Source organism: Rhinoderma darwinii, chromosome 9, assembly GCF_050947455.1.
Source record: "Rhinoderma darwinii isolate aRhiDar2 chromosome 9, aRhiDar2.hap1, whole genome shotgun sequence".
In the NCBI taxonomy this organism is placed as follows: Eukaryota; Metazoa; Chordata; class Amphibia; order Anura; family Rhinodermatidae; genus Rhinoderma; species Rhinoderma darwinii.
The window spans coordinates 48754425-48826513 of record NC_134695.1 but is presented as its reverse complement, the minus strand read 5'-3'; the positions used below and the strand labels follow the sequence as shown (position 1 = coordinate 48826513).

The following is a 72089-nucleotide window of genomic DNA, read 5'->3' as shown; positions in this document are numbered from 1 at the left end:
CATCTGTGACCAGAGGGTCCTAAAGGAATTGTCTGAAATTTAAGCCATATTCTGACTATTCAGTACAGAGAAGTGGATATTCATGTTGTTTTACTTATCCTCGGCTGCTGTGTTGGCAGCAATCTTCCCGGATTCCCCTATGCGCTTGCTTATTCCCCTATTCGCTTGCTTATTCAGCTTGGTGAATGGGTTTTATGGCAGGATTGTTCTCAGCAGCAATGGCTTTTTAAATTCTGCATTCTTCTCCAAACACTGCAGAGCTGCCTCTAAGAACGCGCAGCTTCAGATCCTGTTAAACTCTTGATGATGCTGGGCGAGTATGATCAGCGTGGGCAATGGCTGTATTGCACCGCTGCAGCCCCGGCGGAGATCAGAGGACTTCTGAGTGGTTTGATAGAGGGAGGGGAGCTTCTTCTGTCCGCCCATTGATCGTGGAGCACTGATGGGTTACTTTGGCAGTCGGGGGCCTAGCAAAGACCTCCAGGTCTGTCATAAGCATCTGCTTAATAGGTCATTCCAGAGGCATGACCGGCAATAATGCTTTGGGATACTATGGATTCCAAAGCATTATAGAAGCAATCGAAGGATCACAGATTCAAGTCCCCTGGTTGGACAAAAAACAAAGCTAAGTTTAATAAGATTTAGGCCCCATGCACACGAACGTGTTTTTGTGGCCGCAATTCACCCGCATATCTGTGGGTGAGTTGCGGTCCCATTCATTTCTATGGGCCCATGCACACGACCATGGTTTCCACGGTCCGTGCATTGCCCGGGAGCCTGGACAGCAAAAAGATGGGACAGGTCTTATTACGGCCGCATTTTGCAGTCCAGGCTCATTGAAATGAATGCACGCGGCCATGTGCACGGCCCGCGATTTTCGGGCAGCCTGCGGGTGATGCTCCGCGGCCGTCTGAGCCGCAAATCACGGATGTGCACACCACTACGGTCGTGTGCATGAGGCCTTAGCAGAAAAAGTCTTCAAAAATGAAACAAACACCTTTTTTTTTTCTTTAATCCTTTCCCTCTGCCGCCGTTTTTTGGATTTTCATTTTTGCTTTTTCTGTCAATATAGATGTATGAGGGCTTGCATTTTGCAGGATGAGTTGTATTTTTATTTTTTTTTGTACAATTTATTGTACCATATAATGTACTGGGAAAAATTTCTTTGCGGAGGGGAATGGGAAAAAAATAAGGATTTCTCAATTTGTTTTGGGTTTTGTTTTTATGTCATTTACCGTGCAGCAAAAACGACATGTTAGCTTTATTTGCGGGTCAATACGATTATGGCAATACCAAATTTCTAATAAAAAAGTTATGGCTCTTGGAATACGACAATGAAAAAACAAAAAAAATTGCTTAGTCCTTAAAGCCCAAAATAAGTTGGTCCTCATTATGCAGCTAGGGTTTACTGTCCCAAATATGCCCAGGTCAAAACCAGCCATTTAGGTAATCGTAAAATAACTTAAGTTACCGAGAGTCCGGCGGCATCACGCGCTTTCGCATATGGAGTCAACAACTGTGCACCTTGCTTTACCTTGTCCCGTCTTTATGAGGCCATGGAAACCACAATGGCTGCTTCGTATGGGTGTACAATCTTGGCACCTCATGTAACGCTCCGCAGAGATCAGAGCATCGTCTTGTGAAAGAATAGTATAAATGTTAGATTATGAAGCGCCCATGCACACAAGCCCTAATGTATCCATACCTGGCACTCTGACAGTCTGTTAACGTACCCTTAGATACGAAGTGCTGAATAAACAAACACATACAATCGTTCTCTTCAAATGCAGAGCCTTCCGCTGAACTGCTTATGAATGTCAGCCGCAGCCGACGCCTGATCGTGGTTCTTTCAATGGCGTATCTAGAGCAGGAATGGTGCCAAAATAACTTCAGGTAAGTTTACCTACTGTACGAAATTGTCAGCAGAAAGGTTCACCGTCATTTTCTATCTATTGTGAAGAATTTAATGGTGCAATAAGACGAATGAACCAAAATGAAATTGCTACGCTCGCTCCCAAGGCCATCAGTTGAGTGAAGCTAAATTCGTAGATAAAGGGATGTTTTAGGTACAACCCTATACAAAGTGTAGCGGACAATCCTTAACATCATCGACAATGATCCTGTTTTATTATATATACTAGGAAATATGTTTTAGACTTGCGGTAATATGAAATTGCTGCAGTAATATAAGATGGCACTGGAAAGTTTTAAAAGACTTGTGACCTATATCTCTTTTAGTCAATACATTTGGCAGGTCCACCAAAAGTAATACCCATTGTCTGCCATAACAAAAAAATATATACATACACTAGTCCTGCTCAATGAATTAGAATATCATCAAAAAGTTACATTTATTTCAGTAATTCAATTCAAAAAGTGAAACTCATATATTATATAGATTCATTACACACAGAGTGATCTATTTACAGCATTTTTTTCTTTTAATGTTCATGATTATGGGAACAGTTAATGAAAACCCAAAATTTAGTGTCTCAGAAAATTAGAATATTATATAAGCCCAATTTCAAAAATGATTTTTAATTCTGAAATGCTGGCCTACTGAAAAGTGTGTACAGTATCTGCCCTCAATACTTGGTCGGGGCTCCTTTTGCATGAATTACTGCATCAATGTGGCGTGGCATGGAGGCGATCAGCCTGTGGCACTGCTGAGGTGTTATCAATGTGGCGTGGCATGGAGGCGATCAGCCTGTGGCACTGCTGAGGTGTTATCAATGCGGTGTGGCATGGAGGCGATCAGCCTGTGGCACTGCTGAGGTGTTATCAATGCGGCGTGGCATGGAGGCGATCAGCCTGTGGCACTGCTGAGGTGTTATCAATGCGGTGTGGCATGGAGGCGATCAGCCTGTGGCACTGCTGAGGTGTTATCAATGCGGCGTGGCATGGAGGCGATCAGCCTGTGGCACTCCTGAGGCGTTATCAATGTGGCGTGGCATGGAGGCGATCAGCCTGTGGCACTGCTGAGGTGTTATCAATGCGGCGTGGCATGGAGGCGATCAGGCTGTGGCACTGCTGAGGTGTTATGGATGCCCAGGTTGCTTTGATAGCGGCCTTCAGATCATCTGCATTGTTGGGTCTGGTGTCTCATCTTACCCTTGACAATACCCTATAGATTCTCTTTGGGGTTTAGGTCAGGCCAGTTTACTGGCCAATCAAGCGCAGTGATACTGTGGTTATTACACCAGGTATTGGTAGTTTTGGCAGTGTGGGCAGGTGCCAAGTCCTGCTGGAAAATGAAATCCGCATCTCCATAAAGCTTGTCAGCAGAGGGAAGCATGAAGTGCTCGAAAATTTCCTGGTAGACGCTGCGCTGACTCTGGAAGATGAGAGACACCAGACCCAATAATGCAGACGAGCTGAAGGCCGCTATCAAAGCAACCCGGGCTTCCATAACACCTCAGCAGTGCCACAGGCTGATCGCCTCCATGCCACGCAGCATTGATGCAGTAATTCATGCAAATGGACCCCCGACCAAGTATTGAGGGCATATACTGTACATACTTTTCAGTAGGACAACAATTCTGTATTAAAAATCATTTTTGAAATTGGGCTTATATAATATTCTAATTTTCTGAGACTAAATTTTGGGTTTTCATTAACTGTTACCGTAATCATCAACATTAAAAGAAAAAAATGCTGAAATAGATCACTCTGTGTGTAATGAATCTATATAATATGAGTTTCACTTTTTGAATTGAATTTCTGAAATTTACGTTTTTGATATTCAAATTAATTGAGGACTAATATATGTATGTGCAGCATATGCGTTTTTTTTTTTTTTTGCATACATTTGTATTGAAAAACATAGTTGGCCGTGCTTTTCAATACAGTAGAGGCTACGGTATCTCGACTTATACTGATCAAAGATATGCCAAATGGACAATGTTTGTGCACCACAGCCCTTTTGAATTGAGCATTTGCGTTGTACGTGATTTACATTATCTTGATAATTTCTAATGTAAAGTACTTTGCAGCATATCCATAAAGGCCCATCGTGATCTTTAAAACCCTACTGAGAAGTGAGTGCTATAAGTCCCTGGTACATCTACAGTATATGTGTGGATATATTGCTACTGCATAAGCAAGTTTGAATAGAATCTACAAGAGGCTACGCATCTTTTCTTCACTCCATTTAGCCAATCACCTGAATAGCCAAATTAAGTAATTTTCCTGACACTGGGCCCACAGGGTTGGATTATTCCGTGTCTGGCTAGCTTAAAAAGCACCTGCCATTATTTGTTTCACTATGAAAAATATAATCCCCCACAATGCACTAAAGACCGCCAGGTGCAGCAACAATGTAAATAAATTGTCCCTTTTTCTTAAAATAATCATTGTGCTCTACCGGTATCTTCGGGCAAACAAGAGTGTATGGAAGTAAAGTCCTCCCTTCCGTTCCAGGAATAAATTGCAGTTACCGCTGACAGAGAAGAATACTGCACTATAAGATCTTATTGGACTTAAAGGGGTTGTCCAGGCACGGACAACTGATGACCTGTACACAGGATAGGTCATCAGTATATGATCGGTGGTGGTCCGACACCCTGACTCCGCATGGATCAGCTGCTCCGGCTGCCTCTAGACGGATTTTATGCAGTATTCGGAGCCGGAAAGCAGATGGCTCCGTACACTGCATAACGGCCGTGCTGCAAAACAGCACCTCTGCAGATCTGCAGCTTGGCCGCGATTCTGTGTCCGAAGCCATCTGCTTCTGGCATGGACATCCAGTGCCCGGAGGCAGCTGATCGGTGCGGTGTCCAGGTGTCGGACCACCACGATCATATACTCATGACCTATCCTGCGGATAGGTCATCAGTTGTCCATGCCTGGACAACCCCTTTAAAGTGCAGGATTATTCTCTGCCAGCAGGAACTGCCATTTATTCCTGGGACGTAAGTGAGGCCTTGACTTCCACACACCCTTGTTTGCCCAAGGATACAAATACAGCGCAATGATGTTTTTCCCTATGAAATAAACACATGAGCATTTACAGGTGCTACAGACTACGGTTGGGGTCACCTATCTTGATTTTATAAAATGTTCTATATGGGAGATGGAGACCAGAAATCCTCCCTGCACCCAATGCTTGTAGGAGGTTCAGGCCTAATTGCATAGTTTGGCCTTGTTCACACTTGCGGACTTTGGTCCATATTTTGCACCCGTATTTGTAAGCCGAAACACGGAAAAGGTACAAATCTATGTATTCTACTTTTTCAGTGTTTATGTTCCATTCCTGCTTTTGACGTAGAAATACTAAAGTAAAATTCTAACAAAAATACGCAAATGTGAATAAGGGTATGTTCAGATGCAAAACGAAAAAGAGCTTTTTTCAAGGGAAAACAGCCTCTGATTTTCAGCCATTTTTTAAGCATCAAACGTTTTTTTGAGGCCGTTTTGGAGCTGTTTTTCTATTGACACAATGAAAAACGGCTCACGAAGTGACATGCACTTCTTTTTACGGGGCGTTTTCTTACGCGCCGGTTTTTCAAACGGCCGCGTAAAAAAAACACCCTGTCGGAACAAAACACCGTTTTTCACATTGAAAAATTTAAGCTGAACGCCTCCAAACATCTGCCAATTGATTTCAGCCATTTTTCAAGGCGTTTATGGCCCGAAAAACGGCTGAAAATAAGCCGTGTGAACATACCCTAAAGCCTTAGTACAAATTACATGACAAATAGGTAACCTTACTCTCAATGCAGGCTGAAATGGAAGTAAGGCCTCTCTCTTACTTTTGCCAGCAGGCTGCATAAAAACCAAGGCCACTCCAGTAGCCGCATGGGCAAGAGAAAGATGATTTAAGTTTTCCCTTTAAGACCTCGTTTACATCTGCATCATCGGAGTACAGCAACGAAAATTCTGGTAGCACCGGATCCATCCGCGCCCGACGGCGCCCATGGACTTTAATGGGTTCTGTTGGGTTTCCTACATAGTGTCAGTCGTTTTACTGGACAAAACAGCGCAGCATGCTGCGCTATTTTGTCCGGTATTTTTTACCGGATCTGTGACTGAGGCCCCTAACGGAGCCCCCAATGCAATGTGAACGAGGCCTAAGTACAATGATCAAGTATGCTCTGGAGGTTCTAGGTGTTACAATTAAAAGATAACTTGGGATAAAGGGCATTTTTAAGTAAGTGTTTTGTTTTTTCGTGCCTAGGGATGGTTTCTTTCGCCTCCTGGAACTCTCACATACTCCTATCTTCATCTTGTTTGAGAATCAGTACAAGGATCTGCCTTCCGAAGTTACGCAACTGCTTAACAGTCAGAAAGAAACATTGAAAATACTGATGTGGAAGACTGATTCTGTGGTACGACTGTCTGTGGGGAATTGAGGGCGGGGGTTCAAGAATTTTTTTTTAATAAGGTGCACTAAATTTTCAATATTCTTACTGGTGGAATCCGTCTCACACCACTGATCTGGATGGTCACATCTACAGGAGGGGAAATGTTTATTCACATATGTTAGTTCATGGTCTCAGATCTCTTAGATCTCTACGGACCGTATTGGACTTGCACAGACCCGCTGAAATCGAGGTCACGTGTATATGTAGAGCTCAGTAGTTTAATCTGTACAGTGAAACCTCTTTAAGACGACCACCCAAAATGGCAGGGGGTGGTCCATAAGATATGAGATGTAAAAAAATTTCCTAAATCAGTGGTGGTCTTCTTAAAGACGTGATTTTTTTGGGATAGGTTTTTAATGTATGTATTTGTTTTTAGAAAACCCCTTTAGGAATTTTGTAAATGTAACCTCTTCTGGAAATAAATAATTGAGCCCTTGTATTGTGTATCTCCATACAGTCTCCAGCCTCTGTGTTCTGGAAGGAGCTCCGTCTTGCTCTCCCTCGTAAGATTTCACTGTCTGAAGGCAATGGTGATCCTCAGACTCAATGTCAAGATGATAAGGATCCAATGCTGACCTTAAACAGCGAAGCAACAGATATTGATCCAGATGGCGATCTAGGTACCTAATACCAGTATTTATTTTTTTGTATCTACCTTTACTGCTACACTTGTTGAATTGCTTTGCATGTCCGTTTTTATCCATTTCTATACTACTGTCCATTATTTCCAGGTGTTCGAAGGACGTTCTATAAAGCTCCACCACCTCGAATTGCCCCAGTGACACGTGTCGCAGACGGAGAACCTGCAGGAGATGTGGACATCTCAGATTTAGGTTCACGTAACTACTCAGCCAGAGCAGATTATTATTGTCTGGTCACTGAGCCTGACTTATAGGAAGAAGGAGAAAGTGAAGGACATTGGAGGTGACCAATGAGACTATGACTCCTATAAAGAAGGAAACCAAAAGAGTACAGACTGAAAGCAGACAATCATTTGCCCTAAAGCTGTGACGATGGGTTAAAAAGGTGACAAATGCAAAGTAAAATAATCCTCTTATATCAGTTTATTACGCTACAATCATCAGGATGTCCATATTATGCCTAATTATTCTGGTAGATGTGAAAGTCCGTAATTACCGAGAGCAGCTTATGTCAGTGACAAACCTAAAAATAACGGAGAGCGAGAAAATAAAGCTAACTGAGGAAAGGGGAAGTGACCGGTAACGGCGATGAATCTCATCTACTACGAGAAGTTCCCACCATCAAGAAATAATGTATTTACGTTTGTAATATAAAACTGTTACACCTTCAATTATAGTTAATTTTATACTACAATTTAAAATTTATACAAGATTTAGTGTGTATTCACACATCGCAGTCAACTCGTGTCTTTTTGCAAAGCTGCTGCATTTTGCCAAAATTGGGCCAAAAAAAAACCCCTTTGTGTGGCCTGATACTACTGTCATTTGTTATTCTTCTCCCTTTGCCCCTATTCTAGTGTATGTAGGTTGGTGAGAAGGGGTAAGACGTGACTGCAGGATCAGACTATACCGGGTTTTATTTGTAATCTGTTACCATGGAAACACATAGGTCTGCATAGGATCTGTAGACACAAAGCAGTAGGATATTTTTAATCTAGACTATTTGCAAAGTTGATACTTTTTTTTTTTTTTTTAAATATGAATTTTATTTAAATATATTATTGCACTAGAGGGGAATTTTAATTCACCTGCGGCCCTGAATGCTCCAGTTTATAAAGGGAGCAGTATTGATAATGAGGATATTAGAGAAGTCAAATTACTGGAAAATAAGTTTATACGGGACCAGACTGCTGTATGTCATGTGCGAAGTGCAATAAAGTGCTTAAGCATTATTAGAAATTGGTATATTCTGTGGAAATTACCACGTGACTGGACGGTAACTCCCCGGATCACACATCTTCTGATGACGGACTACGTTTTAATACGTTTCCGGTCTGTCTAATAAGTATTATTCTAATAACAATGCTGTCTAGGGTATTTTTTTTCTGCGTCAATTATTTTACCCAAAGATCAGCTGTATATTTTTAAATGTGAACATTTTATTTCCTCTTATATTTGTATATAAATATAATTTACTGTAAATAAATATGATAGTTACCTTATTGATTGTTTTATCATATGCTGTATTAGTAATTCCACAACATATTTCTACTGAGTCGGACCCACTCTCGTCATGGACTGGAGTGATTCAACTTATAGGGGGGAGCAGCTGCAGGTAGATTCTATAGTGTTTGCTCCGAGCTCTCTCCTTTGACAAAGAACAGTTGCCATGATTATTGCATGGACTCCAACCAGGCAGCACCTATAGTCCCTACCTGTCCTTTTTATGGACCTATAGACACTCCATGTGCCACCGTATGATGCATCTGTGCAGCATAACACGGCTTGCTATGGAGCCTCAGTGTGTGCCGCCTCAGGGGCACACAAAAGGTACAGTGTCAGTCCACTGCAAACTATAGGTGCCATATTATGGGTACATATCAAACATGGATCTGTAATACGGCAGTCTCTATAAGGCCTAACTATCCAAATCATGCCTACTTGGGGAGTAATAGATGTGTATTGCAGTAGTTGTCTGCTTTAGACAACCCCTTTTCATATGCTACGTTGAGCGTATGCTCGTGGCACATACGCCCATAGAGCCTTAGTCATCCAACAGACGCCAAGCGAGTATCCTTTTGGTCAGGCCAGTATACATCAGTATACCTTCTTTTCAACTCTATGCAATAGAGAAGCATCTAGTAATTAAACGTATACAGACTTCTAAGTCTCGTTTTAACATGGTTGCCTATGGGCGGCGTATGCCTATTCATTGGCATACATCAGGAAAAACTCCTGACTTATGCCTCCATGTACCTGTCCCTGATATTGCGTGCCGCTCTTCCACACTCCTGCTTGGAAGATACTGTGAGCAGCCACCAAAGGGCGAGCACATGTATCTACAAAGACCTGCACTGATATCTATGATCAGTACAATGGAGAGAGGGTAGCACGCTGTTCTCTGTACCAGGATGTGACTGGCCTTTGACAAGCATGTCTGTGTCCTGAAAGTTTGGGGCCGAACAGAATAGAAAAGCAGTCCACATGTGGCCCCCGGGTTTAGGGTTGTGAACCCCTTCTCTAGATGAACGCAAGTAATGCCTTATTTTTTCCCGCAGCAGCACTGAAAAAAAATACTACAACCTGGGTGCTTTTTCTTATCCGCTCCTTATCAAGGTACTTTTCATCTGGATTTCCAAAGTGAACAATCCCTTTAAGGCTATATGCTAGAATTAACCAGATACAGAAATACTTTAGTGAGTCCTTCAGCCTCTAATAGTCTATAAATGTGATGAGTAAGACAGTCATTACAGACATTATGCAATTTGTACATAACCCGCCCCATATTTACAAAGGTTTGCAACATTCTTCTTTCCCCGTGCAATATAAGTCTGTGTGGCTTTACAGTGGCGTAACTACCTCTGTAGCAGCCACAGCGGCTACTATGGGGCTCGCAGCATGAGGGGCCCCTGCCGCCCACCGACATGGCCCCTCCATGCCCGGTGGCGCCGCTACGGCTGCTACATCCGTAGCGACGCCACATTCTATAGTATCTGCGTTATTGAACACTGACAGAGCAGGGAGGTACGGGGGCTGTGTGGCTGTATCTACAGGTGGGATTGTGTGGTGGCATCTACAGTGGGGGGGGCTGTATGGTGCTATCTACAGGGGGGAGGTGGGGGGCTGCAGGGCACGGTCTACAAGGGGAGCACTATCTACAAGGGGGTGTTACACTGTCTAAAGGGGGGCTGTATGGCAGAACCTACGGGGGGCACTGTGTGTGGCACCCAGGGGAGGGGTGTGTGTGTGTGGCACGTAGGCTAGTGTGGGGGCGCCAGTCGAAAGTTTGCTGTGGTGCCCAGTCTTTCCTGGTTACGCCCCTGTGACTTTACATCGGTATCATGATAATTATTTTGCACATTCAGAGCGATTTTAAATTTAAAGTTGGTGGCCAAAATGGCTACACAATCAGTAGGTGGCGCTGTGTATTGCCAGCATATATTAAACATCAATTGATACTTTTCACTGACATGTAAGTAATATTTGTATGATTATCACATTCTGATATCTGAACCATACTATTATACATAGGGGCTGCTCATATCTCCAGGTACTGTAGGAATGATCTGGCATAGATTCCCCTTTCTCAACATTCAATCTCCTGTAAAGCCACATAACTTTTCTGAACGTGTTACAACATACACAAGACCTCTTGACTTTAATTTGATCTCCCATGCTAAATGATAAGCAGAAAAGTTAGATTTTAAAAATATAAAATATGGACGATATGGGAAGGGTCCAGTTTTAATGTGGTATTTCAATGTAAATATACATTATTTTACATTCTCCCTTTTGACATGGTATTGTTTTCTCATTGTTCATAGTGACATGGCAAATGCAAAATGCAAAACGCAAAACATTAACATTTGTCACATACAATCTAATTTTAATTACAGGAAAGTAATATTTTAATAAAATATGATGCTGCTACTACTACATTTAACTGCATTGGGCAATTATTGTCTACAGCTTTGGACAACAGTGCACAAGAAAGACATGGTAGCCTGAGCAAGTCTAAAGGCGAGCAACCAAAGTAATAAATAGGTGGACTTCAGTATCCAGAAAGATTATCAAAACTGGGGTTATTTAGTTAAATGGACACTAACTTTTCAGACAACTTTAAGCTAATCTAATAGTATATGATATAAATCAAACTTGTAATTTACTTACTGTTAAAATTTAAATATTTTATCCATGCAAATTCTGTTGGAAGTTACTGCCACTAGGTGTCTCCCTTCATGTAATCTGCTGTCCACCCCCTGTTGTCAAGCAAAGCGGGTCCCTGTTTACAGAGCAGAGGAGACGGACTGCAGAAGGTGGGGATGTGTCTCTTCACTGCCTGCCCATACAAGTTTATGGAGAGGGGAGGAGGGAGAAGAGAGGGACTGAGTAAGCAACAGCCACGCTGTGTCGCATAGAGATGCTGCTGGTAAGATTTCTTCCAGGAATGTGCAATGGCTATTCTAGCTGTCAAAAGTATACTAGAAGCTGCAGCAGCAGCGTCTCAGAGGCAGAAAGACAAACAGTCTCACTATGCTACCTTTTTCCCCTCCTATCTAGTGATGGGGAGTTCAGGAACCATCAGTTCAAAATGAACGGATCTTCAAAGTGAAGTAACTCATTTGGTTCACAATCCTAGCAAAGATTAGTTCATCAGGAACTTAAGCAAAGTGGAAGGAGTTAGACCAGTGGCGTAACTACCGTGGTAGCAGCGATAGCGGCTGCTACGGGGCCTGCGGCTTGAGGGGGCCCGTGCCGCCAGCCGAGACGCCCCACCCATATGCCCGGTGGCGCCGCTAGCAGCCGGTACGGCTGCTACAGCGGTACCGACGCTACTACGGGGGCCACACCGCCGAGCCTCTAACATGTATGGGCCAGGCGACACAGACCCTCTCATGCCCGGGAGCGTCGCGAACACTGGAGGGGCCCCCGGTGCTAGTGACAGCCACCGCCTCTTGCAGTAATTGTACCTGCGTCTATAGCACACAGGTACAAATACATGCATCAGCGCTGGATAGCTGGGCACGTTCTGTGCCCGACCATTCAGCGCCTTACAATGAAGCTAATTGGCAGGGCAAAATGACTTGCCTCGCCAATCAGCGACTTTCATCTACGCCAGCTGCGCAATGACGTCATCACGCCTTTGAACGACTCACCACTAGCATCGTTCAGCTCCAGCAGACCTGCTCAGAAGAGAGCAGATCTGCATTACCCTGATCCCGTTCCTGCGCTGTCCGGTGGCGAGTATGTAATTTGTATTTTTTTTTCTACTAAAACTGAGTGCCGTTATCTACAGTGGGGGCTTTATCTACAGGGGGGTCTATATGTGGGCCACTATATACAGGAGGGGGTCTATATGTGGGGATATGGAGCACTATATACAGGGGAGCTATATGTGAGGTACTATCTACAGAGGTGGGCTATACATGGAGCACTATCTATAGGGGAAGCTATATGTAGGGCAGCACGGTGGCTCAGTGGTTAGCACTATTGCCTTGCAGCTCTGGAGTCCATATGTGGGCGCTATCTACAGAGGGCTGTATCAGGGTCACTATCTACAGGGGGCTATAGGGGCACTATTTTCAGGGGGCACTGTGTGTGTGGGACACAGTGTATGGTACTATTATAATCAGGGACACAGTATATGGCGCTATTATTGTTAGAGGTGCAGTGTATGACGCTTTATTATATTTGGAGGTGTTGAGAATTTTAACTTAGTTTATAGGTGCAGAAATGTTTGAAAAGTGAGAAGCTGAAGACATCTGAGCGGAAAACTGCAGAAATGCATCATAGAGGTCTGGACCAGAGGGAGAAGAAAATAACTAGAATCTGAGACGTCACCAGTGAGTCACTTAATGTAAATTTTTATTCTGCCTCTAATCAGTACTGTAGTCACTGTATGATCTGCAGCGAGATGATGGGTGGTATGGTTTTACGTCGTACCAAACCTATACGGCAGGGGTTGCACTAAATTGAGCTGTATTTGTTCTGGTGCTGTATATATGTAATGAGATTTGTGCTGGTGCTGTATATACGTATGAGCTTTGTTCTGGTGCTGTGTATATGTACTGAGCTTTGTTCTGGTGTGGTATATATGTACGGAGCTTGGTTCTGGTGCTGTAATTATATATGATATATTTGTAATAACAAAATTGCAGGGCAGATGGAATTGTTCTCAGTTCACTGTATATTTCATGGGAACCTCTCTGGTAGTTTTAACCCCTTGAACCGCCACCATGTGGTAATACATGACCTGACAATATTTCCAAATGTATGTTTTTTTCAGATGTATCAAAATCTTTAAAATCCACTTAAAACGTTGCACACTATATGCTAATTATTCATTAAAGGGTCATGGGGCGGTGCCGCTATCCTGAAGAGTCACATAGTCCTGCCCCCAAACCCACCTTTCCATGTTTTGATTGACATCCCCCTGGCTGATACAACTTTCTCGGATACGCCATTGCCTTGTACTACTTGGGGGGCTGTGTGGCACTATACACATGGGGGAGAGGTGGGGCATTACTAAGGGGGGCTGTGTGGCACTATATACTAGGGGGGGCTGTGGCTATCTACAGGGGTCTGTGTGTGGCACAATCTACAGGGGTCTGTGTGTGGCACTATATACAAGGGAGGGGGCTGTGTGGCACTATATACAGTTGGAGCTGTATAGCGCTATATACAGGGGTGGGTTTATGGCGACATCTACAGGGGGCTGTGCGGCACTATATACAGTTAGAGCCGTATAGCGCTATATACAGGGGTGGCTTTATGGCGACATCTACAGGGGGCTGTATGGCACGATTTACAAGGGGGAGGTGGGGGGCACTATCTACAAGGGGGAGGTGGGGGGCACTATCTACAAGGGGGGGTGGGGGCGCTATCTACAAGTGCGATGTGACTCTCTACAGGCAGGGCTGTATAGCACGGTCTACAGGGGGGGGGGTTATATGGCTCAATCTACAGAGGGCACTATCCAGAATGGGGGCTGTGTGGGGCACCTGGGTTGAGCCCAGTCAAGAGTTGCTATGGGGCCCAGTCTCTCCTAGTTACGCCCTTGCACAGATCATGCCTCAGTTCATAGAATTTGTTCCCGGCTTATTGACTGGCAGAACAGGTGGATGTCCTTTCTATAATACTGGTTGTTTGCCATCTCACTCTAGTTAAGTAAAGTATATCCATGGACAAAGCCCATTTGATGTTCCCTGTGGACGGGTGCACCCATTCACTCAATTTTCACCCTCAATTTTCACCCTTTAAAAAGCAAATGTTAGAAAGACACAGCAATATGTGCCATGTGCAGCCTGGTCAGGGGAGGGCATATGGGCACATGATGTAAAGAAATTAGTAAATATGGCATCTGAACTGGTTAAATGCCAATGGCTTATGCCAGTTTTAACATAGCATATATCATGTTGTTCTTCAGCCTCCCTATATCATCCATATTAGGGCCTCTTCACATCAGCATCGGGGTTCAGTTGATGGGTTCCGCTAGACCTTTCTGTCAGAGGAACCCATCAATGGAAAGTCAAATGGAAATGCATTACCATTGATTTCAATGGTTATGCTTCCTTTGCAAATGGTTTCCGTTCCATAACGCTTCCGTTTTTTTGATGGAACAATAGCGTAGTCGACTGATATTGTAATGCAAACGGAAGTTATGGTTTCCGTTGATGGGTTCATCTGACGGAAAGGTCTACCGGAGCCCCAACGCTGATGTGAACACACCCTAAGGTCTAGTTCACACTGAGATTTTTGGTGCTGTCTTTGATGCGGAAACTGCGCCAAAAAAACATCCCAAATCGCCTCCCATTGATTTCAATGGGAGGTGGAGGAGCTTTTTCCCACGAGCGGAAAAGACGCTTGCAGGAAAAAGCGAAAAGCTCTTCCCGCGTTTATCTCTTACCTCCTATTGAAACCAATGGGAGGCAGAGAGTTTTTAACGGCGTTTTATGCCCGCGGCACTCAATGGCCACGGCCTGAAGGAATCTTGAGGCACATTTTTCTGCCTGCAAAAAACTGTGAACATACCCTTACAGTGCGTCTAAATAGACATTTTCTTACTGTTAATAGTAAACGGCTAGCCAATGTTTTAAATTTTACTCAGTAATAAACATAATATTTATCTTTCTGTTAATATACAATGTTCTTACTATCCTTAAAAATTGCAATGCTGCTTTTTACCACAAGGTGGCAATGTCGGACAGGGGGAAAAAAATACCATCACATTTGCTATGTAGTTACTCAAGCAGGGACCATCTTTAAGGGAATTTGTGTAAAAGAAGTGAAATAGACCTTATAATAGTTATCTTTATTTATACAACACCAACATATTCTGTGGCGCTGTTTTGGGAAGAAAAAAAAAAAAGTGTACTTTCTCTTTTCTAATCCTGTACAACCCCTTTAACTCAATTTAATACTCTGCCGCCTATGGCATAATTAGCAACTCATTAATGTCCTTTTGTTAACAGAATTGCTTATTTTGGTTGCAGGATGGGGGGGGGGGTACAAAGTTATCTGCGGTCACTTTTCAAACTACAGGTTTTCTACTTCTTTTGCTAAATGCATAGGACTCCTTTCATTTCTTAGGCTGGTCTATGATACACACTTCTCCAGCTTCCTAATTGTTTTAATGTGCTAAAACCCAAAACATTGCCCACAGGTGCAGAATACACCCATGGAAGCAAGGCCAGTGTCGTGTGGGAGTAAAACGAAAACACCGTAAATTTTTCAAGAGATAAACCGCTAACTAGGAAAAAGGTTCACTACAGCCAAAAATAATAATCTGCGCTACACATTATATAATAGGTTACTTATAAGCACATTACAGTGACATACCACAGCAGTGACACAGCAGATTGGCAGGGGGTGATTAGTAGTGGCATACGCAGGGCATTCCAGCATTTAATGATCACGTAAAAAATAATAATAATATGTGATGTGATTATTAAGAAAGCTTTACCAGCCTAAATAGGCCAAGAGTCTGTAGGTCTGTCCCATCCAATGGACCTTGAAAGAGGCGGGGCTTCCAGGGGTGGACCTTGAAGCCAATGAGCAGAACCGGTCAGATCAGCCTCAAGACAAACTTTGGCAGATCGGAGGCTGACGGCAGATGTCAGCGTGCCACACCCTTTGTTCCCCTAGGAGATAAGCCAGAGGTGTCTAGTAGCAGCTAAGCCCCTTCCCCGGTTAGTGTTAGGCCAAATTCACGAATGTTGTATACGTCCGCGTGCGGTCAGTGACAACAACGGACAGCACACGGACCTATACAACTTAATGGGGCCATTCAGACATACGTGATTTTTCACGCAGCGTTTCAGTTGTGTGAAACTCACTGCATGTCCTATTCTGGTGCGTTTTTGCAGATCACGCAGCCATTGAAGTCAATGGGTGATGAAAATCACAGACAGCACACGGGCGTCATCAGTGTGCTGTCCGTGATTCACGCACCAGTTGCTAAAGAAATGCAGAGAAAAAAAATAAAAAATGTGCACCAACCCGCAGAACAGCGGATGCCACACGGAACACACACTGATGGCACGCTAAACGGAAAACGCTGCGTTTTTTTGCAGACGCAAAATGGACACGTTCGTGTTAATCTAGCCTATTAAAAATAGAATATTCCAAAGCATTATTGCCTATTTTTAAAAAATAGTTTACCATAAAAATGCATTTGGTACTGCCGCAATCGTAATGACCCGGAGAATAAAGCCAACATGCTATTTTTACCGCACAATAAATAAAAAATGCATAAAAACCAATGATGGAATTGCTTTGTGTAATTTTTTTTTGCATTAATCCTTAAATTATTTGTTAGGGTAGGGTCACACGGAGCGGCCCTGGCACGGTCATAACGTGGCTAGCAACCGCCTGTTAGTGGCTGCATGTTAACGCGGGTAAACCGTCCCTTTATCTGCAAAGTAGTGTGGCCATGAATTAATACACCCTTTATGGCCGCATGATTTTGCAAATTACATCATCTTCCCCCCTATTCATTCTCTACGGCAGCGCCGGAAAAAGCCGAACACTGCACTCGGCTATCTCCGGCGCTCCCATAGAGAATGAATGGAGCGGCAGTGCGCATGCGCATGTAACCGGAATACCCCTTAATGAGGTATTTGACAGACACTCCTACATAGTGGCAGCGAGGTTGTTGGCCGCGTTGCGACTGTGTCAGGGCCGCTCAGTGTGGCCGTCCCCCAACTCAAAATGCTACCATTAAAATCCACAACCTGCCCGCAAAAAAAAAAATAACGCCATCATATAGCCTCATCAATAGAAGAAGAAGAAGTCTTATGGGTTTTGGAATGCGGCGACACAATAAGGACTTTTCCATAAAACACATTTTCATTGTGCAAAAGTTTTTTTTTTTTTTTTTTAAACCAATAAAAAAAAAAGTTAAATAAATGATAGGTACTCCCAAAATACAACTCGTCCCACAAATAAACAAGCCATCATACAGCTACATTGCCGGAAAAATGTAAAAGTTGCTCTTCGTGCTGTTCATTGTTGCACTGTGCAGTGTAGAAAAGGTGATGCTGCCAGGAAACCATCAGCAAGCAGACAGACTTCTGCTAATGGGTATTCTGGCTTTATTACTATTGTAATTCTGTGAGCTTAGATGTACTAGTTTACAGGTGGATCATACGTGTCAGTCACTGAACCGGTCAGGTGCCCATGCAATCATGAGCGGTTGGGTGCGGCGGCCCGTACCACCCTAATAATGATCCACCACTGTGTATTAATGAGCTGGATTCAAGAGACATTAGGGCCCTAACGAACCAACCAAGTCCCCAGCCCATTCACAACAGTACTCCAAAATAACAGATCCACAAACAGCAACTTGATAATTGTTCTAAGGGTGAAGTCACTCGCAGCTCATTTTGCTGCAGAAACTTCTGCAACAATCTCCATTCCATTCATCTGAATGTGGCTGTTTCTGCAACAATGGATTTCTGCACGTTCCATTCAGATGAAGGGAATTAATTTTCAGTCGCAGAAGTTTCTTTTTAGGCTGGGTTCACATGACCATGTTACGTCCGTAATATACGGAACGTATTTCGGCCGGAAGACCCGGACCGAACACACTGCAGGGGGCCGGGCTCCTAGCATCATAGTTATGTATGACGCTAGGAGTCCCTGCCTCTGCGTGGAACTACTGTCCCGTACTGTAAACATGATTACAGTACGGGACAGTTGTCCTGCAGCGAGGCCGGGACTCCTAGCATCGTACATCACTATGATGCTAGGAGCCCGGCCCCCTGCAGTGTGTTCGGTCCGGTACTTGCGGCCGAAATACGTTCCGTACTTTACGGACGTAACATGGTCGTGTGAACCCAGCCTAAAAAGAAATCTGCTGCATGTGACTGCACCCTTTAAAAGTATGTTTACACTCTTAACAAAAAACGGCTGTGAAATACAGAGCAGTTTTCAAGGGTAACCAGCCTCTGACTATGGAGACCATGAAAAACAGCTAAAAAAACGGCTCAAGAAGCGTCATGCACTTTTTTTTTTTACGCGCCGGATTTACTAACAGCACGTAAAAAAAACGCCGTAAAAATGCTGTTTTTCCCATTGAAATCAATGGGCAGATGTTTGGTGGCGGTCAGCCCCCGTATTTTCAGCCATTTTCGGGGCGTTTATGGCCCGAAAAACAGCTAAAGATAGGCTGTGTGAACATATCCTTAGAGTGAAGCTCCACCTTTTAAAAATATCCTGTTGCTATATAGAAAAACAATGGGCAGGTCAATATACAGGACAACGGAGAAGAGATAATAGTAGGAATACAATTGGATTGCAGTCTGGATGTCTTTTTTTTGTATTGGGTGAATATCACCCTATTTTTTAGCACATTAGAAGAAAAGACAGGAAGGCTGTGAACATGCAAATAAGTAGATCCTAAAGAATTGTTTTCCCCATGAATTGCACACATTAAATATCCGCAGGGAGCACATGTCATAAGACAGGCCCCAGCAAGGCGACGGAATCTGTGAGAAGATTCCACCTCCGCCCAGGAATGTGAGGCTGTCTCTTTCATAGAGTTCCCACACTTAACCCTTTAAGGTCAAATCACAAACACAACACGGACTATAGAATTCAAAACTTTTATTGTTTACCGGAACACTGTGCTATAGTTTACAAGGATGATACAGGAAGGAATAAGGCACATTGGAGCAAGCCAAGGACATAACCACACAAACATGAATGCGCCCCTGAGATTTAAAAACAAAAAACTGTGTATTCTCATTTGCAAAAATCCTAGGGGGGGAAGGGAGTCAGGCACTCTGTCTACCCACAGTCGCCCAAGCCATACACACATTTACCAACATTCATACTAGGAATTTACTTTATTAACTGCACCCACCCACATGAGAATTATATAATATTTATTTATGTTAAAATATACTGTAGCCCAGAAAATATTAGGCACATGGCTCCTGGAAATGGCACCAAAGGGAGTTAAAGGCGGGGGCCACACCAGTAACTAACTTGTCTATTTTGTGTCAAGCTGTCAAATTACAGTCAGCTATTTTTTACTCCTACCAGATTGTGGGTAAGCAGGGTGACAACCAACATGGCCTTCATTTTATCCCCCCACATGGGGCGTCAACCGGTTTCCTAGTCTCCTCAATTAGCAAGTCTAGTTTTGCAAAGTTACAACCTCTCAGGAGTTTCCATTGAGGAGTCTAGAAAACCGGATGACAGCCGCCGTGGGAGCTGTAATGGTGGCCATATCGGTCGTCAACCAACTTTCCCTGGAAACAAAACGAAACCACAGATAAATAGAATTTTAGAGGACAACAGGGACTTCTATTTACTTGATTTTTTTTTTTCAGCAGGATACATTCTTTAAAGTGGACCCGTCAACTCTCTGATTGGTCTGTCCGATTTAGTAAATACTTGCATTCCCCATAAAATAACAATTCTGGAGCTTCTGTTCTTAGAGCTTGGCATTGTCAATTTATTCATACATTTCCAGGAGGAATAACAGAGGAATAATACAACTGGGTGTTACCATTCTACTTGTCAATAGGGTGTTTACCTACATACTCTGTCCCTGTTCGCACTGATTGGACAGTGTCAGACTGCATAGGGAGACACCCCCATTGATATGGGGAATGGTAACACCCAACTGTCAATGCATTATTTTATTTCCAGAGGCGATAACATAGAATGGCGCAACGCAGAGTTCTAAGAAAAGCTGCTCCAGAATAGTTATTTCTTTGGGGGATACAAGGATTTCATAAAACAGACGCGTCAGAAGAGCCGGCAGTGTATAGAAACCGCGAGATACAGGTGGTTATATACACCGAGAACTACAGGTCCGCAAGTATTCTTTCTCCAGCTGATGTGGAGTAAAGGAGTTCAACATTAGCTAAAGGAATATGTGTTACTGCTCAATAGTATGTGGTCACATGTATTAAATATACAAACCCAAAACACCCCTAAAAGGTCCAGTTTATGTTTTACATACTACCCCATACATTAATTTTCATTTTATTACTTTTTTTTTTTTCCAATTTTATACAAAATAAAAGCAGACTAATGCATTTATCTACTTATTTTTACTTTTTTTTTTTCTCTATCTAGCTACATACAATACCCCTACAAACACTGCTTTGTAGTATTTATAGTGCCAAAATGTATGTGTGTTGGGGCAGGGGAAATCCAGTGCTTTCTTCATGATCTTCCACGCGTAGAAGGAAGCAGGCACTAGTGTAGTTGGCAGAGCACACATCATGGGCTTAGGAAGTTTTCTTTCCGGTATCCCTTCTGCAAAAGAACAAGACGTTGAGAGATTACATGTCTGGCATTTGCTTGATTCAGTGGTTTATGGGTTATTGCTGGGATATGACCTGTATGACAAATAAAAAATGAGATTACTCACCGCTTTAAAGTCACGGTGCAGCTTGCTGTACTGCCACATATTTGTGAGAAGACTGGAAGCTGCCCGGGAAGTCTTCTCACTGTCTGGGCTGGAGAGAAGAGAGAAGTAACGGTTTAGTAACCTATGCCTGTCACAGCAGGTTATCTAGATCTACTGCAAAAGCCAAGCGTAAAACCGGAAAGATGAATTTGACGTCACTTGCAGATTTGTAGACTGCGCGCGGCACGGGGGTCTGTACAACATCCAAGACGAAGACATAATACGTCTCCCAATGACATCTATGGGGTTCTACCGTACATTTGTATGACTCTGATGTCACACAAAGGCATGCAGAAGTTTTTCTTTCATACTCCATATGAAGCAAAGAAAAATTGTGCCAGGTCCCATGGGACACTAGAATATTGTAGTCATATGACATATTATGGAGGCATCATAAAGAAGAACATGTAGTGCCTATGGATTTGTAGTACAGAACCACATGGACTCCATGACCTTTTGTACAGGCTCGATGAAACATTTGAGTTCGCTAAAATCAGCAGTCTATGGAGGAGAGAGGGTCTTCTAGTCTGGTATTGTGTCACATCACTTGCTGACCCTTAGGCCCTGTTCACACAGAGTTTTTTGGCATGTTTTTTGACGCGGAAACCATGCCATGCCCTTTCTTCGGGCGTTTCCGTCTCTGACCACCTAGATACATCAATGCATTTTTTTTGCCCCCGGCACTCAAGATTTTTCCGCCTGCAAAAAAACTCAGTGTGAACAGGGCCTTCCACGCATCCCTTGTAGCAGAGGAGAGCAGTGTGAACCTCCGGTCATTTCGCTGCTAGATGGAAGTATGGGGCCAACTTAAACATAGGTCTTCGCTCCATACCGACTTGATCGTAGCTACATCATTGACTAAAAAGCAGCTAACCCATAAGGAACAAAGTTTTCCCAATGGATGTAACTTGTAACTTAATAATAAAAAATCAAACAAAAAACAACATAAATAATAGCACTACAAAATAAAAAAATTAAAATGTTAATTCTCCGTATATTTTGTGTAAAAGGTGCTGTGACAATATGTTGATTTCAACTTACCCATCTCGCTTCGACTTTATGTACATCAATTTGCTGAGCCCATTGAAGTATACAATATCTCGGGCTGCCAGGGGTCCAGCTACAGTCAGATTATTGAGCACAGCAATTATGTTCACTATGACCTCAGCAGGCGGGCTCTTGTCTGTGCTCTCCCCAGGAAGCTTCTCGAGAAGGTGGTTCACAAGCTTGGTGGCTGAGACATCGAGAGAGGAAAGATAGTTTAATTTAGTTATACACCAACAAATAAGATAGGCAAGAGTCTTATGAATTAAACGGGAGGAAAAACTCAAGAGTGTAGAAAGTCTGCATGAGGAGAGCGCCAAATATTGAGTACTCACACATCTCGTCCTTATTTTTGGCGTGCCTAGACAGGTTGCGAATAAGGCCTGTGAGAGAACGCAGTTGGCTGTGATCTGCAGTCCTCAAGCGATCCAAAACTGGGTTTAGAATACGCTCCTGTTCCAATGCCACCTGACTCAGAACAGCTGCCCACTGTAAAAAAACAAAAATTTAACAATGGATGCTTTAAATATGGCATCCAAGGAGTAGAGCAATTTATGCCGCATCCTTAACTTCAAATCAGGGAAAAACACTTTTTTTTTTTTTTTAATAAGGCTTCACTATAAAAATGTATGCTTGCTGTTTTTTTGTGTTTTATGTGAATATCCATATAAGAAAAGAGCATCTTGAAATACTTTCGTTTTTACACTGGCCATGAGAGCAGACACAATAGCTGATATTTCCTTATTACTTGTAAGCTTTGCTGTGTAGACTGGGACAGCAGGGTAAGGAATTAAAAAGGATAGCTCTATTGTATTGCTGTGGGCTTAGGATAAGGCAATATAGCAACACCATACACGCAGATAAGGCTATACATGCATCTCCCCTGTCACTTCCTGGCTGGGGGGAGCCCTACTCCATCTCTCTGTAGAATGTAGGTGTCTATGACATTTCTCTGTTCATTAACTCTCATTCATTGCAGTTGCCATGAGGCTTTTAAAAATAAAAAGCTACAAAAACATATACATATATATATATATATATATATATATATATATATATATATATATATATATATATATATTTCTACACGCTTAAGTCAAATTCATAAGAATAAAATTAGATACACAAGATAAGGTAACTCTCAGCCGACAGCTATCTCCCGTTACTATAGACCCCACTCCAAACCCAGCCAAGCTTGCATGTTACATAACCAGCTTTTTCTGGCCAGAGGTAAAATCTGCTGATCTTTACCACAACAAGGTACGTATCTAGTAGGATTGTGACTCATGCTTTTTGGTGCCCTTTGGATCTTAAAAGCACGTTTTATTACTCCAATCTAGGGCCATGAAACTAACATGTTGCTATGCATTTCCTTTTATGTTATTTCATACTCAATCTTATACTATATTATTCAGATTAATGCATCTAAGTGCTCCATACCTTGCGGTCTCCAGCAGTGATGTTCTGTAGCGCTCCCGCAGCCGCCTCTGTGGTGTGTCTGTTTAGTTCACACTGCTGCAGTAGCCGGTTGTACAAGTTGACTATCTGCGGGTGCCACAGTATCTCCATTCCCTTTGGATCCCTAGAAATCTCTGCAAAGGTTGCAAGGTCTGTGCCCTGCTGCTGCTTGTAGAGGGAAAAAAAAAAATGTACTATAAGACTATGCAACAGGAATATAATTTTTTTTTAACAAAACATTGTGAAGATACTAGTTAATTGGCTCCAATCACACTCTACTAGATATATAGAATATAGAGAATTACTTTAGCAACTACAACGTCAACCACAAAGTGTTTTCCCTTCGGTAAATTAATTTTTTAGGCCAATTTACCTCTTTAAGTTTGCGGCTTTGAGGAGTGAAACAGCCCACAGTGTCTCCACCTGTAGTTCGTCCACTTTGGGTACCTTCAAGCCTTTGCAGGTAGGACGGCGGCATTTCATCATAAAGTCGATAAGACAAGTTCCTCAGTACACACACTGCATTTTCCACACTCTAGAAAACGGATAAAAACAATTGCTTTAATTTCTAGAAGAATAGTGAAAAATCTTTAAGACAGACTGTTCAGCTATAACATTAAAGGGGTTTTCCAGTCTTAAGACCAATACCAAATCGGTGTGGATCTGACTCCAGACACCGTCAACGATCCGCTGCTTTAAAGAGGTCGTAGCTTCCCTTTCCATTCCTTACCTACTCGTACTGTGAATCGCCGACACACTTGTAGCAGTGGTTCACAGTATTACAGCCTTCTTCTGTTCACTTGCATAGGAGAAGTCTGATACTGTGAACCCATGCTACAAGTTTGTCAGAGATTCACATTACAAGCAGGTAAGGAATGAAGAAGAAGGAGCGCTTACACGAGCGCCACGGCCCCTTTAAATTAGCTGATCGGCGGGGGTGTCTGTAGTCTGACCCCAGCCAATAAGATATTGAAGGCCCAGCCGGAGGAGGTAGGACTGGAAAACGGCTTTAAAAGCACCTGCCTAATATTGTGTAGGTTCCCTTGTTCCACCAAAACATCTCAGATGTGTCAATGTGTAGACCCCATTAGACCTTTGAGGGTGTCCTGTTGTATCTGGCACCAAGAAGTTACCAGCAGATCCTTTTAGTTCTGCAATCACACTTGTTTTTCCAGCACATCCCACAGATGCTCAATCAGATTGAGGTCTGGGGAATTTGGAGGTCATGTCAAGACCTTTAACTATTTGTCACGTTCCTCAAACCACTCCTGAACAATTTTTGCAGTGTGGCAGTTCGCATAATCCTGCTGAAAGAGGCCACTGACCTTAAGAAACATTTTTGTTGCCATACAGGGGTGTATATTTGGTCTGCAACTAAGATTGGTGGTACGTGTCAAAGTAACATCCACATGAATACCAGGACCCAAAGTTTCCCAGCAGAACATTGTCCAGAGCATCACACTGCCTCTGCCAGGCTTGCCTTCTTCCCATAGTGCATCCTGGGGCCATCTCCTCCCCAGGAAAGCGACACACACGCACCTGTATGTCCACATGATGTAAAAGAGTACATGATTCATCAGACCAGGTCGCCTTCTTACATTGCTTCATGCTCCAGTTCTGATGTTTATGTGCCCATTATAGGCACTTTCAGCATTGGAAAGAGGTCACCATGGGCACTCTGACTGGTTTGCGTCCTTTCAGCCCCAAATGCAGCAGGTTGCAATGCAGGGTGTGTTCTGCCACTTTTTCAATTATGGTCAGCTGGAACTTTTTCTGCAATTTGTGCTGTAGTAGCTCTTCTGTGGTATCGGACTAGAAAGGCTAGCCTTCACTACCCACATGCTTCAATGAGTCTTGGGCGCCCATGACCCTGACACCGGTTCACCAGACATCCTTCTTTGGATAACTTTTGGCAAGTACTAACCACTGCATACCGGAAACACCCCACAAGACCTGCCCAGTCAGCTAGCCATAACAATTTTGCCCTTGTCCAGGTCACTCATATTCTTACGCTTTCCTATCTTCTCCAACACATTAACTTCAAGAACTGACTGCGCACTTGCGGCCTAATGTATCCAGCCCTTTGACGGATTCTATTGTAACCAAATAATGTTATTAACTTGACCTGTCAGTGGTTTTATGGCTGTACGGTATAGATTCTGTGGAGTTCTGTTGCAGTAACCCACACAAAATAAACCCTTGCTAACGCGGTTCACGAATACACAATAATCATTACGCCTTAAAAAAAAATGCAATCTAAACAGAGTGCCAGCCACAATTGTTCATCTTAGGCCCGGGTGGATTATGTAGCTTTGTCCTTTGAAGTGTAAAGGAATGTCACCCCTAGTAACTTTTATCAAGACCCTTTAGTTACAGACCGCAATCTTACAGACTACCCTACAGTGTCTGCTTCCTACCTTGTCTTCACATTTTCCAGCCTGTAATGCCTGGTTTGTGTAGCCAACCAATGCTTCCAACAGACCAGCGCAGTCTCGCATTTTCTGACGCGTCTCCTCACTAGCTGAGCTCAGGTTCCTACATGAGAGCAACAGGGAACATTGACAGAGAATCTTTAACGCAATCTACAATGTGTAAACTTTTATGCCCTGTTCACACTGAGGAATTTGCAGGCAGAAGAAATCTGCTTCAAAATTCCTCCAGGAATTTTGAGGCAGATTTTGACATGCCTGCACTTTCTTGCTGCGGTTTTTGCCATTGAGTACAGAGGTTAAAAAACACGCTTTCTCTGCCTCCAATTGTTTTCAATGGGAGGTCAGAGGCAGAACCGCGGTAAAAGCTGCAGCGGGGAAAAAACACCTCCGCCTCCAATTGAAATCAATGGGAGGCGGTTTCGAATCTTTTTTGGTGCCAATTCAGATGCGGTTTCCAGGTCAAAAATCAGCATAAAAAAAAAAAAAGGAAAAATCTGTGTGAACTGGGCCTTAACTTTAATCTATCATCCATTTATCCACAACCGGGGAAAAAAAAAACCTGTTCAAATGGCTTACAATAGCTTGGTAGATATTTTACCTGAGGAACCCTGTGGCATTGTAAAATATCTCCGCTTCCGATGCATTCTGTTGGATAAGAGCAGATCCTGGAGAACCAGACAGTGGAGACAGCACACGGTCGGTTAAGGGACTCAAAGTATCACGTGCCAATCTTGACTTTAAGTTGTCACTCGATGACAAATTCCACAAAATTCCTGAAATTGAAAAAGGTGAAAGAAAAAAAAAAAAGCACTTACATTTTGTAAAATCTACAGCTGCGTGACATGATTACGTTGCCTTACTTATCTCACATTTTTAAATGGATCCATAAAAGTATATTTGAAGAGCATATTAACGCCCATCAGATATTGACATGTCTAGACCATATCCATCATATTTTTATTTTCATAAATAACGTCCTTAGTGACCATGCCACAGAAGTGGGTCCAGTAAGCCATCCATTGGTAGTGTGTAGTCACTACCCTAAGAACCAAAAATTAGGCCCCATCAATGATACAAATGGAATATTCCCTCTAGCACTACTGGCAGAAAGTATTACCCAGTTATTTGTAACTTCATGTCTACTAGCACAAACCAATAGACTAAATCATCCCCAAGGCCTACATGCTATGGTAGATAAGGACTAAAATTTATAAAACAGATTAAAAAATAAATATATATATATATATATATATATATATATATATATATATATATATATACACACACACATACACACACACACACATACCTGTTACATTTTTCCTAAGTTCATCATCTTGCTCTTTCAGCGCCCGTAGCAGCTCATTTACGCCGTTTTCTTCCACAAGAGCCATCTTATTATCAGCACTGTCATAAATAAGATTACGCATAGCTCCGGTGGCATGACGCTGTACCTCTTGGTTTGGGTTATTGAAGAGCTTGACTAGCCTTGGTATAGCTTGCAAGCTTCGAGCCTGGAAAATGTATAATGTGAAAAGGTATTGATGGAACCAAGAAATTATTACATTCTTAGATCAGCAGCCATGGTTAGTTTTAATGCATTCCAAGGTATGGCTTACCTGCTTTTTGGCTTCTGCATCACTGTAGCATCGATGCTGTATGTAAGCTGCTCCTATGACCTGTAGGCTTGGGTCATCTTCAGCCACTAGATATTTCACAGCAGTTGTCATGTTCATGTCTTCAAACCTGAATGTCAATATAGATTGCTTTAAGTACATTAGCTATAGAACGTGACATTACAAGAGGCGGCAAGTTTGAGATTGGTATTCAGTGGATACAACACCTTTCTCAAGAAGGAAGGTATGCGCCAAAAGTACCACAATTTGCTTCCAGATGCATGCTTCCTAGAGTATAATCTGCATAAGAAGAGTAATATCCATTACACCTCTTCAGGCCTCAATGAGACAGGTGTATTGTATCTGTGTTAAACAGTCCATATTCCAGATGAAATACACAAAAACCCTGTGGCTCTAACAAAACATACAGCACCATAGATTCCTATTTCCCCGATTCAGCAGATCTGCAGAGGGTCCAGGTGTTCCATCCAGAATACGGATGGTTTAGTACAATACACCTGCCTGAATGAGCCCTACAAAAGGCTTCATTCAGGTTTCTTAAAAATAATTTAACCTACATAAAAAAGGTTTTGCTTGACCTCTTACAGTACATCATGAATCTATTGGTTTCGCAGGACTGAAGACTGAATTGGCTTCATAAAATTATTTTCAAAATTAGTAGTAATAATGTACATTGTTCAGCCAGAACATTAAAATTACTGATGGGTGAAGTGAAGAACAGATTATCTCATTACAATGGCGCCTGTCAAGGGGTGAGATATATTCGGCAGCAAATGAACAGTCAGTACTTGAAGTTGATGTGTTGGAAGCAGAAAAAAATGGGCAATCGTAATAATCTAAAGGACTTTAGCAAGGGCGAAATTGTGATGGGAAGATGACTGGGTCAGAGTATCTCCAAAATGTCAGGTCTTGTGGGGTGTTCCCGGTATGCAGTTGTTAGTACCTACCAATAGTGGTTCAAAGAAGGACAACCAGTGAACCGGCAACGGCTCATGGGCGCCCAAGGCTAATTGATTCGCATGGGGAGTGAAGGCGAGCCAATCTGAGCCTATCCAACAGTAGAACTGCTGTAGCACAAATTGCTGAAAAAGTTAATTCTGGCTACGATAGAAATACGTAAAAACGTGCATTTCCGACTTACTTCTGACCACTGCCGAAAGTGCCTACAATGGGCACATGAACATCAGAACTGGACAATGAAAGTAGGTAGCCTGGTCTGACGATTCACTGTTTTTTTTTACATCATGTGGACGGCCAGGTGCGTTTGCGTCACTTACCTGGGGAAGAGATGGTGCTAGGATGCACTATGAGAAGAAAAGCCTACAAACGCAGTGTGATGCTCTGGGCAATGATCTGCTGGGAAACATTGGGTCCTTTCATATGTGGATGTTACATTAAGGGTATGTTCACACGGCCAATTTTCAGCCGTTTTTGGAGTCGTAAATGCCCCAAAAACGGCTGAAAATACAGGGGCTGAACGCCTCCAAACATCTGCCCAATGGGAAAAACGGTTATTAAAAACGGTGTGTAAAAAGACGCCCCGTAAAAAGAAGTGCATGTCACTTCTTGAGCCGTTTTTTCATTGACTCAATAGAAAACCAGCTCCAAAAACGGCTGTAAATAAAGGCCGCAAAAAAACGGCTGAAAATCAGGGGTTGTTTTCCCTTGAAAACAGTGTCGTATTTACAGCCGTTTTTAGTTAAAGAGGCTCTGTCACCAGATTTTGCAACCCCCATCTCCTATTGCAGCAGATCGGCGCTGCAATGTAGATAAGAGTAACGTGTTTTTTTTTTTTTTTTAAACTAGCATTTTTGGCCAAGTTATGACCATTGTTATATTTATGTAAATGAGGCTTTCTAAAAGTACAACTGGGCGTGTATTGTGTTCGTTACATCGGGGCGTTTTTACTTCTTTTACTAGCTGGGCGTTGTGAATAGAAGTATCATCCACTTCTCTTCAGAACGCCCAGCTTCTGGCAGTGCACAGACACAGCGTGTTCGAGAGATCACGCTGTGACATCACTCACAGGTCCTGCATCGTGTCGGCCACATCGGCACCAGAGGCTAAAGTTGATTCTGCAGCAGCATCAGCGTTTGCAGGTAAGTAGCTACATCGACTTACCTGCAAACGCCGATGCTGCTGCAGAATCAACTGTAGCCTCTGGTGCCGATGTGTCCTCGCTCGTCCGACATGATGCAGGACCTGGGGCAGGAAGTGACGTCACAGCGTGATCTCTCGAGAACACGCTGTGTCTGCACTGCCAGAAGCTGGGCGTTGTGAAGAGAAGTGGATGATACTTCTATTCACAACGCCCAGCTAGTAAAAGAAGTAAAAACGCCCCGATGTACGCACATAATACACGCCCAGTTGTACATAACTTTAAACACGCCCAGTTGTACTTTAGAAAGCCTCATTTACATAAATATAAAAATGGTCATAACTTGGCCAAAAATGATCGTTTAAAAAAAAAAACAAAAAAAAAACGTTACTCTTATCTACATTGCAGCGCCGATCTGCTGCAATAGGAGATAGGGGTTGCAAAATCTGGTGACAGAGCCTCTTTAAGCGTGTGAACGTAGCCTAACACTTATCACCAACATAAAAACTTTGTTGCAGACCAAGTACACCCCTTTATGGCAATGGTATTCCCGAATAGCAGTGGCCTCTTTCAGCAGGACAATGCGCCCTGCCATGCTGCAAAAATTGTTCAGGAATGGTTTGAGGAACAGGACAGAGTTCAAGGTGTTGATTTGGCGTCCAAATTCCCCAGATCTCAAATCCAAATCGAGCACCTGTGGGATGTGCTGAACAAACAAGTCTGATCCATGGAGGCCCCACCATGAAGCTTGCAGGACTTAAGGGATCTGCTGCTAACATCTTGGCGCCAGACCCTACAGGACATTTCCAGATGTTGTAGAGTCCATGCCTTCATGGGTTAGAGCTGTTTTTGCGGCATGAGGGGTACTTGCACAATATTAGACAGAGTGTTCAAATGTTATGGCTGAACGATGTAGACATTGTTTAAAAGACCTTAACCAAAAAATTAACTACAGCATTATAACTGGGAAAGCTCTTTATTAGGATGGATGTGGATTCATCAAATGTTTTGTGCCAGGCATTAACAGTGCCACGCTAATGAATGGGGCTGTGCTGCAATACCAGACACTACCCATGGACAAGAGTGGCACGGTCTCTAAAAAAGGCAAATTTAATTTTTTTCTCATCTCGTAAAACGCTTTAAAAAAAGCATTCATTTGCACAATATATGGATTTTATTTATGGCTTACCCGCTTGTAAATGAATGTTGACTCATCAAACTTTTGTTTCCATCATATACATCCATGCCCCTTATATCTTGCACTTGGTGTGAAGACTCTGCAAGGCTCCGCACAGAGGGAGCCCGAGAGGTCTGTTCAATTACATTAGTCATGTAACCGGAGCCTACAAGATTCTGTTGTTGCTGCATTTGCTGTGGGGCAATGGAATTCAAAGTGCCATAAGAACCAGATGCCACGCGGGCACGGTTGGAACTTTGAAAGCGTTGTAAGGTGCGCATTGCAGGGGCCCGGATTGTGCGAGTCTGTGCCACCTCTGCTCGTTCAACCCATGAAGGGCCATCATCCTGGGCAATGTTTCCAGAGAGAGACCTTTGTAGTGCTGGCCCCGCACTCGCAGAAGACATTTGGCGTGTATAGTAGCCTGAATGAGAAGATCCACGATCATATCTCTCTTCACCATCTCCAATACGTAAAGACCTCAGAGACATCGTATCATATTCCCTTTTGCTTGGATACACTCGTTCATGGTAGGACGTTGGTCGAGAGGTAGAGTATCCGCGTTGTTGCTGTGGAGGTACACTGATTCTTTGTGTTGCCCCAATATCCACAGCAGAGCGGGAAGAGTAGTTTGTACGCATGGCGCCCGTTGTGCCATACCCAGATTGTCGAGGAGACTGCAAAGAACAAACAAGAGTTCATTTTTTTTCTTATTAGTTTACTCGTTTTAATCTTTTTCTAATTCTTTTAATTAAGCTAGTATTCTACAAGAACAATGGTTTCTCAATTCCAAGAACAACACTATTCTTGGAGAGCATGGCACTACCTGAAAAATGGGGTATTTTAGTATAAAGTGGAAACACGAGTTTTGACACGACTGGGGAGATTGAAATAAAGATCGTATTTGCACTGGATTATTAATATATTACGGGATACTTGTGTTGTATTTACAGTGTACAACAATATCACTCCACCCCACCAACTTCACTCAACAGGTACTTACAGATATCCTTTGATCAGTGCCGAGGATTTGGGAGCGGGAACTGTAGGAACTTGGCACAGTACTGTACTGGGATCGAGAGGAGTAGCTCTCTGTCAAAATAAAAAAAAAAAACACTCTTCAAACCGTCAAAAGGCCCATGACCATTGCAACAGTGGGGTGTGAGATTAGAAAAAAAACCTGCTTTCTTTTTCCACAGAAACAGCGCCACTCTTGTGCATGGGTTGTGTCTGGTATTGCAGCTCACCCCCATTAGCTTAAATGGGTCTGAGCTGAAATACCAGTCCATGCACAAGAGTGGCGCTTTTTCTGGAAAACTATATACTTTTTTTGTAATCTCAGGTTAAAGACTATTTGCAGTTTTAACAAACACTATAGATAGCAGTAACAAACACTTTCCCTTGATATTTAATGCAACACACATTTATTTTGCCATGGCAGTCCATAATAAAATATTCAGCCAGGTGTATTTATTGTCTGCACATTTTAATAAACACGGGCCTCATTTATCAAAACCGTCTAACAGAAAATTTGTCTTGTTACCTGCAGCAACCAATCACAGCTCAGCTCTCACCTTTTAATCGTCTGTGGAAAAATGTAAGCAGCACTGTGATTGGTTGCCATTTACAACAAGGCCATTTAAAAAAAAAAATCTTTATAAAATACGGCCACATACATATTGTAAAGAGCATGATATCAATGGTGACAGAAACAGAAGCTGTGGTTTCAGTTTGACTTTCCGTTGCGGGGTTCACCCGACGGAAACCTCCGATGGAACCCTGGAACGGAAATCCAACGCTGATGTGAACAGGCCCTGACTGATACAAACTGATATCCCATCGGTTTGTATTTGTCACCAATTGAATTCAATATTAAAAAAAATACCCGGAAAGCTCCCTTCCGTCAGGTTTCTGTAAATTTTGACAGAACCAATAGCGCAGCAGACTACAGTATTTATTCTGTTAAAAAAAAAACAGAAACCTAACGGAATGGAGTCTAACTGAGCACAACTGATGCAAAAATAAAACCCATTGAAAATCAAAGGGTTTTTGGACGGAAACGTTAACTTCCATTCTTTTAGTCCTCTGACGGATATGCCAAAACGGAAGCCACAACGCAGCCTTAGTATTCCATTTCGCTTGAGAGGAATCCCGTGAAACTCCTTGTAACACATTAAGACTTCCACAAGGGGTTCTAGTGGCACATCACAATTCCTTTATAAGGATATATGGCGAACGGGCACCACTCAATGAAGTACTGAGTTCGGGGAGCAGCAAAAAAATAAGATAAATTTAACACTACGAAAATATTGCGATTAAAACAATATGTAGAATTAAATATATATATACACATACATACACGCAAAAAAAATATACATATATATATATACACACACACACACACACACACACACTACAGTATTCGAGTCATGTATATTATTTTTTTTACTTCTTTTGTTACTAGGTTTCTCATACTTTGATGTCACATTGTTCTTCTATTTATATGGTGTAGTTCATGCACTAGTAGACACTTTACTCATAGCCCTGTAGTGCTTGTTCACCTTTGGGCAGTCTATTCTAAATGACTCATTTCATTGCATGGTTTATTTTATTATAATATATACAGTGAAGGAAATAAGTATTTGATCCCTTGCTGATTTTGTAAGTTTGCCCACTGTCAAAGACATGAACAGTCTAGAATTTTTAGGCTAGGTTAATTTTACAAGTGAGAGATAGATTATATATAAAAAAAAGAGAAAATCACATAGTCAAAATTATATATATTTATTTGCATTGTGCACAGAGAAATAAGTATTTCATCCCTTTGGCAAACAAGACTTAATACTCGGTGGCAAAACCCTTGTTGGCAAGCACAGCAGTCAGACGTTTTTTGTAGTTGATGATGAGGTGATGAGGTTTGCACACGTTAGATGGAATTTTGGCCCACTCCTCTTTGCAGATCATCTGTAAATCATTAAGATTTCGAGGCTGTCGCTTGGCAACTTGGATCTTCAGCTCCCTCCATAAGTTTTCGATGGGATTAAGGTCTGGAGACTGGCTAGGCCACTCAATGACCTTAATGTGCTTCTTTTTGAGCCACTCCTTTGTTGCCTTGGCTGTATGTTTTGGGTCATTGTCGTGCTGGAAGACCCAGCCACGAGCCATTTTTAATGTCTTGGTGGAGGGAAGGAGGTTGTCACTCAGGATTTGATGGTACATGGCTCCATCCATTCTCCCATTGATGCGGTGAAGTAGTCCTGTGCCCTTAGCAGAGAAACACCCCCAAAACATAATGTTTCCACCTCCATGCTTGACAGTGGGGACGGTGTTCTTTGGGTCATAGGCAGCATTTCTCTTCCTCCAAACACGGCGAGTTGAGTTAATGCCAAAGAGCTCAATTTTAGTCTCATCTGACCACAGCACCTTCTCTCAATCACTCTCAGAATCATCCAGATGTTCATTTGCAAACTTCAGACGGGCCTGTACATGTGCCTTCTTGAGCAGGGGGACCTTGCGGGCACTGCAGGATTTTAATCCATTACGGCGTAATGTGTTACCAATGGTTTTCTTGGGGACTGCGGTCCCAGCTGCCTTGAGATCATTAACAAGTTCCCCCCATGTAGTTTTCGGCTGAGCTCTCACCTTCCTCAGGATCAAGGATACCCCACGAGGTGAGATTTTGCATGGAGCCCCAGATCGATGTCGATTGACAGTCATTTTGTATGTCTTCCATTTTCTTACTATTGCACCAACAGTTGTCTCCTTCTCACCCAGCGTCTTACTTATGGTTTTGTAGCCCATTCCAGCCTTGTGCAGGTCTATGATCTTGTCCCTGACATCCTTAGAAAGCTCTTTGGTCTTGCCCATGTTGTAGAGGTTAGAGTCAGACTGATTAATTGAGTCTGTGGACAGGAGTCTTTTATACAGGTGACCATGTAAGACAGCTGTCTTTAATGCAGGCACCAAGTTGATTTGGAGCGTGTAACTGGTCTGGAGGAGGCTGAACTCTTAATGGTTGGTAGGGGATCAAATACTTATTTCTCTGTGCACAATACAAATAAATATATATTTTATTTTTTTTATTTTTATATATAATCTATCTCTCACTGGTAAAATGAACCTAGCCTAAAAAATCTAGACTGTTCATGTCTTTGACAGTGGGCAAACTTACAAAATCAGCAAGGGATCAAATACTTATTTCCTTCACTGTGTGTATATATATATATATATATATATATATATATATATATATATATATATTTTTTTTTTATTTTTTTAATTCTACTTTTTTTCATTTATTCCTTGACCCTTGTATATTGTATACCTTATCATGGGTTTATACTGCAGCGGATCCATTTTGATTGTTCATGGATTTTGAGACCATGTTTTTTTTAAGCATTTGTAATGGCTTGTGGAATACTACATCAATTACAATCAAAATTCTATGATAAAGAGCGTAAGCATTTAAAAAAAAAAAAAAAAAAAAGTGTTTTCTTCAATTGTGACTTTATAATGCTTCTTTCTTCGTTGCCTGGGCCCTTAAACATTATGAGATGCCAACCTATGGGGCAGGGCTACTAAACGAGTATGAATATCAAATAATGGTATGAAATCACAGTGTCTGAGTTGTTCCCCCTAGATGGATCATCTGCAGTCTGATAAGTGACCATATTATTACTTATGAGTCATTTGTCTGGAACTCCAGAGTTCAATGAGGATATCACACATCCATGTTCTGAGATATTTTGTAGGGTTTGATAAGATATCTCCAGGGCATGCAGGCAAGGATTACTGTCTGGTTTGTGGCCTCAAATAAGGACTTCGACACGCACTCATTTAGCAGTTTACACCTGAAAGACGCTCAGTAAACCGTTAACTATTTAGCATTCTTGATCTTGGACCTAAACTACAGCATATCCTCCATGCATGTTAAGACCAATTTTTCATGGCATGCAAAAACAGAAACCACCACTGAGCATTTATATTTTCTTTCGACTATTGGATAGCGCATCATAATTTACTACTATATAGCCAGTAACAGAGAGAATGATACGTACACCAACTAGAGGAGCGGTTAGCTTCATAAAATGATAATGCAGTTTGTGCTCATTGACTCATCGCGATTATTGATGCATCGCGATTATCACTATGACAACGAATGACTCCATTTACTATATAGTGCACTAGGTGACCTGTGTACTTCCAGATGTAGCCATCTTTATCTTGACTTTTAACACATTAAATACACAGTGGCAAGAAACTTTACCTGGACTTTCTCAATGGCTTTTGTTGTGTGATATCACGCTGCAGAAAGTTATCAAAATCAAGATAAACTTGGCTACATCTGTAGCAACTAAAAAAACATGTACTTGCAAAATATAAAGTCATATTCATCAATGTAATTGTGCCATTTTTCTGCCAGAATGGCAATCTTTGACCTCGACCTTCGGAAAGGAAGGGGCAACTAGAGCAACATGGGGTCATTTTGCCATTCAACTTATAGCCTGTCAAACGAAGGCCCTGTTCCCTGTTCACACCACATTATTTTCCTTCTGTTGAAGGTATACGGCGGGAGGAGTCCTGGCGTATACCTCCGACGGAAGTCACCAACTTATCCGACTGTATATGCATACAGTGGGATACGTCGCCTAAACTCCCCGAGCACAGAGCTACTTTAAAGCGCTGAGCCGAAGGAAGCCCCAGACGTCACTGTCCATATATGAACAGTGATGTCAGGGGCTTTGAAAATTTAGTTCCCTGGCCAGAGCATTGGCAACACTCCTAGAGGGAGCCCCTGATGTCACAGTCCATGTATGAACATTGATGTCAGGGGCTTTAAACTATGTACTACCCCAGAGCATCGAAAGCGCTCTGACCGGGGACTCCAGGACTGGAGGAGCCCCTGACAACACGGTCTATATATGGACTAACGGCAGGAGCTTCTCCAGTCCCGAAGTCCTCGGCCAGAGCGCTACAGATGCTCTGGCCTGGGTCTCCGTAGTTAAAAGCTCCTGACATACGGACATTGACGTCAGGGGCTTCTCTAGTCCCGGAGTACCTGGCCACAATACTACTGATTCTCTGGCTGAGGACTCCCCAGTTGACAGTCCCCAACATCACTGTCTATTCATGGACAGTGATATCAGCGGCTTCCCCAGAGCCAGAATCCGAGCGCTACAGATGCTCGGAAATTCCAGCCCTAAGAAAGCTCCCCAAGGTACACGTTTAACGTATAAATTTGACGGATGCCATACAGTCACACACAGGCTCCCATGGAAAATAAATAAAAAAAATTGTATACTGCACTGTATACTTTTTTTGGGGGGGAATCCCTCAGGATGGAATAGGAAAGTACGTAAAACTACGTTACTCCAGCCCGAAAGAGTCCTTTTGGACTCTGTCAGGCAAAGGAGGACCAAAACACGATGTGTACAGGGTCTAAGCTAAATGGGTTTACTAAACCAGCTGTAACTGCAATAATACTGTTCCCTATGGAAAATATTATGTACCTGCAATCAACCTCTATGCAAACGGAAGCCTTTTCTCAGCTATTAGTGAAAATTGCTTTCTCCTAGTAATGGTTAGGGTATGTTCACACAGAGTGTTTTCAGCCGTTTTTCGGGCCGTAAACTTCCCGAAAAAAATCAGAAGCAGAACGCCTGCAAACATCTACCCATTGATTTCAATGGTAAACGGCGGTCTGTTCCGACAGGCCGTTTTTTTCCTGGCCAGTTATCAAAACGGCATGTCACTTCTTCAGCCGTTTTTCATACACTCTATAGAAAAACTGCTCCAAAAACGGCTGTTACAAACGCCGCGAAAAAATGCGACTGAATAAAAAAAAATGTCTGAAATGAGGAGCGGTTTTCCCTTGAAAACAGCCCCGTATTTTCAGAAGTTTTTGATTTTGTGTGTGTACATACCCTCAGGGTATGTTTACACGCTTAGCAAAAACGTCTGAAAATACAGAGCTGTTTTCAAGGGAAAACCGCTCCTGGTTTTCAGGCTTTTTTTAGCAACTCACATTTTTTCTATAGAGTCTATGAAAAACGGCTCTAAAAATGGCTGAAGTAGTGACATGCACTTCTTTTTCGCGGGCGTTTTTTTATGTGGCTGTTTTTCAAAACGGTCACATAAAAAACCGCCCCGTCGGAACAGAACACCATTTTTCCCATTGAAATCAATGGGCAGATGCTTGGAGGCGTTCTGCTTCCAATTTTTCGGCCATTTACGGCCCGAAAAACAGCCGAAAATAAGCCGTGTGAACATATCCTGTGGGATTTGGAGCACAGCATGGAAAACCTTATTTGTCGGACAATGCGGCTTTTCATCTTCTAAAAATCAGTAAGGCTGGTTTACATGTGAAGATTTTGAGAATAATTTATCGAATTATTACTCAGATTATGCATGAGCATCAAATTCATTGGACTTCTGGTCATCTTAAATAAAATTCTCTTTGCAACAGTACAGTAAATGAAGTCCCTGACGGTTTTTCTCTGCTATGTATTCCAATATTGCGGTGAGAAGATCAATGCGTAATGAAAATAATAGACCACTATACAGGCCTGAACTACCCTACAGAATGTAATAGTTTGTGTCTAGCTTGCAGGATTCCATATGGGCGAATGTTAAGGGCCCCTGGACACCTGATTATGTATATCAACTTCCATCTTGTACATATACTGCACACTTGGGGAAGGCTTTTAGACTTCTTTGCAAGCACAGTGACCCACTTATTTTAAAGTAGAGGGTAATAAAATAAATATAATGCTTATGCAGCCACTCGGTCCCATACGTTAGATTTAGAGGTTCCATTGGGAAGGGGAACAGAATACTAATTTAGGGCTCTATGTATTACACTTATGTGAGATGCAAAACATCATGTTGGGAACCAAGTTTGCAACTGCAACCACTGCCCCCCTATAGTTACACCCCTGTGAGAATGCAAATTCGTTAAAGGCATTCACGTAATCTGCAAATGTGGTACAAGTTTATCTGGAGAAAGAAACGGTTCTAAAAATTGTTTGCAATGTTATCAACGTGTGGATACTAGATCTCATTTTCTGTAGGTCAACCTGCAGCTTTACCAAAAGTATACATATAAAAGCAAGAGTACGTAGATTTTGTTGCGATGCCCAGGGTGTAAACCTAATAGGGCCTGTTCACAGCTGTGTTGGTGGCACGGTTAGGCCACCAAAAATACCAGAAAGAATAGCACAGCATGCTAAATCCACGGACACCTCGACGAAACCCATTGACTGGCGGAGGAAGACAATGGAAACCTGAACATATATGTGAACAGGGCCTTAAATATTTATTTTCCAAGTTTTTCAAATCATTAAAAAGGAAAAAAAAAAAAACTCATTAGGCAGCTGTAGATTTATAGCAAAAGAAGTACTCGGCACACCAGATTGGAGTGAAATTCTTAACCAAGGCACAATTTGCAACAAGTGCTTGATGAAGGTCATAACTTGACCGAAACGTCTCACATGCATATTGGCATATATAAATAAAAAGACTTGAGAATTTCACTCCAATCTGGTGTGCCGAGTACTTCTTTTGCTAAACATATTGGATTGGTTCCCTACTCGTGCACCCACTACTGCCTAGGGCTGTCCAAACCCCTGACAGCTGTAGATGTAGTGTGGCCAGAAATAATGTGCCTAACCTGTGTTTTTTAAAATGCATATTTTCTGTCTTTAATGGGATGAGTCTTTCACCTTCTCCTTCCGCCCTCTCACAGCATGCAATTTCATAGACAAAAAGAAACTGCAGCTGCATCCCCCTCATCAATTTAATAATTACTCTAGAAAGTTTTGAGGACTTAGATAAGGCTAAACTTGGTACATGCATAAGTACTAATGTTAAAGGCGTTTTGCACTTTGACAACTGATGACCTATCCACCGGATACGTCATCAGTATGTAATAGGTGCGTGTCCGACCCCCGGACCCTGCACCGATCCGCCACTCTGGCTGCTTCCAGGCACTGGACGATGTTGCCGGAAGCAGACGGCTCCGGGCAAAGAATAGCGGCCGAGCTGCAGTATTTCAGCTCTGTTCCTATTCAAGTGAATAGGTGCAGAGCTGCCGAACAGCCGCTATGCAGTGGTCGGAGCCATCTGCTTCCGGCTCCAACTACTGCATCCCATTCCAAACATACGGTGCACAGAGGCAGCTAGAGTTGCGGATCGGTGCGGTTTCCGGAGGTCGGACACCGGTGGATAGGTCATCAGTTTTCAGAAAGTGGACAACCCCTTTAGTACGGTGCAGGAAAGGAGGTACAAACTGCACAGGTGTTTTGGCTGACCCTGCTTCCATCTTGTATACAATAAGCACCTAGTACTAATAAAAAAAGGGATGGGTCCCAAAACTATAGTTAGAAATGAAGAAAGAGGTCTCAAATCTAATATACTGGGTCCAATAATAGTTATTCAGTGTAAAACACATCGGCCGCACAGAGATACATACAGCATTCCCAAATTATATGTTACACATGGTATTGAAAAGTAAGAAAACATGCATAAATTATAGTGCATCCACCAAATATTTCTTATAATTTGTTCCTTCAGGTTAGATGGGTAACACAAACTACATTACCTTTCCCTCCATAAAAGTTATTTTACTTTATCATAAATTATACCCCTAGTTACTGTGCTGAACACCATAGAATGCAGTATATCCTTCTCAAACCATTATTACCAAAAAAGCAAAAATATTCATTATTCAATAGTCACTTTCCTTTAGCCTCTGAAGCCAATACAGTTCTATAGGAAGGTTTTAGCTATAGATGGATGTCTACGGATCACATACCAGACAAGGTCATGAACACTTTTGTGGAACTAGGTCCTTGATCTGCAGCCATCAACATCTCATTCACTTCAGATGAAAAACTTCCAAAATCATTAAGCTCTTTACTGAAGGTAGGATTGGCTCGGTGACGGGAAGTTTTACACTTATAAAAGCGTCAACAACAGCTACTCCCTCCCAGACTGTGACAACATGCATGCCAATAGCACATACATAATGGAAATATTAAGTAAAATGGAGTCAGACATGGATACTAAGACGGAGACCATGCTGTGACAGCTCAACCTCAAACTGTATACAGCCATGAGAGAAGTTAAACAGTGACAAACACAAACAACATCTCCCAGGTTCACGTATAGAAAAAAACCAAAACAATAGTCATTTGTTATTCACTGTTGTCATTTGGAAGTACCTAGTTGCATTGGGACTATAGTTCTATTGGTGCAGTAGACAAGGCAGATGACAACATCCTGGTCGTAGAACAGAATTGGTCATCTTTGTGTTTTTGATGATGATCTAAATTTGCTTTTGTCTCAATCAAAACTGCTTCCACCCATCTGAAAATCAAAAACCTAAATTTTCACATTTATGATTAAGTGGCCAAGTGGGACCAATACAAAAAGTTACGTTAATCAGGATAATTCTCCTTTGGAAAATTGCTCAATTTCTTCTAAAATGTAGTTGCATTTATGGGTAAGAAATTGAAAAAGAAAATATTGCATTCGATTGTTCACTCGATTGGGGTAAATCTTTATGTCTGGGTTCATCTATGGGCCTGCACTTGAATGGATAAAGACCAATGTGAAAACCGGTTCAGAACCGCTCATTTTTTACACTAGTGTTTTTTTTAATAGAGCACGTCGGACAACGAATATACAACGTTAGGGTTTGAGGGGGCAGTGCTTGTCACAGGGATTCTCTCGTTGATGGCATAACACAGTATCAGTATTGCTGAAGTATTCTGACTTGTCCACACACAATGGAATTGCTGCAGAAAATTTCTGCAGCAAGTCCGTTGAAAGTCAATGGCTTTCCTCTGCGGCAAAAACGCACCATTTCCTGCGTTTTTTTGCGGCAGAAAATGGTGCGTAAATTGCTACGTTTTTCCCAATGTTAGCTGATGGAGTCATCTATGAAAAACGCTGCAATTCTGGACACTTTCCGTAGCAGGAATTTACATGCTGCAGACTGAATAATACGCACCGCAGGTTAATTTCAGCTCTGAAATTTTACACAGCGTCAAATCTCATCCACTATGCTGCTGCTGCTGCATTGTGCTCCAATTTACTTTTAAAGAAAACCAGGAATGGATCGAGCATAGGGTTAGTGGAGGGCTATGCATCATGTTAGATCTTCATGGTTATAGCGACATAGAATACACCTCTGATGTGTGGTGAACCGGCTATAGGCACAGAGGTGTAAACCTGTAATTGTGCCAAGTGTCAATAGTATGATTAAAAAGAACAATTTACAATCAATGGACCATTAATTGTAGTGCATATCCCATAAATCTCAACATGTTTTAGAGCAAGCCCCAGACTGAATTAAGAAAAGTGACTTTATAGATTTATATGTGACGTTAGTTCAGTACAAGTTCATCACTAGTTAAAGATAAAATGTTTGCGGTTAGTGGAGGTGGAGAGGGGTATTTCTTGAAGTCCAGAATTACTTCTGAATCCAATGACACAGCTGGATTTAAACTGGCATGTAGCTATAGGGGTGCAGAGGTAGCAGTTATACCTGAGGCCTGAGGGGGCCAAAATGCCCCTCTGACCATAAAAAGACATCAGTATTATAAATGGACATGGTAGATGGGGTTTTGTTACAGATTTTACGCAGGGGGCCTAAGTTACGACTGCCGGTTTTACATGGGTGAATTAGTTAAATGGGAACACTGCTAAAGATATCTGCAAACATTGAAATATATTTTTCCCTATGGAAAATCCTTCCAGGTCTTCTAAATATTATACTGGTACACAAAGTTGTCTCACAAGAAAAAGCCTGTCCATATACCCTACTAGGCATTATGGAAATCATATATGGGGGGGTACACCACAAAGAACCCCCACTATGAGCTAGAACAGAGAGCTAATCCATAAGAGTGGCTCCTGCTCTGGTGCATCCGGCGCGGCATGTAAAACATGGTCAGCCATTTCATCTGAATTAACGGCATGTAAAACTACGCGCCCAAGACCATGGATATCTCTAGCTGGATGTAGTTTCTGTTTATGGACGGGTTGTCTTATGGACCTCGGTCTTTTGTATTTTTTCTATGTGAGGAATACTATGTGGGTTACAACTCAAGAAGTGCAGATCTGCTAAACTTTATTGAGATCAACCAGCAATATGTGCACAATACCAATGAAAGTGCAGCTTTTATACACTCCTCAACATTGCAATACCAGGAAGGGAAAGCCGTAAGGTTATGTAAATCGAGGAAATCGCAGTGGTCGCTAAGATCTGCAAATCATTAAATTATCAAGCATCTAGCTCCAATCTGTGGCATGGGGAGGGAAATAAAAGCCAGTTTGAAAGCAAAGTTTTTTTTAGCCACTTGAAACGTCAAAAATCGGATCAAGTGGTGTGGGATGATTGTGCGATGCCTCCTCCTGCATTGACGTGCCAGTTATCGCAACATGTCGCATACTGAGAGGGACAGAATCCTTGAACTGAGACACCTTGGTTTATCACTCCAGCAGATCGCTACGTGCCTAGGCCGAGATGTCAGCACTGATAAACGTTGCGTGTACCGGAGGTTGGGAAAACAACAAACAGGAATGATAGCAAGAGGTGCGCGGAGGGGATCCTCTGCACGGACGGATCGTCTGATTGGAAAAATAGCGCGTAGTGATCCATTCTGTACTGAAAGTGAAATTGGACGTCATATCCCAAGTTTAGGGCAACAAGCAGTGTCAACACAAACCATAAGAAGGCATTTGCATGACATTGGGCTACGAGCCAGAGATCCAGCTACAGGTGTTCCATTGACCACACATCACCGCTCTCAAAGGCTATCATGGTGCACAGCAAGAGGGCAATGGATGCTGGAATAGAGGTCTATCCTCTTTAGCGATGAGTTCCACTTTTGTCACGGACACAATGATAGCCAGAGATCAGTCTGGAGACCACGTGGGCAACGGCATGAAGAGGCCTTCACAAGGGAATGTCATACCGGTCCTTCTCCCAGGATTATGGTGTGGGGTGGCATAGTGTACCGTAGCCGGACCCCTCTAGTCATTTCAGGTGCATTAACAGCTCGGCTTTACATTGATTTGGTCGTAAAACCAGTGGTACGGCTATTTCTCCAAAGTGTCCCAGAAGCCATCTTTCAACAGGACAACGTCAGGCCGCATGTTGCTCGTGCTACGGTGAGCAGCCTGCGTGTACTAAACATGCTACCATGGCCTGCAGTGTCTCCGGACTTCTCCATTCGAGCACATCTTGGACGTCATTGGTCGGCAATTACAAAGGGAGCTGCCAGCAGCCAATCTTGATGATTTGCGTGCCAAGCGCATTCAGAGTGGCCGAACATTCCTCAGATAACCATTAATAACCTCATCGATAACATGCGAAGGCTTCTAAGTGAGTGTATTTTGTGTGTGGCGCTCATTCACGATACTGAATAAATCAAGATATTTGGAATATTTTGTTTCTATTTTTTTTTTATATAGTTTGCAGATCATTAACGTGTCTATCGATCCTGTGATTTCCACAAAACGAAAACGTTTCCTTCTTGGTGTTGCATTTTCAATGTTGAGGAGTGTAGTTTTCCAATTTAAACAATTTAGGAAAATTGCTGCTGCAGGGACATTTCTCCTTCTTTGAAGCTCCTGAATGACTTCATAGAGCTATTGACTTAACAGTAATAAAACTAAAACATATAATAACCTATGTACCAGTTATCGAATGTCACGCCTCAAAGCGTGCGCACTGTGATCATTCAGCCTTCTCAAAATGACTTAACATCATACATATTCCCACCATAAAACAAAATAGACAGTATGTTTCTGTATTGGCTAATACTTTAAATAGTTTCCCCATCTCAGAGAGCGATGGAATATCGCTAAGATATGGCATCACTTTCTGATTATGGAGTTCTGACTGTTGGGACCCCTACCGAATCTTAGAATGAAGGGGCTGCGTCCACTTCAAAATTGTCCTTGCACATACCGGCCACTGGCTTTGCAGGGAACTGCAGTACGGCTCCATTTACTTGAATGGGTCATAAAACCAATAAGACATTGTAATAAACATATCAGGCTCAAGCTGTCCATACACATGAGCATTTTGCCGATATCCCGACTCCCCATAACCAGGCATACATGGCTCGGCCAATAGTACATGTTTATTTCAGGAGAGGGGGAGACGTCTTTGCTAGACACATCTGGCAGCTTGCAGGTATAAAGAATTAGGCATGTTGAAATCAGACATGCCCAATCCACCCCCGATATTTTGTTTGGAGGGGGTTTATGCACATTAGATCATTGGCTGATCTTTAGATTCAGATGACTTTAATGGGGTCTGTCCATCAGGGATATTATGGGATAGCCACAGGATATGCCTGCTTCCGTATCTAACATTCACTTCTATTGGAGTTACAGGAACAGCGTAGCTCAGCAAGTCATGGAGATAAGGAAGTGGACGGGAGGCAGCGGGAGCCGAGACAGGTATAAAGGGGTTTAAGGGGCCCCGTTCTAGTGAGGGGTGCCGATCCCAGAGGTGGGACCCGAATCTGACATTTATGGCATATCCTCTGGATAAGCCATAAAGGTCCCTGATGGGTAAACCCCTTTAATCTCACGTGTATGGCCAGCTTCAGCAATCAGAATAGTGGCTTGTGAGGTGTTCCCAGTAAATTGGTATTCCTTCAGTCCTAAAAATGAACTCAAAAAGATAATCTTACCCTTGTCATAACACTATAAGTGGATCGAAAAATGGATATAAAATTACTCAAAGTGTTCTCAATAGGCAGTCATTCAACCATACACAAAAAGGATCTTATTTAGGACAAGTAAAATAGAAGAAAAAAGGTACCCTTCTTATGAGTTTCTAGATCAACCAAGAAGCCTTTAGCGCTTGTTTAGGGATCCTTGGTTACCATCATGTTCAGCGATTTCCCTGAATACCCTGCATGGCTAGAAGAGTTATAGGCCATTTTCTATTTGAATGGGAATAGGGGTTAATTGATCTTTACGGGACATTTCTTGCTGCCGTGCACATGAATGAGCAGCGCTTTTGCCAAATTCACTGAATCACCATAGAATCCGGGCAGCAGGATGTAACATTTGGAGCTGCAGATGTCGTCATATACAATTTTAAGTTTTCACAAGATACGAATGTGAAAAATAATAATTTTTTTAAATAATAATAAAATATATATCCATATCTATATATCTTTATTTTACAATGCTACAATTGACTGCAGTGATTTTAAGAGATTGTCAAGACACTCAATACCGTTGTATAGACAGCGATTGCATCGCTATTTTTTGTAGTAAACTTACTATGTGCAACCTTATAGGCCATTGGTGTCACTCTATAGCCTGGACCCATAAAGAAGGAAGAGAAGCCCAACATTATAGAGTGCAAGAAAACAAAAACAATTCAAGACCCTCCCCCCCCATCTATTGAAGTGGTATTCCCAGAAAATACATTTATCCCCTTATCCACAGGATATTCACTGCTGGGACCCCCACCGACCACTAGAATGGAGTGAGGAGAACGAGCTTTAGCAATGCCGCCCTATTCAAAGTCTGACAGACAGCCGAGTACAGAAACGGTTTCTATTAATTATGGTCATCTCAAAGAGCAACTAGTTAATAGGAAGGGGGCGTTGTTAAATCGGCCTGGAGGTAACGCGGATCACTAAATATTCAGACGTACATTTTGTGAAAGGACAGATTATTGGGCACACAGATACGCAAGCATTTATTTACTGTAGTCATGGAGATTAGTTAATACATTGCACAATGTCTAGAAAATTCCCACAAACTCCTTATGTTCTTGTTCACCAAGTAGGTTACTAAGCGATTACTAATCTGTATTATACTTTACTGCCGAATCAGCTAAAAATACTTAAAATTTCAAATGGCTACTAATGCATTAGTCACTGACCAAACCAGTTATACAGCCTTAGCCGAAAACCTGAGTGACTAACAGAATGCAGACCAGGAAAATCACCGGAATTTTTCTCTGTACAATAACCAAAAAAATATCTTCCATTATGTACTAATTGGTTCAATTTGTATTCAGTCTTGGTTTTATTTCGTTATATAGGTTTCTTGTTATAACATCAGGATCACTAATTGCTCCTAAATACGTTGTCACCCAGATTTCCTGGACTGATGAAAGGGGGGGGGGGTGCTATAGTCTTACCATGACACATAGGACATTGTGACACTAGTAAAGCTTTATAGCTACGGAGATTTTTTTCCCCCGTTTGGGTGAACACAAAACTTGTGTTGTAATCTGTGTATTATGGGTTGCAATGAAAGGGTTGCAGTATGATTCATTTAGGAATATCAACGGCGGCAGTAATGTTAGGCCCTGTTCACACGACGTGTATTTGATGCGTATTTTGCTGCGGTCTACGCAGTTAGTGCACATGCTTTTTTACGTGAGTGTATTTAAATGAAGTGTCGTGTGGGAAAAAAAATAAATAAATAAAAAAAGAAGTGTCATGTCAAAGCTTGGTGCGTAAAGTGCGCCGTAAAAATGCCAAATGTTCCTATATAGTGAACGGGGGTCCCGATAAAAAAAACAAAAAAACGTGCAAAAAGAACGGACAGAACGCGTCACAAAGCACGGTGAAAAAGTGTAAAAAAAAAAGTGTGTATTTTATAAAGTACTTCTTAAAACACGAGTGTTTTTGAGACGTTTACACGTCATCCTTTTTCCAGCTTCAACATTATGCCATGTGAACATCCCTATAGGGTCCTCTGTTCAGAGGCACAACTTTAAGCTCCTGGGCCCCCACATACCGTGTGCCACTTATAATATGAATGTCTTCTTATGTGGCAGAGGGGCTGTAATGCAGTAGGGCCCGGGTTTAACTGCTACTTCTGCACTTCCTATATCTGCGCCATAGGATATGCCGTAAGTGCCTAATAGACTCGGGTACCACACTTATGGGGAGAATGGGGCTCTGGATTCCAGGCCAACGCAATTTCATTTAGGGTATGTTCACACACAATAATTACGGACGTAATTCGGGCGTTTTTGCCCCGAATTACGTCCGAAAATAGCGCCTCAATAGCGCTGACAAACATCTGCCCATTGAAAGCAATGGGCAGACGTTTGTCTGTTCACACGAGGCGTAATTTACGCGCCGCTGTCAAATGACGGCGCGTAAATATACGCCCGCGTCAAAGAAGTGACCTGTCACTTCTTTGGCCGTAATTGGAGCCGTTATTCATTGACTCCAATGAATAGCAGCGCCAATTACGTCCGTAATGGACGCGGCGTTCAAGCGCCTGCACATGCCGTTACGGCTGAAATTACGGAGATGTTTTCAGGCTGAAACATCCCCGTAATTTCATCCGTTACGGACGCCCTCGTGTGAACATACCCTTAGAGTCTAAGGGAGTTATGGAAAGAGTTGAACAAGCCAGCGCTGTTGGATGGCAAGGGACCTGCACACTGTTCTTGCTCAGGGGCCTTCTGCTCTGGATGCCCGTCCCTGGTAAGGTGTGTTGTCTTACACCAATAAAAAAAAATGCATCATATGTTACTCACTGAACGCTGCTGAGTGTTAACAGGTTTTCAATGGGTGCGTCCTATGCTCCACATTACAAGGTACTAATTCAAGTTGTGAAATAGACATGATCCATGTTGGCAGCAATATACCACGTAACAGATTGTGTTTTTCTTTCATTTATCACACTCTAGTAATGAAAATGATCTGGTTTGACTTCATATTTCAATGATTGTTAAATAAATAGGAGTATCAGCAGCTGGTAAACAAATGAAAAACGGTCATGTCTATGGACCGGTGTAAAACAAAGGACAAGCGGGATGGACGAATCAAACACTAAAGGGGGTTTTACACTGGCCGATTATCGGGGAGACAAGCGTTCGTAGAACGATTGTTGCTGATAATTGCCCTGTGTAAACAGGTGAACAATCAGCAGATCAACAAAAACGCTCGATCTGCTGCTGGTCGTATCGTTTTAAAAAACGAAACTATTATAGTTGGTCGGCAGCACATCTCCGCACTGCCAACATGATAATGTATGGGGACGAGCGATCGGAGTAACGACCGCTCGTCCCCATACATAGCTCCGTGTGACAGGAGCAAACGAACGCCGATCAACGAGCTGTCTAGTTGATCGTGATCGCTGCATCGGCCGATTACCGGCCGGTGTGAAGGGCCCTTAAAAGTGACAGTCACAGAAGCCGAGATGCCATGTTTCTAGATGGAGACAATTGGCAATCTAAACATTATTTAGCTATAAATCTTACAGTAAATGTTCCAATTATTTTGTAACCTTGTAAATTGGAATCACCAGTCTTAGCTGGATCACAATGAATGTGTGTTTTGTCGGGGGTCCAAATCCAGGACCCCCCATTAGTAGGGAAAATGAAGGCGCCGCGCCACTCCACTTGAATAGATCTACCTAAAGTACCAGTACGGACGCATCACTGTGCCTGGATTAACATTAATTCTACATCAATGTATAATTCCATACTTAACATTTGAATCCCAAATTTAATTGAATCCCATTTAAGTCCCATTCACTTTACCCAGAATGCCACAAAATTGCCCAGAAACATTTTTATGTCAAGGAACATTTCCCACTCTTTTGGAAGTCTGGTTCAAAGGTTAGACCCATAAATATTATGGCTGTTGGCAAATACAGTATGATATTTCTGGAAAGCCCCTTTAATCTAGGTAGTCAATTGCAATCACAACAGTCAGATTGATGATTTATCAATTACAAATTTCCACGTGTGGGACATGGACCGTGTAAACGAGCACCGATCAACCAGACGAGCTGCTCGTTCATCGGCGCTCGTTTGCTCCGTTCACAAGTTACTACGATCGCTTGTCCTCGTACATTTCCATCAGATGCGCTGCTGACAGATCTTTATTGCTGCATAAACTATACGATCAGCCGATGAATGAGCATTTGCAAATGAGATGTAACATCCAAAATGTTCTGTGATGCAACTATTTGCTATAAAATGCACTGAAAAGCGAAGTTACATGCCAATGCTTCCTGCGTCCTCTCTGCTTGTGTAATTGCCAGTCGCTTTGGCCTTCTATTCACGAACTAGAAGGATTAGGATGACCAGTGTTGTAGGTCTCTCCTATAAACGTTTGAGCGGTGCTGCAGTGTACACAATGATGGGAGTACAGATAGTCATGTGTAAATGATAAACTATATACATTAAAAAAAACACACATGTGATTACCATGACTAAGTAAGGCAGCATCTGTGTGTCTATGGGGTTTCCAAGACCTTAAATTTTTTTAAAGGTTATTTCAGTAATAGAACATTGTAAGTACATACAGTGATATATGTTCCTCTTGCCTGCATTTTCAGACAGGCTGCATTATACGGTGAAAGATGATCTGCATCCACGGTGTCTGCGTAATACTCACGATACTGCGCTATGCAAAAGATTCAACGGGAAGGTGGACTTAGGAAGACTCATTTTACATATACAAATATAAAAGACAGGGCAGCAAAGGAAACTTGTGTACGTAACTATTAAATGGAAATAGGAGCATGAAAATAAAATATCCAGAAATCATCATTCAATTCTATATGAATTCAAACAAATGCATTGTCATAAGAACCATCTGTAAATAGTGAACCGGGAATAAACCATCTCCTTGTATAAATACGACCACACGCACATACATTGTGGCTCCATACATCCTCCAAGCTGTATTGTGGTGCCTTTGGACTAAATTTCTCAAAACTCTCCACATTAAAATCAATAGTAATTCCATGTTCCTTGATTTTTAGTTATAGGAGACTCCGACCACTACCAAATGGGTTTGGGTGCATCACTTACTCCACCTGGACTTCTCCTGTGCTGCATCTATAATCTAGGATGCTTAACATTGGCCTTTCATAATATTCACAACAATTTACAGTTGTGTGTGCCGTGAAAACACTCCTTCAAGGCAAGTTTACCGCGTTTCGTCACAACGTTGCAGTTAGGACTTGGAAGCTATGTGAGAACCTCACTTCTACTGTTCTTTTCCTAGCTTTCACCTCTCGTAGGTGCGGCTGGTTCACTATACAAAATCAGCCCTCTATGCCCATCATGGCACAGGCCTCAAAGAGTCACCACATTTTTTTTTCCAATATTTGTAATAAAATAGTCAAATGTAAAACTGTAAAATATGCCAACAGGATGTTGACTCTAGCATGGCAAGAGTACCCACCTAACGAGTTGGGTTAACTGCAATTTTCTTGCTACCCTGTGTCTTGGTCATATTAAGCCACACACATCGGGCTACTCATAAATTGATCATGAGGATTGTGTAATGGCTCCTTCCAAACACATAGTGATACCACAAGTCCTCATGTAGCTTAGGTCGAAGGATTCATTCACATCTGCGTCAGGGCTCCGTTCAGGCGTTCCGTCGCAACAGAACCCTGACTGAAACAAACGGAAACCATAGGTTTCAGTGATTGATCCGGTGCAAATGGTTTCAGAATTTTCTCTGTTGTCGACTACGGTAATGCTTTCGTCAAAACGACGGAACCCTTGCACAACGGAGACAAACGGAAACCTTTTGCACTGGATCCGTCACTATTGAAGTCAATGGTGATGCAAACAGAAACTTATGGTTTCCGTTTGTTTCAGTCAGAGTTCCGTTCTGACGGAAAGCGCTGACGGAGCGCCTGAACTGAGCCCTGACGCAGATGTGAACGAAGCCTTAGATGTTTTCTAACAATAGATTGCCTGCCTGTATATATTTTATGGACAAATCTAAGAAAATGATCTCAGCCTATCCCAACAAATGAATGCTATATATTAAACCACCTCCGATAGGACTGCGTATGTGTGACAATACACAGATACATAGCAGATTACCTCCTACATCATGTGCAGATAACAAGCTCTTTGCACAAGCTGCCTACAAATTGTTTGGATTCAGACAATTTTGTGATTCTTTTCCACATTTCGTGCCCTTTGCCACCAAACAATAGATGACCCTGCATACATAGACTAATATACATTCTTTCACAGCACATACATTATAAAAGGAACTGATGTAGACTCAGCATGATTTATACCCACATTCAAAGACATAGCCATAGTGACTTCCACACACACCCAACCGCACCCACACACAGCTGGGCCGCAGACTTTGCCTCTATTCATGGGGAGTTTTCCAGAGAACAAACTCAGGCCGCTGATAACTAGTGAATGATTTGTAAGGGCGGGATGGATGGATGGAGGAAGGGAGGGAGACTGGAGACTCTGTATGGGAGGTGCACATTCATTCAGCACCGTAAATAGCACTGCTACAAAAACTCTCCCACTTTCTCCTTTCAGTCTGTGTGATATTGTAGATAAATTTAAACTTCGCCACAAACATAAAATATTTGTTTCCGAAGGATCTTTTGGCCAGCAACTATAATGTCAGACTCCCCCATAAGACACATTCAGCTCAGCCAGGACCTGTATATTTATACTATGGAGCAGGGGGAGATGAGCAGCTGCGGACACCCCCAGACGCCGCTTATAGGATCAATGAGGAAAGAATATGACAGAAAAATACAACCTGTCTGCTCTACCCCCGACATCAGACGAAGCTCTGGCAGTGAAATTATTAGAATCTGCCAAGAAAGATGTCATCTCTATGGGCAGCTTTTGTTTTTACTGCACCTACTGCCTTGGATAACCTATTGCCTATAGCGTTACTATAACCCAGGGGCGTAGCTCCAGGGGGTGCAGACTGTAGAGGTATCAGTCGCACCCAGACCTTGTTGCTTGTGTGCGCCCAAAGGTCCCCTGCCACCTAAGAAAACACCAGTATTATAAATGGCCCATGTTACAGATTTTGCATTTGGGCCCAGGAACTTTAAGTTACACTTTCTGGATATTTAAAAGAAAAAAAAATAATAAATTACGCCGTGGGACTTGGAGATACAAAAGAACAGGTACTCTTGAGATTTTTCATGTAAAGGGAGGTCTACCGGAAGCAAAACGGTTCCAGTATTTGGTTTCAATGCAATACTCTAGTGTACTGTATATGGCAAAACTGCAATACAACAGGCAACTGGTTAGACAGAGATACAATGCAATGAGGATTGGTTTAGTTTCTTAGCACTCTCCCCTGTGTTTTAACAGTTATGTCTGAGGATGGCAAAGAACAAAAGGAGAACCATGAAGGGACAGCAAGCAGAAGGAAGTGATACTGTTCTCCAACCATACCCTCAATGCAAGGAGACACAGGTGAACACAGCAAGAGAGTCTATGCATGCCAAGGAGCATGCAATTGTATTCAATATGAAAGAGGAAATAAAACGTATCCCTTGCAGGATCGGGCATGATTAAATCTAACACGCCCGATCCTGTTCCCTTCTTCCCAGATATCTGGAGTTGGCAGAGAGTCGGGTCCCTTCCATACACATGCGATGGTCGGCCAGTCAATCCAAAAGTCGGTGGGTTTTCCTGACATGATTTGATGTATATGGGCACCTTTAGGCCAAGTTCACATGTGGCTTGTTCTGCAAAGTAGAGTGCAATATATGTGAATGGGGTTTTATAAAAACGGACGCTGTGAAAAAAAATCTGCATGGATTTGAAGGCATGTTGCAGAGGTTTTCAATATAAATTGTGAAATCTGCAGCAATATCCACGTGTTACACATATTTCAGGCTATTTCCTCAGGTGGGTGTGAACATGCTCTAAAGTAGAATCCGCTGATTTTGTCTTTTTCATTTGTCTCTCTCCTTGGCCCCTGAATTAGCGGTTTGTTTTTAGACCATACCGCCATACAGCCTACTGCAAAGAATGACGGGGCACCAACAATTACCAGATGTCCATGTCACTGGTGCTTGCCTGCTGTCCCCTAGTGCCGAGAACTATGATCTATAGTAAACGTCCTTTAATCTGGAATTAACGGGACGGGCTACAGTTTATCAGATATTCTAGATTATTGGACAAGCATTATAAAGCAATATATAACATTTACTTTAGGCTAGATAAAGAGCTCATTTCTTTTATGTTACTTTGATTTTTAAATCAGAGGAGTCTTGTCATTGGTTTTCTCTGCTCAGTCTTCTGGTTCTGCTCTTTGGAAATGCAACATCATGGTTTACTACTAGTGTCATTTAATTTTTCTAAGGCTCTGTTCACATCTGCGTTGGGGTCCCGTTTGGACGTTCCGTCTGAGGTGTCACGCAGAACGGGACCCTGAGCAGACACAAACTGACACTGACGAAAACAGAGGTTTCCCTCTCCATCACCATTGATTTCAATGGTGACGGATCCGGTGCCCGTGGTTTCAGTTTGTCTCTTTTGTGCACCGGATCCGTCTTTTTGACTAAATCAATAGCGTAGTCGACTACGCTATTGCTTCCGGCAAAACAATGGGACCTCTGGTTTTCATCGGTGTCAGCGCAGGGTCCCGTGCTGACGGAAACCTCCGATGGAACGTCAGAACGGGACCCCAACGCAGATATGAACGAAGCCTTACACATGGATATGGTTATGTAGGAGCTGCAGAACAAGTTCTTATTCTATAGTCTAAAAGCCACAGTCATGCTTCTGGGGAAAGTCTACCTGCAAGAAATAGCAACTTTCTTACTGCTGGTTGTAAGAGGCTGTAAAATTCAGCCAAGCACAAGAACATTGTAACATTTTACAAAAGGAGGTCTAGAGTTTGTGTTCCTAGCAACTCTTTATTCAAATGACACTATTGTATACACTACTTACATATTGAGGCATTACAAACGGCAAACACTGTAGTTGCAAAGCAATGCCAGGGCCCTGGGCCAGAACAGGACTCCAATGAAGCCACTTTAAAGAGTATCTGTCACCTGCCCAAAAAACTGCATCTGACTTAGATTGTCGGCACCTCTCAGATTCTGGTGGGATTTTTTTGTTTTCCAAGTATCCCCACCGTTCCGGAGATATCTGTGCCCTAAGTTTTGGTGCCCGATATGCAGATAAGGTCTTTGACTGTTAAATGGGTGGTTTACTCTGCTCACTTGCCAAACGTTAAACTTCCACTCGACAGTCAAAGGCCTCATTTGCATATCGGGCATCAAAACTAATGAACCTCAGAAGAAGTGCCAACAATCTAAGGCCCCATTCACATCGCATTTGTGCTATCTGCCGGGTGTATACGTTTTTAAATACTAAAAAAGTATTGAAACCTATAGCTCGGCATATACATAGTCTATAATGTGTCAAACGTAGACCAAAATAGCATCTGTTTGGTCTATGTTTGTCATGGTTTACGTTGGGATACTGTTTTTTGAAAGTACTGAAAAGCGTAGTCTGCTACGCTATTCTGTACTTTAAAAAAAACTTATACGTGATGTAACTTTTTCTAGCATTGATCTCAATGGACGATGTATGCAAATGTAATACTATACGTTTGTATCAGTTTACATACAGTAAATATATTCGGTTTTTTTTTTCTATCAGTGTTCACTTTAAAAAAACAACAAGTTGTTTTTTTTAGGTAAAAAAAACTGACAGAAACGTATACCAACGTATGTGTATATGCTAAAAGTACACGCTATTAAAAAAAAAAAAAAAGGTACAGGTTTTTAGACAAAAAAACTATACGCCCAGCCAATAGCAGAAACAAGATGTGAACGGGGCCTAACTTTGATGTTAGCTGCAGTTGTTTTTTTTAACCAGATGACAGGTCCCCTTTAAAGAAAGTACTATAACTATATAAAGAGCAATTTCCTACTATAATGTTATGACCGGAATTGCAGCCTGTATTCAATCAGTTTAATTTAATCAGTGCACAAAGGCTATATAAAAATACACATATTTGGGGCTATCAAAACTAGTGCAAAGCAAAAATGTATCATCAGTCCTAAGCAACAATCACATTACAGCTTTAAGCGCAAAAAAAAATATTTCCCCTGTGCATGAGGTTATAATTGTCCCACCTAAATCTGTCCCACCAACCCCATCTACCGTAATAGTTGACAAAGCCGTTTTATCGTTAGGTGACTTGGCATAATGCCCAGACAATTGACCCACCCATACTTTATTCGTCAAGATAACAGTCTAGCATAAAGGAGTTATACGTTATGACCCATTTAGCTTTAGAAAACAAACAAACAACTACTTTGCACTAGCGTCCAACGTCCCAAGTCGGCACTTCCTTACCACGGTACAAAAGCAAATAGAGGGTGAATATTGTGACATAGCTGTAGTTATAACGCTCATCTATCAACCTGTAAGGAAGCTGGGTGACATCCAATATCGCTACCTAGTATCATGTACTTTAGGAGAGCTGGTTGAGGACTTCTGTGGGATTTGTAAAGGTGGCCATATTGGTGACCAACCAACTTTCCCAAAAATCAATTATAGATAACAGCAGAATATAATTCTTCAAATGGGTCATTCAACTGGACAACCACTTTCCACGTGCTCTATTAGACATCATAGAGCTCTCCAGCTAGACTCAACCCAACCATATACTACATGGTCACCAATTAATTGGAATAGACATCAAATTCTCAATTAGAAGTTGGACCCGTAGCAATTGTTTGGGGGTTGTCTGCAAGAGAGTACGGGTCCTTTCACACCAGCCAATATGGGCCGTAACATCGAGCGCTGATCAATGAGACAGCCAAAGTGATCGGTGCTCCTTTCACAAGGAGCTATGACCAGTAACGTATTGGGACGAGCAATTGTTACTACGATCGCTCGTCCCCATGCATTTCAATCATGTCGGCAGCGCATCTCCCAATTTACACAGGGAGATGTGCTGCATAAAGGCACAGATCAGCCGATGAGCGAGCGTTTGCATGTTCATCGGCTGATCATTGCCCTGTTTACACAGGGCAATGATCGGGAACAAGTGTTCATACAAACCTTCGTTTGCCCAATCATTGGCCCGTGTAAAAGGGCATGATTGCTGGGATTTACGTTTACTTGTGAATGTTTGACCTTCGACGCTAATTAATGCTTTTGTAATATTTTAAGTTTCACAGAAGGTATCTCAAGCAAGAAATTGAATTGCATTATCTCAGTCCAGGTTTTAAACCAGAGCATCTTTGCAGTGCTTTTAGACATTAGACTATAAAGCAACTTAGCCAAAGGCCAAGAAATTCCTGCTGACAAATGTCATCAGTTTTTGTAATATTTCTTCTATTGAAGACAACCCCTAATATTTATCAGTTTCCTATCATTTAAAACTTGCCACACGTACAATCATTATGGGTGACATTTTTCACATTGCTTTATAATCACATAATGATAAGGTCGCTCATTTGCGGCACCGAACATGATTAGTAGGTTTGTCTAGTTGGGATAAATTCATGTCGGTCCATTTGCTAGAATTTGATTGTAAGAAGTTTTGCTGTGGAAACCTAATGAAATTTTTTTTTGTGACTAATGCTCATTGATATTGTAGTGCAACACAAAAAAAGAAATATATAATAATCATCATCATCATCATCAAGTGCTTAGAGCTGCACTTGAAACGGCTCTTGCCTTTTACCAATAGAGACAGGTCCAAAGTGGATGACCCCCAATTTGCTAATTAAGGGCAAATGCAATTAATTTTCCGGATCTTCCATCATTCTGTTTACACAGGATTCGTGTGTAAAATGAATATGTTGGGGTTGGGAATGGTATAGAGGACGCCATAAGGGCGGTTATATTTATACCTTCAATTTATTAAAGAGGCTCTGTCACCAGATTTTCAAACCCCTATCTCCTATTGCAGCAGATCGGCGCTACAATGTAGATAACCGTAACATTTTTGTTTTTTTCAAAAACGAGCATTTTTGGCCAAGTTATGACCATTTTTATATTTATGCAAATGAGCCTTTCTTAAGTACAACTGGGCGTGTTTAAAGTTATGTCCAAGTGGGCGTGTCTTGTGTGTGTACAACTGGGCATTTTTACTTCTTTAACTAGCTGGGCGTTGTGAATAGAAGTGTATGATGCTGACGAATCAGCATCATCCACTTCTCTTCGATACCACCCAGCTTCTGGCAGTTCAGACACACAGCGTGGGTGCGTTTTAGACAGTGCCCACTTAAACATGGCAGGTTTTTTTGTCCAAAATTTTGCTGCGCACAAGGTTGCATTTTAAGCCATGCCCTTTATGCCACACCTTTATTACCAAGCCACGCCTCCTTGTCAAGTGTGTCGAAAAAAATTAAAAAAAAGTGTGGATCTAGCGCATAGCATGTACGCCAGAATTCTGACGCATTTTGAATAGTAAATCTTCCTAATTGAGTTTTAGGACGGTATTTGTGCCAATCATCCATTTTAAAAGCATATCGGTTGTAACCGACAAGAGTGTTAGCCCACCAACAGGCACACAACCGGCTTGAACATAAAAAGACGCTACACATTACTAAGGTCTTACCTAGTAAGTCAAACCATGGGAGGATCCTTAAAACATTGCCTCATATTCAATCAGAAACAGAATAAATCGTCCTTATATTGTTTTACAACTCCTGCCCCATAGTCATTTGCTTATACTTTAAACACTAATGTGACTCGTAAAATGTTGCAGATCTTGTTTGGGCAGTGTCCGACCTCTACCACTTTCTCATTTACGTTCTTCTGTTTACAGGACGGGAAAACAGATAACATGTCGTCTGAGAAACTTTCAACAGGGGTGACCGGAATTAAGACTGAAGGCAATTTTACAAGCAGAGGAAAGTGGGAAAAAAACTATATATTCATAGTAGCATTAAAACTACAACTATGGGTGACATTGTACACATAGCTTATGCATACACAAACGTAACACTTCCTTCTAAAGAATATGAAATTACAAAGCCCACAAAGACAACAACCACTCAAGGGTGGATATGGCGTTGTTTAATTTAGGATGGAAAGACTTCTACTAGGGGATTAAAGAAAAGAAACAAGAGTGATCGAAACGAAAACAGCAGAGTAGCCAGCACACGCAGGAGACAACTACAGTCCCACAAATTAATTTCACCACTATTTCTACAGTCACCGTGCTACAAGCGTTTTGCTAAAGAAATGTCAACTAGAGCAACAAGGAGAGATTTCCATAAGTGAACACGTTGTAGCATGTATGCATTGGAGTTATACTATTCCACATACAACAAAATATATGTAAAAAATGCAGCTATGCCTTAAAGAGTAACTGCAACGTCATAAAACCTTTGACACATCATAGTGGCATGTAAGAAGTTTTGATCAGTGGGGTCTGGGTTTGGCTGTAATGGTAGAACTCCTGCTTACCTCGTCTTTTACCAGAGAGGTGGAGTTAGGCGTAGACGGGCTCATAGAAGTTTGTGCCCATCTTCAGCTAACTCTGTCTTTCCGAGAAGAGCCAAAGTGATCTCATCACAACCGAAGGGACACAGCGCTTGTTTCAGCGATTGGTGGGGATCTCCACACCCGGAGCCCACCATTCAAAACTTCTAATACGTCACTATGACGGGTCAAAAGTTTTATGAAAATGAATGTCTTAATTTATTAACTCGAATATAGGGCAGTCAAAAAGAAGAAAAAAAAAAAAAGTCAGTGAAAGCAATAGTGTTACAGCCTTACATGGGATATTTGGTTATTGTATCTTCTGAGCGGTCATTAAGACACGGCAGAAGACGAGTTAGGCTATGTTCACTTAACGTTTTTTGGCCTACGTTTGACATATACGCCGGTCAAAGCTTGCGACATATACTTTAAAACGCAGACTGTGACGGATGCCTAAGAGTGACGTTTATCACCCATAGGTTATATGGGCATCCATTTAACAAATACGCCATGAATTCTCACAACGGATTTGTTAAAAGGAAACCATATTTGCCTAAAACTGACATCTCTAACACATAGGCTTTCGACGTATCCGTCACCTACAGGCCATAATGACATCCATTTAACGAATATGTAATGAAAAGATCATAAACGTATCCATTTAACCCATAGGCTACCATGTTTAAAAAAATATATATACGTTTGACGTATAAATTATTTTTACTGGACTCTGCAGGATGGAATAGTGTAGTTAACTACGCTATTTCTTACCTTTTTTTATGCAGTATACTGATAAATACCAGCCAGACAGAGACAAAAAGGACAATCGTTTGACTTCTGTCTGACAATGAAGCCCTATGGACACATTTAGCATATACGTCAGAAACTTTCCCGACGTACACGCTAAAAGTAAACATAAAATGTGATGCAAGTGGGGCATAGGGCCTCATTCAGACATGCATATTTTTGTCAAAGTAGAATAGCAAAATTTGCACCTCCTCATGTTTTGAACTCACTCAGAGTTTTCACTTACAAATACGGATGCAAAAAACGCAACTAAATAAGGCCTAGCGCAGACCTCTACTGCGGGCTTGAATAAGAAAATCCTGGTGCTCCCTAACAGACCATTTCCCTTTGGCTCTGACCACCGATTGCTTGTGTGTCTTCGGGAAATACATAAAATTGTAGCTGCCTAAGTGCCAGAACATCAATTTTTTAGCTATTGGGTGCCAAACCCAAACCAATGAAATCTTCTCATGTATTTGAATGATGTGTAAGAAGATTTTGAAACAAAAGAACCCCAAAAATCCAGAGAGAGTACACCCCTATATTATAACCTCTACAGCATAAACATTGCTCTTTATGTTTGACAGTTCCTGAAAGAACCGTCAAAGAGATGTGACAGGATGTATTGCCATATTGTCACATTTTAGGGTATGTTCACACGCACTAATTACGGACGTAATTCGGGCGTTTTTGCCCCGAATTATGTCTGAAAAAAGCGCCTCGATAGCGTTGACAAACATCTGCCCATTGAAAGCAATGGGCTGACGTTTGTCTGTTCACACGAGGCGTATATTTACGCGCCGCTGTCAAATGACGGCGCGTAAATAGACGCCCGCGTCAAAGAAGTGACCTGTCACTTCTTTGGGCGTAATTGGAGCCGTTATTCATTGACTCCAATGAAAAGCAGCGCCAATTACGTCCGTAATGGACGCGGCGTTCAAGCGCCTGCACATGCCGGTACGGCTGAAATTACGGAGATGTTTCCTCCTGAAAACATCCCCGTAATTTCAGCCGTTATGGACGCTGTCGTGTGAACATACCCTTAGGCTTACAGATGTGTTTTTCTACTCACACTAAAGGCCTGGCATGTCACTAGTTGCCAGTGGTGTATGGCATGAAGAATAAAAGAGTTGGATCTCCATCACAAGTCCACGGGATGGATAGAAAAAAAAAATGGTGTAATTGATGCTTCCAAAAACTTGTGTATGGCAATCCCACAACTACACCAATAAGAACCTCATGGAGCTACCCAAGGCTAGGACAACGTATTTTACCACACACAAATAAAAAGGACATGTCCGTGTCAGATAGATGTTGGATCTCAGGGTGTATGGCCACCTTAATATTCATAAATATAATTCCTATAGACAAAAGTAGATACATACATATGAATGTATGTATGTATGTATGTATGTATGTATGTATGTAAACCTATAGCACACAATTTGTACCATACAAAAAGTTCACATTTTATTAAGTAAGAAATAAAAAAAACATTGCCCATCAAGACCTAAAAGTAAGACATACACGTTAAAAGATGGTGGTGGCCAGGGGAGCACAATATACAGGACAGTATCATCATCACAGATCATAGAAAATAGGCCATCAGGAACAAAAAGTACACTCAGCGAATTACCGCATATCAGTGCAGTCCCAGAGCGCCTAGATCTCAGAAATAAGTCAAACAAATACCAACCGGTTTCCTGCATAGTGCGCCCCCACCTCAGAGCCCCGAAGCACGTTTCGCCATGAGCTTTTTCAACCTTAAATATTCACATGGAAAAGTTTGAGCCTTCTACAGGAGGAAATAGGAAATATGCAATAGCAACAGCACTCCATTTGGGGGGAAATATTAAACTGGCTTCTGGGTAAAATTTTAATTCCCTCTCCTTTCGAATATATCAATTACCCTAATTTACAACAGTCTGTAGTCTGCAGCTCGATGCCAGACTGTAGACTGCAGTAGTTCTGAGGTTTGCAGTCTGAGAAAAGCGTTCTACAGGAAAAAAATAAATTTTTTCCCTGCAGCCAAGTCCGTACTGTCAGATCACTCCTGCAGCAGTAACATTTTATTAGCAAGTTGCCTTATAAGCAATTTACTAATAACTTCATTAAAGTAGCTCCAAAAAAATAGAGCTGGTCTTTCCACACACAACTCTTGCAATGCTACAGCTTCAGGCATTCGTTAAATTATTTAGCCGAGCCATAACTGTAGGTAGCACTCTGTATTCATTGGCCAATACACAATTACATGACGAGATGGTTTGGTCCGTTGGTGCCCAGAATGAAGCAGATAAAAAGTCTACAAAGAAGAATCAGGAAGACATAAGTATATTTTTGTCTTACAGAGTAAAGTCACAATGTACTGCCACATAGCCGCAAAAAGTGACGGAATACTGCTAAAGTCCTACAGAGATCTGGGTCTTGTGCCTGTATAAGGCCTTCTTCAGACAGCCGTGGTATAGCCGCATTTTGACATCCATATTACAGCTGCAAGACCTTCAACCCCAGCGGGTCAAATGAACCAGACTTAGATCATCACAGAACCGGAGACAGAAGACATTGGAACAAAATAGAGTGTATGAAACGTATAGGAGTAAAGTTTCTGGTTCAATTCTCAAAACATATGTCTGATTTTGGCACAAGTGTCATGTGTAAACCCAGCATTAGACACCACATGCCCTTTCTAATATATGTACTGTTTATATTCTATCTCCAAGTGTTGATCTCAGGGATTACGGCAACAGGAAAGACGGTCCCAGCATTGGTTTACATAGATCTCATCCATGGACAAGGCATGCATTCAGCAGTTATGTCCACAATCTAAAGCAGTGTAGTGTAGCTAAACGTTTGACAAACTTCTGACATGTCATAGTGACATGTCAGAAGTTTGGATTGGTGGGTGTCCGAGCACTGAGACCCCCACCAATCGCTACAACGAAGCAGCTGAAGCGCTCGTGTGAGAGCTCAGCCGCTTCGGGTCTGTTCGGCTACTTCCGGAAATAAATGTATCAGTGTACGGACTCTATGAGCCTATCTCTGTCATATCTTTAATAAAATGTTTTCCCCCCTTTAATATCTAGTGCGACTGAACACCATCTGTCATGAGTGGCTCATGAGCTAGAAAAGGTTGGGGACACCTGATCTAAAGAATACATGCAGAATATAATATTTTATATCTGTCTTGCTTAGATTGTTTCTTGAGAACCACTATCATAACATCTGTGTAAAAAGGACTCAATGGCAGAACTCGGATCTTCCAATTAACCCCTTGCACCAAAATAATCAAGAGGCCTCATGTACACGGCTGTACTATAGCTCCATCTTGTATGGCCCCGTAGAGATTTCATTACAAAAAATTATCAAAACATGAGGGTTTTTTTCCCAGAAAAAAAAATAAAAAAATTGTTGCATCCTCCAGAGCTTCTCTTCTATGGGAAAATATCACCGTATATACACAAGACCTTGACGGAGCCTTCACTGCAGCACGCGGAGGCCATGCAGATCCGTACTAGGAAACGGTGTGGCCTCCGTGCACTGCCATACATGCTCTGTGCACACGGTTTGTGTCGTGCATTGTGCGATGGCCCAGTTCACACACACACACATATATATATATATATATTTATTATTTTTTAAAGTTTTAACGTTCTTTTGACACCTATCATGATGTGTCAAATTAATTGATTTTAAAAGGGATTCAAAAATCATGTCAAATGTATCAGTTTGCATTCATACATTAAATTATTTTTTTTACCGGAGAACAAAAATGCCACCTGTTAATGTAAAAAAACAGGACCCAACAACGTGATACATTTTTTATCTAAATCACCGTGGATCAGTTATGGAGGGAGAGGGGGTTAGTGATTCCTTCTATAAGTTTGTAAATCAAGTTGAGCAAGCTTAACGTGTCCTAGTGAGATGCGAGCAGTCACTCTCTCTTACTAGCCTGTAGTATTGAGTAGCCCGGTGATGGAGAGACAATAGAGCGTCCTGCCAGACCAGTCTGGGGAGTGATCGCTAAAAAGGTTGCTCAACAAGAAACAGGGGGGGGGGACGGGACCTATTTGCTCACCTTATTGTCTGACCAAATCCTCCGGACAGAAACTGATTACACAACTGGTTTGCTGAATGTTTAGAAGAAAAAACACTCTGACCAGGTGTTAAAGGTTTATATTGAAGCTCCATTCTCCAAACCTTACCTACTAAATGATCAGAATTTGAATCCAAGTTGTAGTGAAAAACATTTACTGTACATGGTCCCAAATGGGAAATGTTGGGAAATTTATTATTAATAAACAGTACGCTTGTTGTATTACAGACTACTAACAATGACTCATTTTTCTCACTAATATTTTGGGTTCCATCGAAGTGACAATTATCGTTTTCTATGGGTCAGATCAGCAACGTTATTGTTAAGTTTCTGACTTGTGTCCTCTGTCAAATTGTTAAAAATACTATTTAGACATTTCTCAGTTATAACTATTCCTGGAAAATCCAGATGGCAGCCAAGATGGCTGACATTACAAATTCGCAAAGGTTTTCGGGCCATCTTTCATAGAGTGCAGAACGACATGCCAATAGAGCGTCCTCTTTACATACATCTGGCCAGCATACTTTTTGACTACGCTTTTCAATATGAGAGGGTCCTGACAAATCGTATAGCGTTCTGTATCCATTTTGTCCAATTCAAGCCAACGGGCGACATACGTAACTGTTGTGTATACAGATGCATACATACATCAGGACATAGTTCCAGTATGTACATGTAGTGAAAAAAAAACCTAGATGTAAAGAGAGCCTTGGCGACAACTAATGTGGATGTTACAATTTCTGGTCATGTTGGCTGTTGCCCAAAAACAGCTATAACGAAGAAACGAGTGGATAAAATGAATGATGTCACTTTAGGAGAAAAACATTGACAAGTGATTTTTTTAAATTTAAGGGTGAAATGCAGTTTAATTTACATTGATCTAAGAGGTTGGTTTACTGAAAGAAAATAAGAACACGACTGATGACATCAGGTAATAACCGCTGGACAATGCATGGCAAAGGAGCCGAGTTGTTTGCCAACTTCAGCATTTAACATGAGGCATCTATCAGACCTGTATGGTTTTTCTGGGTAGAGGACTTGAGGAACGCTCTATGGCAGCTTATATACTGGTTTCTTACTAGAGGTGAAGGTTGGATGACCCGGGCATGATGCAAAACTTATATCTGGTCCCTCCACCTAACCGCTGCCAACTTCTCACAGTACTGTATCTAATAAGATGATACACTGCTTTGTATAGTGAGATATCTCCATCAAGCATGAATAAATTATGTGGCCGCTAGAGTGGGACTATAGAGGGTACAGAGGATGTAGTCACACCTGGGCCCTGGTCCTTAATGGGACCCAATGGCCCACTCTACCACATAGAAGGTACTACAACGGAGACATGATTGCTGGATACCGCTGTACAGAATTTGCATTGGGTGGACTTTTGGTCTTCAAGGTGTTGGTCCGATGTGTGAATGCCACCTCTGCAATCCTATGCCACTGCCCAGCCACAGAGTAAGCAATGTGCCCATCGACCTGAGCCCAGTAAGACATTGCGCCTAGAGAACAGGAATATAGTTTCCACTATAGCAAGGCAAAGCTCTGCCATTCCCGATACAAGATTTCCTTGTGATCATAGTACTATCATAGCGATCATACACAGGGAATTTTTTTTATCTTACACAGGCGTAAGGGAGATCATACGGCACAGAAATGGTTATATCCACTACTACAAGTCTATACACATAGCATTCGAAATTCAACACCAAGTTGGAAAGCACGTACACTCCCTTATATGCACCGCCTTATTACACACAGGTGACAACAGCACAGGAAGAGTACACACCCGTCCCTGCCCAGACACAGGACAGGCACAAGTCACTAACAAAACGGCGCATCATTTTGCAGGAATGTGTACTACACCGTGTGCACGTGTAATGGGCCTTTTCATACACAGGGGAAACAGGACTTAGCTTGCCAAGTGCGTACTCCACCCAAAGTCACACAATATCTGCACAGTAATGCAAGTCATAATGCAGAGACTGGCGGATATTCCTCTGAATCAGCCAAATACTCCACTGCGAACATGAACTCGAAGCTGACCCAGGATGATGAGGGTTGTTGTCCTCTAGAACTTCAGATGCATTTTGATAAAATATGATAATTCAGTCCTTACAATGGAGCACATACTCCGTCCGTGTCTTATGCTTCCAAAATTTAGATTTTGTAGTGACACTTTTTATACCTGGCCCCATGTATATCGATAGGAACTGCTCCAAAACTATTGCTTCTAAATAACCAGTTATACCTGGATATTTGGAGTAGACACATTGCGGCTTTCTGGCTGCTTGGGACTTTTAGTACCTTTCATATATACACGGAGAATCTGCATGTAAAGGAATAGAACTGGCTCATTCATTCAACAACCAGATACAACCTGAACTTGGGACTATGAACTATGGACTACATACAGTTGGCATCACACAATATGCACAAGGGTTTGGCCGCTGTGTACCGCCTCCTGCTGAAATAGTGAATGCCATCTTCAATGTGTATCCACAGTGGCAGATATACATAGCATATAATAATTCAATACTTATGGCCATGTATACATATAAGCTTAAGATGGGCATAACAGAATAAAGTAGGCCTTATAAATCCAATAACGAGTTAGTCACTAACAATAATGTTATGGAACACAACATACTGGTTGTACGTCTTCAGAAAACCATTAAAATGATGATCAATAATTCTGTACACTGATAGCATCTTATGATTCCAGAAACAGCGCCACTCTTGGCCATAGGCTGTGCCTGGTATTGCAGCTCAACTCTCTTCAAGTAAATAGAGTGGTGCTGCAATACTAGTCACAGCCGATCGAAAAGAGAGGTGCTGTATCTGGGGGGGGGGGGGCAAAGCAGACTTTTTTTTTTTTTTTTAAATCCTGGACAATCCCTTTAATTAGGCTTAGCAGAAGGTCAAATTGGTGACGGAGATGTGGGACCTCCAACTAATAGTGACATAGTATGGTTGAAAAAGACAAGTCCATCAAGTTGAAATATTATTACAGTACCTATGAGTGCTCTTACTTGGAGGCACGATTTTGAATGAGCCATTATTTATTTTCTGAAAATTAATACGAAGACCTTTTCATTCAGATCCTGGACCCCCATAGCAGTCAATTCTAATTGGTCTATTTAAAAGATGCTGTCCATAGAATACCTCTTTAAGACCAGAAGAGGAGTGTGGTAGCAGACAGCACCCCCTATGGGGGCCACAGAGACTCAACGCCATACAATGCTGGATATCCAGTGACAAATATAATGTATTCAGGTGACAGCAATAACTATATAAACCATCTCATTACACATTCCATTGACAAATTCTGTGTAATTAACCCCATCCTATACAGTTAGTAATGTACCTTAAAGTCACTTCAAAGCTCCGAGCATTAGGACATTTTATTACCAAGTGACTTTTAATGAGAGCAGGTCTGACACACAAGCAGAGAAAGAAAAGGTCATAAAAACTCCCAACAGCACAAGGATCAGGGCTGAGTAACCCCACAAATGGAGAAAATCACAACTTGTTGATTTTTATTAGGATCCCTGGGAAGATGTATGCGAGGAATACATCATTATGGGATAAGGTTGTTGATTGATGTGCACTGTACACAAATCCTCACTACCCTGTGAGTAATGGACCAGCAACATACAGAACACCCAAAAATCCATCGCAAAGGCTTAGAGATCGACACTGGTCAAACGCAACGTTCCAAGACGGATACGTTATTTCTCATTCAAAGAGAAAGCTCCCATAAAAATCAAAAGCGTGCATAAGTTCTTCAGTCAAGTTGTTGAAAATTGTATTCAGCCATTTGTAAGCAATGGATACCGGATTGTGGGAAAGTTGGGTTGTCATCCAGCTCCCCCAGGCTCCACAATAGCTATTCTGTCTTTTATGCAGCAATATAAGGGTCAAATCACACACAGAGTTTTGATGCAGTTTTTAACCAAATCCAGAAGTGGATCTAAAGGAAAGAAAAAAAAAAGGTGTATCTCCATTTTTGGTGTCCACTCCAGTGTTTGGCTCAAAAACCAGAGCCAAAAACTGCATTAAAATTCTGTGTGTGGGTCCTGGCCTAAGAATGGGAGGGGAGTATCAACGTGTACCTTGCCATCTAGAGGTCGGTTTCTGAGAAGTGACAACCAATATGGTCTCTATCACAAATCCCACAGGGGTTGTAGCCCAACTTTCCTAGGCTCATAAATGTGAAATCTGCCTCGTTATACATCCTCAGATAGAATACTACTGTATAAGTGGTAAGATTTGCCATTCAGATCTGGGAAAGCTGGGTAACAACCCCTGTAGGTGGTACAACTGTAATATTCGAGGTCATCCAGCTTTCCTAGGAACATATATTACGAAGATATGACTGAATAGAATGCTAAATCTTGGATGATCTATGGATTTTTTCATTTTACTTGGACGTGCTCTTCAGACCAACATGGCACAAAACAAGTGGCCTGGGCATAGTCAGTGCAGTGGGCAAAATGGAAAAATAAACTGGCCTTGTGCCAGGTGTTGTGGTTTTCATTCTGGTTTTAGTCTAGTAAGGAGTGGTGTGGTAACTAGCTTGTCACGTCTAGGATAGCCACAGGCGGTCAGCTTAACCCTATCCATGCCTGTAAGAACTGAACATGGACTTCACCAACAGGAGAATCTGGATCAATGACTATGGAGGTCACATGGATACTATAATATACAATTTAGGTTTTTATACGTAGAATTTCCTTACCTCCATAAATAGCGTTGCCCTTTGATGAGTTTTGTCCCTTTTGCATCATCCGTGCCCGGACCTGTTCCTGAACTCGAGCATTGCGCAGCTCCAGGCCCTCGTCACGCAGTCGCCGGTCCAGTTGCGAATCCGTAGGCAGCGCCAGTGAGGTGATATTGTTGTTTGGCTGCAGGGCCGACATAAGGAAGTGACCGTCCTGCATTTTTAAGCTTTGTGCAATCTCCCAACAATGCGAACCTGGCTATACTCCGCGTCTGGCTCACCTGAGGCTCACCACCTGCGCACTATACGTGGCACTATCCTCCACCTCTCTTATGGCTGTTTCCTATATAGCCTACGCTTTACAGGGTTGTTTGTATGGCACTAAGTCCCTACCTGTCACTGACCTCCTCTCCACGCTCTCAGCCTGTCTCTGCTTCCATGCCCCACCCTGCCATTACCTCAGCACTCCTACCTGTCCCTGCTTTTCTCTCTACTCCGCCCTGTGACCTAATACTCTTATCCTGCTGTCACTCTGTCCCTGTTCTGCTACAATATCCTTTTGTCCCTTGATTAATTGCAGTGTCTGTCTCCTTCGGATTTCCTCGCTGGCTCCTTCACACCTGTATATGTTCTGCAGATCACTCACACCTGATCCTACACCTTGCAAGCTCTCAGATCTCTCCAAGAACAACATACGCAGGGCTGTGCACTCTCTTCCTTGCACTCTGCCGGTCTCACACCTCACTCACTGCACTCTATACAGGAATGTAACATCCCCCTCTCAGTGTCAGCAAAGAATCTTCCTCCCCTTCCCAACCCCTTACTGAAAAACTCTATAGCAAGTCCTGGACACCTTATCTTGGCAGAAAAGTCAGTGGGACTCCATCCACGTCACGGATACAGGCTACATTAGTATACGTTCTTCTTTGTAGGATACGTTTTTTGTTTTTTACTAAAAATTGTATAGCAACGAATACCGTAATGTTCCCCATGGGTTTCTAATGGCCAAAATTATTTAGGCACGTTTACAGTATGTCTGAATGACATTTTTTAAGGTGCTGAATAGCGTGCGATGGAAAAATATGGATTTATATTTTTTTTCCCCAATTTTAGTCAATGGGCAGAAAGATCCAAACATATGGCATATGTTGGCACCTTCCATGTTCGGATCCAGTAGAAAAAAAAAAGCAATTTACTCTTCAAATAAATATCTATAAGTATTTATTAAAGCCTTCTCTGCCCTTTTTCTAACACCTACAAGAATTTTCGTTGTTTCAGAAAAGGGGGGGGGGGCGGTATTTTAAATCACAATCTGAAAAAGCTATAAAAGTTTTCTGCCCACTTTTCTGTGGCATGATGGAGAACATTGGCAGGTAAAACCACCGTTCATGCACCTTGTCGGCAAATACTGCGCAAAACAACAGATTTTGGCCTTATTCATATGAACGTGTTAAACGTCCGTGTGACGGCCGTTGAAACAACAGCTGTCACACGGACCTATATAATTCAATGTGGTTGTTCACACGGCCATTGTTTCAACGGATCGTGTGAAGGGTCCATTAGAAAATAGGACATGTCCTATTTTGTCACGCTCCACGCATCCCTCCATAGACTCTACTCTATGGGGGATGCGGGATATCGCATTCGGCAGCGCAGAGCATGGATGAACCTCGGATGAGAAAAGCGGTCATGTTTCACATCCGAGATGCGTAACGCCCGTGTGAATCTCGCCTTTATGTGGCTTTTATGTGGCAAAAAATGCTGCAGCCAGATGTTAGCTTGAAGTCGATAGGAAAATATAAAATGTACTACGAACAAGGTGTTTTTTAGGTATCGTTTTTACTATTTTTCCTAAAATAATTGAGTTATTTAAGACTCAAAAAAAATGCCACAGAAAATGTTTTGTGAAGGAAGCCTTAGGCCAGGTTCACACGAGTCAGATACGCGGCGTAAAACACATTCCGTCAAAAAAAAAATGCACCACATTGTGGTGCAGTTTTCCGGGTAGAATTTCCACTGCGGAAAGCAACCGTAAAAAAAAAATAATAACTTTCATACCTAACCTGGCTGTAACCATGGCTACACGTTCCTCTGACATACTATAGCCCGGCCTCCTGGAATGACATTTCATCCCATGTGACGGCTGCAGCAATCACATGGAATGAAACGTCAACCCTGGAGGCCGGGCTAGACGCAGAAGCAGAGAGCTGTGGTTAAGTATAATTTTTATTTTTTTTAAGTTCTGATTTTTGCGGCGGGATCGAAGCTTTTCCGCCGGAAAATCGCAACATCTGCTATTTGTTGCAGGTTTTACATCCATATTGAATTTAATGGGGAAAATCTCCAACAGAAAACCAGCGATTCCACAACATGAATTGACATGCTGCCGATAAAAAACTGCACCGCAGGTCAATTTATGAATATTTTTTCGGCAGGTTTTTGCAGCGTTTGGATGAGATGTATTCAAATCTCATCCACTTTGCTGCTACTGTAATACGCTGCGGATTTTCTGCAATGGAATCCTTTGCTAAAAATCCACAGCATTTAAGCTACCTGGGAACTCAACCTTAGGGTATGTTCACATGGAGTGTTTTCAGCCATTTTTCGGGCCGTAAAGTTCTTGAAAAACGGCTGAAAAATCGGAAGCAGAATGCCTCCAAACATCTGCCCATTGATTTCAATGGGAAAAACTGCGTTCTGTTCCGACGGGGTGTTTTTTTAAACTTCTGTAGCCGTTTTTCATTGACTCTATAGAAAAACAGCTCCAAAAACGTCCATTAAAAAACGGCGCGACAAAAGTCGACTACGCTATTGCTTCTGGCAAAATGATGAGTCTGGTGCACAAAAGATACAAACGGAAACCATGGGCACCGGATCTGTCACCATTGAAATCAATGGTGATGGAAACTGAAACCTCCAATGCAGATGTGAACGAAGCCTTAAAGAGGCTCTGTCACCAGATTTTCAAACCCCTATCTCCTATTGCAGCAGATCGGCGCTGCAATGTAGATAACAGTAACGTTTATTTTTTTCAAAAACGAGCATTTTTGGCCAAGTTATGACCATTTTTATATTTATGCAAATGAGCCTTTCTTAAGTACAACTGGGCGTGTTTAAAGTTATGTCCAAGTGGGCGTGTATTGTGTTCGTTACATCTGGGCGTTTTTACTTGTTTTACTAGCTGGGCGTTGAGAATAGAAGTGTATGATGCTGACGAATCAGCATCATCCACTTCTCTTCGTTACCACCCAGCTTCTGGCAGTTCAGACACACAGCTTGTCCTTGCGAGTCCGACGCGATGAAGTTCCTGTGGGAGGAAGTGAGTGACGTCACAGCGTGATCTCGCGAGGACACGCTGTGTGTCTGTGCACTGCCAGAAGCTGGGCGTTGTGAATAGAAGTGGATGATGCTGATTCGTTAGCATCATACACTTCCATTCACAACGCCCAGCTAGTAAAACAAGTAAAAACGCCCAGATGTACACAC

General features: G+C 42.1%; 2 protein-coding genes across 3 annotated transcripts in view; one reads left to right on the top strand and one right to left on the bottom strand.

Moving 5' to 3' along the window:
* Positions 1–8505, top strand: part of SIGIRR (single Ig and TIR domain containing) — a 26256-nt gene extending 17751 nt beyond the window's left edge. Inside the window, exons 7-10 of the mRNA XM_075836959.1 lie at positions 1791–1893; positions 6176–6326; positions 6820–6982; positions 7094–8505. Of these exons, the coding sequence (XP_075693074.1) occupies positions 1791–1893; positions 6176–6326; positions 6820–6982; positions 7094–7257 (581 nt within the window). The 3' untranslated portion in view covers positions 7258–8505. The remainder of the gene's footprint in view (positions 1–1790; positions 1894–6175; positions 6327–6819; positions 6983–7093) is intronic.
* A 10588-nt stretch (positions 8506–19093) lies between these two features.
* On the bottom strand, positions 19094–69107 carry PKP3 (plakophilin 3). Of its 2 annotated transcripts, none has more exons than XM_075836957.1 (13): positions 68622–69107; positions 31780–31868; positions 30789–31453; positions 27484–27610; positions 27174–27378; positions 26463–26637; positions 25850–25967; positions 23806–23967; positions 23415–23600; positions 22310–22463; positions 21972–22164; positions 20892–20979; positions 19094–20776 (listed from the first exon to the last, which is right to left on the bottom strand). In XM_075836957.1, exons 1-13 carry the CDS (start codon positions 68821–68823, stop codon positions 20741–20743), a joined length of 2400 nt encoding a protein of 799 aa, XP_075693072.1. In that variant the 5' UTR covers positions 68824–69107; the 3' UTR covers positions 19094–20740. The 2 variants fall into 2 exon arrangements, with proteins under 2 accessions (XP_075693072.1, XP_075693073.1); XM_075836958.1 differs by having other exon boundaries at positions 23415–23597.
* Positions 69108–72089: the final 2982 nt, after the last annotated feature.

Excerpts from the sequence above, each read along its gene's own strand:
- PKP3 (XM_075836957.1), bottom strand. The coding sequence starts at position 68,823 with ATGCAGGACGGTCACTTCCTTATGTCGGCCCTGCAGCCAAACAACAAT. Across the intron at positions 26,638-27,173 it reads ACTTAGGAAAAATGTAACAG|GAATTTTGTGGAATTTGTCA; the intron begins GTATGTGTGTGT and ends TTTCAATTTCAG. Across the intron at positions 20,777-20,891 it reads TGCACCGTGACTTTAAAGCG|AAGGGATACCGGAAAGAAAA; the intron begins GTGAGTAATCTC and ends GTTCTTTTGCAG.